General features: G+C 34.8%; 1 pseudogene; it reads right to left on the bottom strand.

Moving 5' to 3' along the window:
* Positions 1 to 60,625: 60,625 nt before the first annotated feature.
* On the bottom strand, positions 60,626 to 66,462 carry LOC112404661 (eukaryotic translation initiation factor 1A, X-chromosomal-like; annotated as a pseudogene).
* Positions 66,463 to 72,089: the final 5,627 nt, after the last annotated feature.

Genomic DNA, 72,089 nt, shown 5'->3' with positions numbered 1-72,089 from the left:
GTCAAACATGCTACCCAAACTAATCACATAAGATTCCCCAATTTAAGTTAGCCCACCTCCAGTTTCCCCTGCCAAAAACCTCCATTCAAAGCATCCCTGAAGTCTTTCTTTTTTCACTACAAAGCTTCCTGAACCTCTTGCTTGCCTTTGAATTTCTGACAAATGTTAAGTCATTGTGGGCTGACTCCTTTGCTCTAGCAAACTTTGAACTAAAAAAAAAAAAACTCTATTTTTTCTCATTTGGAATCTTTATTTCTACATGATTTAAAAAGAATCTCAGAAACCTATGCATTTATAGATTAAGAATATTGGACGGAAAGCCAGTTTTTTTTTTCTTCAGGATGGCAGAGGGAAATTAGAGAAGAGAAGGGGAAGTCAGTGAACTTATATAGAATAGGACATAATTTGCATGCCTATAAATAAGAATTATCTTGCATTATTGTCACCTGACATTCACAGAGTTGTAAAATAGCTTTCATAGGATCTTTATCAGACAATTCTGCAGCGTGTCCTCCAAGATCTCCACAATGCATAGTTTTCCATTGTAACACAATTTTTTCCTATATACCCTTCAGCTAAACCTGAGTTTTGGGTAAGAAAAACTAGATATGTGACAGGAGTTAGTAAGGGGTTCTTTATCACATTGTTCCTCGTAACTCCCTAACTTTTATTTCTTCAAGATCTCATGCTCTCAAGCTACCTACATATCCAGCAGGTACAAAGATAGTCTTTTTCCCACCTCGCTGTGTGTCCCCTATCACCACCAATGACTTTACTTGTTCAATCTAAGTTGAAACCCCTCATATTTTTATGAGGCGGGACAGATTTTACTAGTTTTATTTTTTTCTGCAAATAACAAAATTAAGAAAGAGTTAGTGTAAGTATATTCTGATATATGGGGTGTAGTGCCTGGCTAGACCCCATATCAGAGAGCTCTAAGTTACACTCTCTTTACTTTAAATATATATGATTGTATCATATATATTTGTGATTGTATCATATATATTTGTATCATATATATTTGTGTATCTGTGCCCATGGACCCCTCTCAAGGCCAGTGTCTTACTAAACACATTTTCATGGCACAGTGTATGTGTATTTGAAGTAAAAACAAATCCACCCACCCCCCCAATTAAAAAGAACAAACTAACAAAAACTAGCATGAATTGTGAAGAAATGTGTCAAATATTAGCAAGTATGTACTTTCGGTTTGACAGTGGATGTTGCAATTATAATTCTGAGTATCAGGATGACACTTCGTCGTGGTAATTCCCCTGCTGTTCTGCCTCAGTTTACTAATTTTTGATATCTACTCTTTAGAGTTTGTCACTGCCTATATGTACAGTCATCTGGTACTTTATTACAACAGATAAGTATTTTTAATCTCCAATTCTCCATCAGTGATGCACAGACAAATTAGGGAGAGAGAGTTTCAGAATCTGACCAGTATCATCTAGTGATACAAAATTTATTTTTTTCCTTTTTGATGTATCATCTAGTTTAGCTCTCACCCAAGTCATTGAAGAAATAATCTCCATCTAATTGCATTAGATGATTGGCCCCTAGATTCCTACCAGCCTAGCAGGTTGCTGAGCAGCTTTCATTCTTGTCCAGTGCCTCTCTTGTGGACTCCTGGTTTTGCGAAATGAGAGATTTTCTCAATAAGACTGAGACATTATGGCTTGCTCTCCCACTACATATGTCAGGTTGTAGTGGTGAAGTTATTGGAATCATTTTTCTCTTCTAATACACGAGCTTGTGAGGTCATTAACAGTGTCATGTAGAAATTTACTGCTGGCTGATCATCAGTAAGGATCATTTTTCAGGAATCATTGCTTGACACAATTTAATGTTGGGTAGTGAGCATATGCAGAACTGAGGTTCATTTTTCAACAAAGGGCCACGTGTTTTAACCTTCATCACAATCATATAATGCACATTTATTCATAAATTTATTAAATGTTACTATACCTACTATGTTTAATTTTCTCTCTTGAGTGCTATGAAGAATATGAGGAATATAAAACATTTTTTAATGAGCTTTTAGTAAAATAATGGAGATGTGTTCAAAAATTACTGTAATACAAGGCAACATATTTTGTACTGTAAGAGTATTATTTGTTATCCCTAAGTACTGTGGGGTTTCAGGAAGAGAAAGATTGTATCTTTATATAGCACAGGATTTGGGTTGGGTTTCTAAGGGTGGGTGAGATTTTGAGAGACAGATGTTATAAATGGAAAACACTTTTACTAGTTAGACCTGGTAAAGCCCAAGAGATGTCCAGCGAAATGGAAATTGTTTTGTTGTAGGGTAGGTTATATCTGGGAGGATGATAGGATATTGTGTTTCTAAACAGAGAAAAGGAGATGGGGGAGGAACTGTCAGTGATCTACTGAGGAATTTATATTTTCTTTAACATAGGCAATAGGGTTTCACTGAAACATTTTAAGCAAAGAATTGGCATAATGCGTTGCTATTTTAGAAGGGTTGGTCTGTTGGCTATGGGCAAGATGGATTGTAAGGGGTTGGCAGGAGAATAGAGCAAGTGAGTCCAACTTGGCAGAAGGTGTGATAATTTAAGAATATTATTTGTCTTATTTTATCTCTTATTATCTCTCTAATAATACATACATTTTAATATATTATCATTTTTAATCTGCTTATTGAAAAACCAAATCAACAGGTTAATGGAAATCAAAAAGAATTAAAAAATTTGGCATGGTGTACTTTGAAGAAATGTGGCAAAAATTAAAAGGTTGATTTGGATGACCACATATTTAGACTTTATTTATTTATTGAAGTATAGCTGATTTACAATATTATATTTTACAGGTGTCCAATATAGTGAATCACAGTTTTTAAAGGTTATACTTTATTTATAATTATTATAAAATATTTGCTTTATTCCCTGTGTTGTATGATACATCCTTGTAGCTTATTGTATACATAACTGTTTGTACCTTTTAGTCCCCTGCCCCTATATATCCTCTTTTCCCTTCCCTCTCTGCAGTGGTAGCCACTAATTTGTTCTCTATATCTATGAGGCTGTTTCTTTTTTGTTAGTCAATGGTTGGTTGTATTTTTTAGAATCCACATGTAAGTGATATCATACAGTATTTGTCTTTGCCTGGCTTATTTCACTTAGCATAATTTGTTGTTGCAAGTCCATCCAGGTTGTTGCAAATGGATAAAATTTCTTTTTTATGGCTGAGTAGTATTCCATTGTGTGTGTGTGTGTGTGTGTGTGTGTGTGTGTGTATCACATCTCCTTCCATATCTTGGAAATTGTAAATAATGCTGCTTTGAACATTGGGGTGCATGTAACTTTTCAAATTAGTGTTTTTGTTGCTTTTCAGGTGTATACCAGTAGTGGAATTGCTGGGTTGTATGGTAATTCTATTTTTAGTTTCTTGAGAAACCTCCATAAAGTTTTCCACAGTGGCTGTACCGATTTACATTCCATCAACAGTGTATGAGGGTTCCCTTTTTTCCACATCCTCACCAACATTTGTTATTTGTGTTCTTTTTGCTCCCCTCTTGTCACCCAAGCTACATGTCCTAAGGATTTCCCCTATGAGGGCTGCCTGCTTCCTTGTGTTGTGGTAGGATGACAGTGTGGCAGTCTGGTAGGCTTGGTTGACCCTTAGCCCATTGGTTGCCAGGTCCTGCCTGTGCAGAGGCTACCAGCTACTGGTTAGCAGAGCCTGGTCATGAGGCAGCTGACTGCAGATATCTAGGGGTGTCCAGGGCTAGTTCTGGCTCACTGATGGGTGGAGACAGGATCTGGAAGACTGGGGCTGTTGCCCGCCCATTGGTGGTAAAGCCAGGTCTTGGGGTTAGCCAGACTACTGGCAGGCAGAGCTGGTTCCTAGAGTCTGGCTTCAGGGCTCAGCAATTCCAGAGCAGGTGTCAGATCACTGGTGGGTGGGGTCAGTCCCTGACACAATCAGGTAAGGAGTTTCAGGCCCTCCCAAAGATTGTGTTGGCCTACTAGTGAGCAGGACCATGGCCCAACTGATCCCAGGGCAGTGTCTGGCCTGCTGTGTGTAGGCTGGGCCCACAGGCTGTGAGATTGTGGTTTTCTTGCACCCAGTGTCTGCCTTCTGGTAGGTGAGGCTGGTCCAGAGGCTAGAGTGGGATTCCTGGAGGGCAGGGAAAATTCCTGCCCACTGGTGTGTGGACATGGGTCCAGGTCCTCTGGTGGGCAGTACAGTTTCTAGAGGCATGTCTAGAGGTGTTTGTGAGCTCAGGAAATCTTTAGGCAGCCTATCTCCTAATGGGTGGGACTTGTGTACCCACCCAGTTAGTTGCTTGGCCTGCGGCATCTCAGCACTCACGTCTACAAGCTCTTAGGTAGGACCAGGTCTTGGCGCTAATGAGCTAATGGATTTCACAATGGCATCTGCCTGCACCAGTGTCCACACAGTAGAGAGAACTCCCAAGAGTGGCTGTCATCAGTATATATGTCCCTAGGGTGAGCTGCAACTGCCCCCGACCTCCCTGGGAGATTCTCCAAAGCTAGCAGATAGGTCTGGCCTAGGCTCCTACTGCTTTTACCCTGGGTCCTGGAGCATGTGAGATTTTGTGTGCCCTCTTTAAGAGTGAACTTTCTATTTCCCTCCGTCCTTTGGGACTCCAGAAATTAAGCCCCCTGGCTTCAAAGCCAAGTGCCTGGGAGCTTGTCTTCCCATCGCAGGACCCCTGGGCTGGGGGCCCAACTCAGGTCTCAGAACTCTAACTCATGTGGGAGAACCTCCGCAAAATAATTATTCTCCATTTATGGGTTGCCCACCCCTGGATATGGGCTTGATTATATTGTGAGTACATCCCTCCTACCTGTGTCGTGGTTCCTTCTTTACGTCTTAATTGTAGAGGATCTTTTCTGGTAGGTTTCTGTCTTTTTCTTCAAAGGTTGTTCTGCAAACAGCTGTGGTTTTGTTGTGCTCATGAGAGGAGGTGAGCTCAGGATCTTTCTACTCTGCCATCCTGGCCAGTCTCCCACATGTTTTGATTTTAGATGTCAGGGAAAAGTATGGCAAAAATAGAAAAGTTATGTGAAGTGTGCTTAGAAGGCAAAATAATCAATTTTAGACCTGCTGAAATTGAGTATCCTAGGACATCTACTCCAACGTGTGCATCTAGAAATATTATTAGAATCTAGGTAGTGGGAAGCGTTAATAATTAAGATTTGAATGTCTTCAACATATACTTTAACATTGAATTTATGAGACCGTATTAAATTATTTAGTGACATAAATTTATACACATTTACACATATTTTCTTTTAAGCTCCAAATTCAACTCTGCACATTAAACTATTACCTCACTTATTTGAACTACTCAAATAAGAGTTTTTGATAATCTGAAAGAAGCTATGCCATCTGTGAAAAAGAGAACTTGCCAACTAAATCCATTGGGTAATCAGATTTGTAGATTGGGGAAAGGAATAGTAAACTGCTCAGGAGAACAAATTGTTTTCAAATATTTAAATGTGTTAGAGGAAAGCAGTCATTAAAATAAAAAAGAATCACATATCTTCTTTAATATATTATAGACTTTCAGAGGTCATGAAGAACATTCTATATGTAGATCTGGCATACCAGTTGAAATACCTTGAGCAATTATATTTGTTGACTGAATAAATAATTGACATTTTTTCAAATACTCCTTCTAACATATGTGGTAGTGGTAAAGAGCTAAAGTTGTAAAGGCTGTCCGACATAAGTTGGAGCACTGGCTATGGCATTTACTAGGGAAAAATAACTATTAAGTATAATGATAATAGCTATTTTGTAGATTTATAATATTCAATAATAAATAAAATAATGCATATGAAGAAAGTGATGAAAATATAGTTTATACTCATAAATTTAAGATGAAACCAACTCTATTTGATAATGCATATTAATAGAAGCTCACTGGTCCCTCCACTCTAGCCTTATTCTACTCCTGAAGGGGAAGTAACTAGATATGGGTTGATTGACTATGCAAGCTATGTGAAATAAAACAATTGTGGTCAGTACTACTCAGTGAAGCTCCCATTATTTTGAAAGAAGAAGATAGTTGGTGTCCACATGGGGCCAAATTTTGGCATTCTTGCTTTCTTCAATGAGAGACTGGAAAGCGAAGTCAGGTTTAGATATATCTATGCTTTGATATCCATCTCTCCATAAGGACACCTTATGGGGTAGAAGTCTAGGTTAGCTCTATTCTAAGTATTCAGGGAAAATATCTACCTCTAGCTATGCTGTTCTTGAGCTGACTTCTTGATGGCTCGTATGTTCTTCCTGGCCTGATCTTTTATGCTACCAGAATTGCAATTGTTTTGTTGACTATTACTGTGGACTGAGGGAAGGAAAGTTTGAAAGAGGTTGCTCTGCCACTATCAGTTTCAGGCTTTAGAACTGATTCTAGTCTGAGTAAAAGCAGTCATCCCAATTGTTCAGTCAAGACATATAAGGCATTGTATTGGCATTTGTGGCCAGATTTCATAGTACTATAGAATTAAAAGGGGGAGAATGGAGAGGTTACCAGGACTTCACTAAACTAGGAATGTGGAATCTTTTAATCTCTTCCTATCTCTATTATATATTTGTATGTTTATTGGCTCCCTTTATGATATTTTGTTACTTTAGTTTCTGTCATGATGGATATACAAAACCAGATATACTATCTACAGTAGGTATTCATAATTTATCTATAATATTGTGTTTCATAAATATTGTCTTCTCTTTTTAAGTCAATATGCTAAGAATTCTGAAGCATGCCAAAAGGAAATAGATATTGTTCTTATGAAACTTTCAGTGTAATGTGGGAGAAAAGTCAAATAAATAATACAATAAGATGAGGGTAAATATTTTTAAATTTAAGAATGGTGATGACATTAACTTAAAAATAGGTACCATAGCTCCTTGAAATAGGAGATGAAGAATCCAGTTATACACCCAACGTTTGAGTTACAGGCAGTATAATTAGGTAGAAATATTTAATAACTAGTTGGAGTATAAGGCTGAAACTGTGAGAGGTTGGTGTTAAAGTAGAGTAAGCTAAGGAGTATATGGTGCCAAAATAAACAAATCCATGAAAGACAAAATGTAGAGGAATCCTTTTCTTGGTTAGGAGTATAATATATTTTTCCAACAAGTTCTCAAGTTGTTCGTCACATACAATCCTTAAAAAAAAATTTTAGCATCCACAATACATCAGGTACTGCGGGACTTCGCAGTAAACAGAGTACAGTTGATCCTCGAACAACCCAGACGTTAGGAGTGCTGACCCTTTGTGCAGCTGAAAATCCAAGTATAAGTTTACAATAGGCCCTTGGTATCTGTGGTTCTGCATCCATGGATTCATCCAACCTTTGATTGTGTAGTATGTATTTATTGAAAAAAATCCACATATAAGTGGACACATGCAGTTCAAATCTGTGTTGTTCAAGGGTCAGCTGTAGTCTAAAATCCCTGTCCACACTGAGCTTACAGTCTAAAAAATGACCAAAAAACAAGCAAATTTTTAAAAATATATGTACTACTTATGAAGATAAGAGCTGTGAAGAAAAATTAAGCATTGTAAAAGGACAGGGAGTACTGGAATTGGGAAGGAGGATTTCTAGTGAAGATAGAAGTTTGCTGAGCAAAGTACAAAGTTTGAAGGTTAGGGAGTAGGTATGTGGATACATTTCTGACAGAGGGAATAAGGCTCATAAAGTCCCTGAAGTAGAGACATGTTTGGAATATTCCTGCTTATAAAAATACCAGTGAGGCTAATGTAACTGAAATACAGTGAGTAAGGTGGAGAGGAGTAGATGCCTGCAGAAGTTAATTTGGGAGTGAGAGGATTATATTGGGTAGAGTTAAATTATAAGAATGTTGACTTTTTCTGAGTGATGAGTGAATAGGATGTCATTTTCAGCAAAGAGTGAGTGGCATGGTCCGAATTATATTCTTGCTGTGTGCGAAACAGAATATAGGGAGACAAAAGACAAGAGCTGGGAGATGAGTTAAAAGTTGATGGCAATAACTCAGACAAATGATGAAGATGGCCTGGCCCAGCTTGTTGATGGGAAAAGGTTAAAAATAATGGTTTCAAAGTGTATTTTGAAGGTTGAACAAATCGAATTTGCTGATGTGCTTTGTATGCGATCAAGTTTGATCAAGTTTTTTTGCTCCAGGCAACTGGAATAAGTGGCGTTGCCATTTACTAGGATGGAAGAGAAAACACATTTGGGGGAATATCTGGAGTTTTGCTTGGGAGATTTAAGTTTGAGATGCCTACTTTATATTCAAGTAGAGTTGTCAAAAAGTCAGTTTAATATTTAATTCTGGATCAAAAGTCAGGACTAGAAAGAGATATGAATGTGGGAGATGTCAGAGTATAGATGTTATTTAAAGCCTTGAAATTCAATGAGTATAAAGAGAGTTGGAGTAGAGAGTAAATAAAGTATCCAGGGATTGGATGAGAAACCCCAGGTCTCTTCAATGTTTACAGAATTTGAATTTGAAATATCAAAATTAGAAAGTGCAATGAGTTAGTAAGGAAGAAAATCAGAAGAAAGCAGTGACTTGGAATATGAATAAAGTTACTTTTGTTTAAATGGAGAAATAACTGATCTGATAAGTTAGATGATGCTTATAGTTCACTTAAGATGATGACTGAGAATTAACCACAGGATTTAGTCATAACCATAGGAAAGTCACTGATGATTGAGCATAAAGTTGGCGTGAACAATTAATATGAGTGTAGCCAAGAAAGAATGGAAGGAATGTGATAGAAGGAGTAGGATTTCCCAAAATAATATTATATGTTCCTTGAAGCTTGCCTGCTACACAAAAAGAATGACAGTTTTCTTCCCCCAACAAGAACACTTTATCATCCTATGAACCCCAACTAGAATTACACAAGCAACTGAAATTCAAATCCAATGCCCCTAGAGTTATCTACCTGTTTCTCCACTGAGTAGGGAGCTTTCTTAAGGTTGCCTGTCAAAAGATAAAATAACAAAGGGCAAAGTCCATCCAGTGAAACACAGACTCACCCTCTATGACAAGCTGACTGATCCAGGTCCCAGCATGACTTTGTGGAATGAGGCGGGCATGATAAAGAGTTGCCTTCCGTTCTTTTGCTGAACTTAGTCTTGTAAGTTTTCCTTTTCCCCAATGAAACCTATTTCTTAACCCATGCTGTATGATGTGGAATCCGTCTTACTCTCTGTAGTATGCAAAGATTTGGTAGATTCTTTGAAAAATGTTGCATTGTTCTCCTCCTTGTAGCCATACTTGTTTGAAATGTGATTTTGCAGATCTTTCCATAAAGAAGTGGAATCTTTTCCCAACCCTTCGAATCTGGGCTTGCTTTGACCAGTAGAACATTGCGAGATTGATACTGACGATTCTGAGAATAGACCTCAAGAGACCTGGCACACTTTGGCTTATTACTCAACTATCTTGTGCAGATGAGGCCGTTCTGGATAAGCTAGCAGATCTATTAGCTTACCAGTGAAGCATAAATGAGCTCAAGCACGATTAGCAGATGCACAGCTGACTGCAGATTTAGATAAAAACAAATGTTGTTCTATGTCACTAAGTTGTGGTATGGCTGGTTAGGAAGCAATAGATAATCCTTACAGAGAACAAGTAAGAAATGCCTTTGAGTTTTGGAAGAAGGGGGACAGACAAAGGGACTAGAAGTTGAAGAAAGTTATGGACTTTAAAAGTTTGGAGTAAATTAAAGCATATTTTGTATGCTACTGAAAATGAAAGAATAGAAAAAGATAAAACAATAAATTTAGAATATAGAACCATTGGAATGTAATTTTCATGAAGACAGAAATGATTTTCACTGTGTATCTCCAGTGTCTAGAATAGTGTCTGGCATATAGTACATGCTAAATAATATTTTGTTGAATAATCAATAAATACAATATATAGGAATATATAGACATCTTTGTATGAGTGATCCAACAATATCTTAAATTCTGTATATCAAATACTAAACATCTATGGTTGTCCACAAAAGTCTTCTCAGAACTATATTCAGTTTTATTTTATTCATTATTTTATTCAACAAATATATATATATATAGTTTGTTTGTTTGTTTTTCTGCGGTACGCGGGCCTCTCACTGTTGTGGCCTCTCACTGTTGTGGCCTCTCCCGTTGCGGAGCACAGTCTCCGGACGTGCAGGTTCAGCAGCCATGGCTAACGGGCCCAGCCGCTCCGCGGCATGTGGGATCTTCCTGGACCAGGGCACGAACCCGTGTCACCTGCATCGGCAGACGGACTCTCAACCACTGCGCCACCAAGGAAGCCCCAAATATACATATATTTAAGTGAATTCTATGTGCCAAACACTGGGTTAAATGCTGGGAATACAGCAGTGATCCAAATAAAAAAGGCCCATGCTTTCATGGAGCTTGCTGCCTTATAGTGGAAGAGAAATAAAAATAGGAAGAGAAAACCAGAAATATTTAATTAGTTAAAGTTCTGAGAAATAACCTAAAAATCATAGGAATAGTTCATAGGGGAGCTGTAGAAGGCATTATTATTCTTGAGTTATATCAACAAGAAATTTAGGAAAACCTTCTATTTTTCTCTCTCATCTCTTATACTCAGAGATAAATCAATCTGTTTTGATTCTGAACTGTTCCTTTCATGTCCATTTTCATTGTTTTGTATCAGGGACCAGGCCTTAATATCTATTTCATGAAGTGTTTCAAAATCTTTCCAACAATTTCTTTTCACCTTCCTTTCTCTTATTTATAGCAAGTCTATCCTGTGCTAAAAAACACAAAAATAAAGTTTCTCTGTGTGGTCCTTTAAGATCTAGCCCTAAATTAACTTTCCACACTCTTCTTTAAATGCATCCCTTTGCCTCTAGCTTACGTTGATTCAACTTTTATTCCAATACAGTCCTTCAAACTCAAGCATAAATTGATTTAGAATAAGCACTAGTCAGTAAATAATATATCATTTACATGATTTATGCCTTTGCTAAGGGTGGTTCCTCTTCCTCAAAACTGTTTACCTGTCTTTAACTACTGAAATTGTCTGGATATTTTAATAAACTAATGTAATTCCACCATCTCCATACTGTCCAAATTGACCTTATAATATATAATTGCTAAGTGGTTTCTCTGAGCTTATTTTTTCATTTTCCACTGATTTTATTTATTTATTTAGTTAATTATCGAAATATACTTGATTTATAATATATTAGTTTCAGGTGTACTCCATAGTGATTCAGTATTTTTACAGATTATACTCCATTAAAAATTATTACAAGATAATGGCTATAATTCTCTGTGCTATACAATAAATCCTTATTGCTAATCTATTTTATAGTAGTTTGTATCTCTTAATCCCATACCCATAATTTGCCTCTCCTCCCTTCCCTCTCTCCTTTGATAACCACTGGTTTTGTTTTCTTAGTCTGTTTCTGTTTTGCATATACACTCGTTTTTATTATTTTTTAGATTCTACGTATAAGTGATATCATACAGTATTTGTCTATTTCACTATTTTAAATTCTTGATTATAAAATGTATCATGCTTTACTTTGTATTTTATTTTAAGATTTGCAAAGGCATTTCAACCACTGTATTTTGTATTATTTATTGGCAGAAAACTATACCTTCATCATATTTGAAAATACCTATCCTTGTCCACTGTGCTTACTAGATGTTCAATATCTAGTTCCAACTTGTAGATTTTAAATGCCATATCAATTATAGTTCCTTAGCTAGCACTGTTGTTCTAACCCAGAAGTTTATTTATAATTAATAACAGACCATCATTTAAAAATAATAACTAGTTCCAAATTTTATTGTATTAATAAGGGCAAGGGAACCAAGAGATACATATAGAAGACAGCCTCCTGAGTATGGGGAAGAGAATGTTATATGATGATGTGGGCGGAGTGAGGTGTGGAGGTGGCAAGTGGAGAATACCAGCACTATTTCCAAGTGTCAGCAATTATAGCAGTATTCTTAAATCTTTTCCCACTGTTGACAAATCATAACTGATCTCATTTAAGCATATATTTACTTCTAAAAATACTATTTTTTCATGCTTTTGAAATTTTCAGCAGTAATTATACCTTCAATGAAAGGAGATATATAGAGTAACAGACAGCAGTGGAAAAATGAGGAATGTAAGACATTTTATTCTGCAAAGATTAGTGCAAAGAAATAGTGATAATAAAGAAGAAAGATACTTTAATTAGGCAATGCTACCCACGCTTTTGTAGGCATGGTTATAATTTACAGTCTCTGACATCAGTTTACTTAATATGCAAAGATTACCATTTTGTCTGATTAATATTAATTTTACATCAGAAGCTGTTTCTACACCTGTAGTGTGACAGCTGAATGTTGCTAAAAACAACACTGTACCATGATGAATTTTTATTCCATCTTAAATTCAAGACAGTTCATTCCTAATGCCGCCATACAATCTTGCAACATTTCTCTCAAGTCTTAACAACTCATCAGCTCACCTTCTAAAATTTGAGTTTCCCAGGCTTAGTTCTGGTGTCTATTCTCTTTTTTAGTTATACATGACCTTTTGCTATGTCATTCCAACTTTTGCCTTTAATATCTATTTTTGATGGCATGCATATTTTTCATATCAAATTCAAATACTGACTTCTATACAACTCTGCATTCAACATCTTGATCTGTTTGTCGATTAAGCATCTCACATCTGACGTGTCCATACATGTCCCCCCAAACCTGTCCCTGTACTATAAAATAAACTCATTCAAGTTGATCAGATCAAAAAGACTTTTCTCCTTATTTTTGTATTGCATCCTACATCAGCAAATCTTTTGACTCTATACAGATATACATAATTAAACTCTCCAATGTCACTGGCATTGTTACCACAATGGTCCAAGCCAATAGCCTCTTTTCTAAAATTATTTCCATTCCCCCTAACTGCTTGAAACTGTTATAATAAATTTCTTATATCTCAGATACAAATCCATTCTTCAGTCCTAATCTGTGATAATAGTCTAGACTCTTTAAGCATTTCTCCTTTATAGAGAACATGATGTTAAACTCTGTCAGTAGAGGATGCTGGAGGGATATTGTAGGAGGCAGGTCTTCTTTTCCTGATTCCCATATAGTGTATTTCCACTTTTACTAACTTCTGTCACATGCTCTGTCACTGGTGTGAGAGTGTGGGGATATCTGGTCAGCCATGTTTCCAAAAGCTCTTCTCCGTGTTGACCACTTTCCTGCTGCCCTTCCAATATGGACACTGTGTATTCCTGGCCTTGCACCCACAACAGCTTCGCAACTCCCTCTGCACACCCGCCCATCAGTCTTGTCTTATTTGTTCCCCAGAGGACTTTTTTCTGCTTGCCAGGTGCTTGGGAATCAGTCATGGCACTGGCAACCCAGTGAACTTCTTGGCTGTCCAATGGGCTGCAACCACACCTTCCTCTATAAGGTCTGATGTGCATTTGAAAGGAGGAAGCTACCCTTCCATGTTTGTCCTTGCTTAGATCTCCTGCAACCCTTATCATTTAGTGTTCTCTTTACTTCACTTATATTTACTTTTCTATTACTGATTCAGAGGTAATAATTATTAATATTAAGCTTACACTGTTCAAATTACTATGTGCTTTCTGTCTCCTCATTTGACCCAGACTGATACATTGCTTGCCCTGCTTCTATTAGTTGCTCTCTGTAATCTCTTCACGATACAGCAACCAGAGGGAGTCTTAAAATTGTGACTTCAGATTAGGTCATTCCTCAGAATAAAGCTCTCCAATTTGTACCTGTTTCACTCAGAGTAAAAGCCAAAGAGGCATTTCTTATTTGACCTCTTACTACCCAAATAACATCATACTCTACCCTTTTTTTCTTTGACTTTTCTATTTGCTGATCCTTGAGTACCTTTTGTCCAGATGTCCACATGTTTCAGTATTTCATTTTCTCAAAGTTAGCTTCTCTGAGAGGCTTTTCCTTGTCTCTGTATAAAAGAGCACTCCATCCTGGACCATCTCAGTACCCTCTATCTCTCTAACCTTGCTCTATTTTCTCCATGGTACTTAGCCCTACCACAGAGGGCTAAGTAAATTTTTAAAAAAATGTTTAAAAATACACTACTTGCCAGTCTCTTCCAACTACAGTGCACTGTAGATGTTTCAATTTCTTTACCACTATTTTCCCAGGACCTAAATAATTCTTGGCACATACTAACTGCTCAATACTGATTTGTTGATTGAATGAATCTATTTTGGACATTACTCATCTTTGAGCATTCTTAGAATAATAAAGACATTAAGCTATCATTTTGACTCTTAGCATATGGGATCTTACTTCTTTATAGCTGAAAGACATATATTTGAAGACATATATTTGAAGACAAGGACAATATCCTAGTTATATCCTTCTCTCTGCTTTCAAGCATGGTTGAGCTACAGTATGTATTTTCTTTTTTAACATCTTTATTGGAGTATATTGCTTTACAATGTTGTGTTAGTTTCTGCTGTATAACAAAGTGAATCAGCTATATGTATACATATATACCCATATGTCCTCCCTCTTGTGTCTCCCTCCCACACTCCCTATCCCACCCCTCTAGGTGGTCACAAAGCACCGAGCTGATCTCCCCATATGATGCAGGTGCTTCCCATTAGCTATCTATTTTACATTTGGTAGTGTACATATGTCAGTGCTACTCTCTCACTTCGTCCCAACTTACCCTTCCCTCTCCCTGTGTCCTCAAGTCAATTTTTTATGTCTGCGTCTTTATTGCTGTCCTGCCCCTAGGTTCATCAGAACCATTTTCTTTTTTTCAGATACCATATGTATATGTTAATGTACGGTATTTTTTTTCTCTTTCTGACTTACTTCACTCTGTATGACAGACTCTAGGTCCATCTACCTCACTACAAATAACTCAATTTCGTGTCTTTTTATGGCTCAGTAATATTCCATTGTATAAATGTGCCACATCTTCTTTATCCATTCATCTGTCGATGGACACCTAGGTTGCTTCCATGTCCTGGCTATTGTAAATAGTGCTACATGACTCTTTCTGAATTATGGTTTTATCAGGGTATATGCCCAGTAGTGGGATTGCTGAGTCATATGGTAGTTCTATTTTTAGTTTTTTAAGGAACCTCCATACTGTTCTCCATAGTGACTGTATCAATTTACATTCCCACCAACAGTGCAAGAGGGTTTCCTATTCTCCACACCCTCTCCAGCATTTATTGTTTGTAGGTTTTTGAGGATGGCCATTCTGACCAGTGTGAAGTGATACCTCATCATAGTTTTGATTTGCATTTCTCTAATGATTAGTGATGCTGAGCATCCTTTCATGTGTTTGTTGGCAATCTGTATATATCTTCTTTGGAGAAATGTCTATTGAGCTCTTCTGCCCATTTTTGGATTGGGTTGTATGTTTTTTTGATATTGAGCTGTATGAGATACTTGTATATTTTGCAGATTAATCCTTTGTCAGTTGCTTAGTTGCAAATATTTTCTCCCATTCTGAGGGTTGTCTTTTTGTCTTCTTTATGGATTCCTTTGCTTTGCAAAAGCTTTTAAGTTTAATTAAGGTCCCATTTGTTTATTTTTATTTTTATTTCCATTTCTCTAGGAGGTTGGGGAAAAGGATCTTGCTATGATTTATGTCAGAGTGTTCTTCCTATGTTTTCCTCTAAGAGTTTTATAGTGTCCAGTCTTACAATTTAGGTCTCTAATCCATTTTGAGTTTATTTTTGTGTATGGTGTTAGGAAGTGTTCTAATTTCATTCTTGTACATGTAGCTGTCCAGTTTTCCCAGCACCACTTATTGAAGAGGCTGTCTTTTCTTCACTGTATATTCTTGCCTCCATTATCAAAGATAAGGTGCCCATATGTGTGTGGGTTTATCTCTGGGCTTTCTCTCCTGTTCCATTGATCTATGTTTCTGTTTTTGTTCCAGTATCATACTGTCCCCATTATTGTAGCTTTGTAGTATAGTCTGCAGTCAGGGAGCCTGATTCTTCCAGCTCCATTTTTCTTTCTCAAGATTGCTTTGGCTACTCGAGGTCTTTTGTGTTTCCATACAAATTGTGAATATCTTTGTTCTAATTCTGTGAAAAATGCTATTGGTAGTTTGATAGGGATTGCATTGAATCTGTAGATTGCTTTGGGTAGTATAGTCATTTTCACAATATTGATTCTTCCAATCCAAGAGCATGGTATATCTCTCCAACTGCTTATATCATTAATTTCTTTCATCAGTGTCTTATAATTTTGTGCCTACAGGTCTTTTGTCTCCTTAGGTAGGTTTATTCCTAGGTAGTTTATTCTTTTTGTTGCAGTGGAAAATGGGAGTGTTTCCTTAATTTCTCTTTCAGATTTTTCATCATTAGTGTATAGGAATGCAAGATATTTCTGTGCATTAATTTTGTATCCTGTTAAACGCCACTTGATCATGGTGTATGATCCTTTTAATGTGCTGTTGGATTCTGTTTGCTAGTATTTTGTTGAGGATTTTTGCATCAGTGTTCATCAGTGATATTGGCCTGTAGTTTTCTTTCTTTGTGACATCTTTGTCTGGTTTTGGTATCAGGGTGATGGTGGACTCGTAGAATGATTTTGGGAGTGTTCCTTTCTCTGCCATATTCTGGAAGAGTTTGAGAAGGATAGGTGTTAGCTCTTCTCTAAAAGTTTGATAGAATTCGCCTGTGAAGCCATCGGGTCCTGAGATTTTGTTTGTTGGAAGATTTTTAATCACAGTTTCAATTTCAGTGCTTGTGATTGGTCTGTTTATATTTTCTATTTCTTCCTGGTTCAGTCTCGGCAGGTTGTGCTTTTCTCAGAATTTGTCCATTTCTTCCAGGTTGTCCATTTTATTGGCATAGAGTTGCTTGCAGTAATCTCTCATGATCCTTTGTATTTCTTCAGTGTCAGTTGTTACTTCTCCGTTTTCATTTCTAATTCTGTTGATTTGAGTCTTCTCCCTTTTTGTCTTGATGAGTCTGGCTAATGGTTTATCAGTTTTGTTTATCTTCCTAAAGAACCACCTTTTAGTTTTATTGATATTTGTGATTGTTTCCTTAATTTCTTTTTCATTTATTTCTGATCTGATCTTTATGATTTCTTTCCTTCTGCTAACTTCGGTGGGTTTTTTTTTGTTTGTTTGTTTTTTATAAAGAAGATGTTGGGGGTAGGAGTTTATTAATTAATTAACTTATTTTTGGCTGTGTTGGGTCTTTGTTTCTGAGCGAGGGCTTTCTCTAGTTGTGGTGAGCGGGGGCCACTCTTCATCACGGTGTGCAGGCCTCTCACTGTCACGTCCTCTCTTGTTGCGTAGCACAGGCTCCAGATGTGCAGGCTCAGTAGTTGTGGCTCACAGGCCTTGTTGCTCTGTGGCATGTGGGATCCTCCCAGACCAGGGCTCGAACCCATGTCCCCTGCATTAGCAGGCAGATTCTCAACCACTGAGCCACCAGGGAAGCCCCATACTTGGTGTTTTTCTGTTCTTCTTTCTTTAATTGCTTTAGGTGTAAGGTTGGCTTATTTATTTGAAATTTTTCTTGTTTCTTGAAGTAGGATTGTATTGCTGTAAACTTCCCTCTTAGAACTGCTTTTGCTGCATCCCATAGCTTTGGGGTCGTCGTGTTTTCATTGTCCTTTTTTTAAATGTATTTTTGGTTTCCTCTTTCATTTCTTCAGTGATCTCTTGTTTAGTAGTGTACTGTTTACTTTCCATGTAGTTGTATTTTTTACATTGTTTTCCTGTAATTGATATCTAGTCTCACAGCGTTGTGGTTGGAAAAGATACTTGATACAATTTCAATTTTCTTAAATTTACAAAGGCTTACTTTGTGGCCCAAGATATCTATCCTGAAGAATGTTCCATGAGCACTTGAGAAGAAAGTGTATTCTGTTGTTTTTGGGTAGAATGTCCTATAAATATCAATTAAGTCCATCTTGTTGAATGTTTCATGTAAAGCTTGTGTTTCCTTATTTTCATTTTGGATGATCTGTCCATTGGTGAATGTGGGGTGTTAAAGTCCCCTACCGTTATTGTGTTACTGTCGATTTCCCCTTTTACGGCTGTTAGCATTTGCCTTATGTGTTGAGGTGCTCCTATGTTGGGTGCATAACTATTTACAATTGTTATATCTTCTTCTTGGATTGATCCCTTGATCATTATGTAGTGTCCTACTTTGTCTCTTGTAATAGTCTTTATTTTAAAGTCTATTTTGTCTGATATGTAAATTGCTACTCCAGCTTTCTTTTTATTTCCATTTACATGGTATATCTTTTTCCATCCTTTTACTTTTAGTCTGTATGTATCCCTAGGTCTGAAATTAGTCTCTTGTAGACAGCATATATATGGGTCTTGTTTCTGTATCCATTCAGCCAGTCTATGTCTTTTTGTTGGAGCATTTAATCCCTTACATTTAAGGTAATTATCGATATGTATGTTCCTATTACCATTTCTTTAATTGTTTTGCATTGGTTTTTGTAGGTCTTTTCCTATTCTTGTGTTTCCTGCCTAGAGAAGTTCCTATAGCATACGTTGTAAAGCTGGTTTGGTGGTGCTGAATTCTCTTAATTTTTGCTTGTCACTAAAGTTTTTAATGTTTCTGTTGAATCTGAATGAGATCCTTGCTGGTTAGAGTAATCTTGCTTGTAGGTTTTTCCCTTTCATCACTTTAAATATGTCCTGCCACTCCCCTCTGACTTACAGAGTTTCTGCTGAAAGATCAGCCATTAACCTTATGGGTATTCCCTTGTCTTTTTTTTTGTTGCTCTTCCCTTGCTGCTTTTAATATTTTTTCTTTGTATTTAATTTTTGATAGTTTGATTAATATGTGTCTTATCATGTTTCTCCTTGGATTTATTCTGTATGGGACTTTCTGCACTTCCTGGACTTGACTATTTCCTTTCCCACGTTAGGGAAGTGTTCAACTCTAATCTATTCAAATATTTTCTCAGTCCCTTTTTTTTTCTCTTCTTCTTCTGGGGCCCCTATCATTCAAATGTTGGTTTGTTTAATGTTGTCCCAGAGGTCTCTGATACTGTCCTCAATTCTTTTCATTCTTTTTTCTTCATTCTGCTCTGGAGCATTTCCACTCTTTTATCTTCCAGGTCACTTATCTGTTCTTTTGCCTCAGTTATTCTGCTATTGATTCCTTCTAGAGCATTTTTAATTTCATTTATTGTGTTGTTCATCATTTGTTTGCTCTTTAGTTCTTCTAGTTCCTGTTAAAATGTTTCTTGTATTTTTTCCATTCTATTTCAAAGATTTTGGATCACCTTTACTATCATTACTCTGAATTCTTTTTCAGGTAAACTGCCTATTTACTCTTCATTTTTTTGTCTGGTGGGTTTTTACCTTGCTCCTTCATCTGTTGCATATTTCTCTGTCTTCTCATTTTGTTTTACTTACTGTTTTTGGGGTCTCCTTTTCTCAGTCTGTAGGTTCGTAGTTCCCGTTGTTTCTGGTATGTATCGCCAGTGGGTGAGGTTTGTTCAATGGCTTGTGTATGCTTCCTAGTGAAGGGGTCTGATACCTGTGTTCTGGTGGGTGGGGCTGGATCTTGTCTTTCCTGTGGTGTGTTTTTGGGTGTTTGTGAGCTTAGTATGATTTTAGCCAGCCTCTCTGCTAATGGATGGGGCTGTATTTCTGTCTTGCTAGTCAATTGGCATGGGGCATTCAGCACTGAAATTTGCTGGCCATTGGATGGAGTTGGGTCTTAGCATTGAGACAGACATCTCTGCGAGAGTCCTTACCGACTGATATTATGTGGGGCTGGGGATCTCTGGTGGTCCAATGTCCTGAACTCAGCTCTCCCACCTCAGAGGCTCAGGCCTGACACCAGGCCAGAGCACCGAGACCCTGTTAGCCATGTGGCGAATTCTCCTGGATGGCTCCAACAAGGATGGTACCCAGGGTAGGTTCTTGTGGCAGAAAGAATTCAAAGAAAGACCTGTATACATTTTAATTTTTAAAGATCCTCTAACTTAAGCTTCTGGATATATGGAGCGAAGAGCAAAATTATTTGACGAGTGTTCAGAAAACTTAGAATTGATGCATGTAGGAACCTAACCAAATTACAGAGAAAAAATTGTCTAATTTGTAACTGAAGCAGTGCACAATGCTTGGTGAGACTGAAGGGCGTGCATTTGTAATTCAGGATAGTTTGGCACTGAAAATTATTCCAAGTACATAATGAGAATAAACTTGATGAAATAAGCAGATGATATATAGTGTCTAACAAGACAATAGAACATGTAATTGGATGTTGTACTGTGTTCCTTGTTGTAGATTCGGTGAACATGCACAAGAGTGTTAATATCATGCACATCAAAATTGGATTTCATCTACAAATTCTTAAATGGATTACTAGTGGAATAAAAATAAGAAGAGAAACATTAGTTTAAAACAGCTTTATAAAAGGAATAGAGGAAAGTACTATGATTATTGGCAAGTCATTCCACCATGTCAAGGTTTTAAAAATGGAATCCAAATTGCTGTCTATATTGCAGTAATGAAGTATGGGTTAAGAAGATATTTAAGCACTTAGAATTGACAAAGGAACAACATTTTAGAGCAATTGACTAGGAAGGAAATTGGAAAAGTTATTATGTATAGTCTTTTGTGTTATAAATATATAGGAAAGTGCATTGGACAGAGTTAGGACATAAATAGAAGTATTTTTTCTGCTTCAAAATAGTGTGCCTAACAGGAATAAAGACACAGACCTACTAGAGAATGGACTTGAGGATATGGATATGAGGAGGGGGAAGGGTAAGCTGTGATAAAGAGAGAGATTGGCATGGACACATATACACTACCAAACGTAAAATAGATAGCTAGTGGGAAGCAGCCTCATAGCACAGGGAGATCAGCTCGGTGCTTTGTGACCACCTAGAGGGGTGGGATAGGGAGGGTGGGAGGGAGAGAGATGCAAGAGGGAAGAGATATGGGAACATATGTATATGCATAACTGATTCACTTTGTTATAAAGCAGAAACTAACACACCATTGTAAACCAATTATACTCCAATAAAGATGTTAAAAAAAAAACAACAAAATAGTGTGCCTATTACAAATTACTAGATTACTAAGAGATTTAGCTATGAACCTATGCTGTCTAGAAAATATCTAGATAATTTATTTTACTTTTTTACACTTTCTAAAGAGTCACATATCATTGAAAACGGCCCCCCAAATTTCTCAAGAGGAAATCTTTAAAAGATTTGAATTGCTTATCCTAAAGAAAATACCAAGAAGGGATTTGATTAAATCTTTACTATGTTTGAAGCGTTTCTCTGAAGATCTTGGAGATCAGTTTTTTAAGATGTCTACATAGTGTCAACAAAAAGAGTATGAGCTTAAACTAAAATCCAAATCTTTGTCATTAATTACTTTCAAATGTTCAGTTACTCAAACTGTTAACTGCAAGGTTGTGGAGATTCCATCTCTAGACATTGTAAGGAAAACTAGAAATAGATATAAGGTATAGAAGACCAAACATCTGTACGTACGTTTCTAAAATTTAGTTCTGGTTAAAGCATGTAGAAATAATTTTGTGTAAACACCAAATGATAAAATACCTTTCCTTAAAGTCCTATTATATATTTTCAAGATACCATTTAGAACTTTTAATGTGCAGTTGAGTATGTTTGCACAGAGTATTCCAAAGGGCACAGAACTACACTGGCAGTTTTAGGAGTATTAAGGTATGACACCGCTGGCACCAAGATTATAAGTCTTACAATGGGCATTGAGAAAAGTGGGCTGATAGGCAGAGGTGGGTGACAGGCTTCACTGAAGGTGGCAAGAAAGAAAGGGAAAAAAGTTGTAGGTGTCATAGGCTGACAAAGAGGATTGTTTTGTGAGCCAATGGGAGATAGCACTTTTAAAATTTTCTACATTAGAACTGTATGGGGGTGGAGGATGTTAATGAAGATTCTGAGTCTCATTCACAGAGATTCTGAGTGAGGCTTCACACGTGTTTTGTAATAAAATACCAGTGAGGCATGTATAATGGGAAATTGAATAATTGGCTCAATTTGTCTGCTCCCCCTGCACTCACACTTTTTATGGGCTCTTCGTGGGCTTGGTTCACAGAAATTTGGGTTGGTTCATAGACATTTTTCTGCTCCCCCTGCCCACTCACGTGCTCTTCATGGCCGCTTCATGGGCTTGGTTCATAGAACTTGACCTGCCTTGGCCAATGTCATGTGGCAGTACTAAGCCCAAGTCTCATGTGTGTCTGCTTGTTCTCTCTGTATGTCTGCCATCAACACGAGAAAATTAGCTCATGAAAGATAAATTTTGTAGAGAGTTATGTTACTAAAAGTGGTAATATTACTAGATCTCTTTTAACAGGTATTTTGAGAACCTGACATTCATAATCAATGTGGAGAGAAAAATGTCATCTTTACACTGCTCAGTATTTTCTAGAATAAGTTGATTCTTACATCTATCCCCTGTCACCCAGTGGACAGATAGATATTTTATATGATATCATGGGTTTTAGTAAGTTTTTATTATAACAGTGCTGAGTAATAGCAATAACAAAATCTAAACCTCAAAGATGTAAGAAAAAGCACTTTTTTATCTCTCTCAAGGATTTTTGGATTAGCTGAGTATTTTTACTTTAGGCTGCAGGTTGGTTTCAGGTCACTTCTACCTGTCTCTCAATCTGGGAACAGGACATGCTCTTTTCATGGCAGAGGACAAAAGGGCAAGAGGGATGCCAATCATGAAAGCATTTAATACCTCTCTCATACTGTGTTTGCTCATTTTCCACTTGTCAAATAATTCATGTGGCCTTTCCCAATGTTGGGGAGAGTGGCATGAATTACAGTCTGCAGTAAGATAGAGGGAGTGGGTAGTATATATTAGCAGAACAATAATCTATCACATCATGAATTACTTGTGTTAATCTCAGTATTCTGTATTGAGGGTAAAGGCTGATGAGGAGAGGATATCAGAATCCATGATCTCCAACTTCTTTTTCCTTTCCGAGGTTGGGTGGCCTTAAAGATGGGTAGAGTTGATGTTCTTTGAGGAGGCCTTATTTTCAGAAAGGTGCACTTTTGCTAAGAACCAAGTTCTGGGCAGAATTTTTAGGTGATGGTTATCAGTAATATGTTCTCCTCTAAGAATTCCATGGACATCTTTCCAGACTCAGGGCAACCTTTCTTTCTGGATAATTATAAACCTGATGTTAAATTTTACCATCCTTTATTTTGTCTTTTCCATCTTTGTAACACCTATTCTTTAATACCTAAACTAAACAAACTCATCCTGATTCCATACTTTGATTTTAGCATGCAGTACATTATTTTCAAGGTATAAATGTACATGTTTGTTAGATTTTGTTGAATCATAAGTTCCCTGAAAGCAGAGGAAATATATCGTTCATTTTCACCCACAACATCTGATCACTCCCTGACCCTTTGTACGTGCTCAGTGGAACATAGGGAGTGCTTACTCATATCACACAGGAACTCTTGTCTTAAAGTGCAAAAAAACTACATTAGCAAAAACTCTTTCTGAGAATAATTAAAGAGTAAAATTATCAGTTCCAATCAGATACCACATATAGTCTCCAGATATATAGATTTTTCTGTTTATATGGTAATCACTTGACTTGTTCCTTTTTATAGTACCAACTCAGTAAATTCAAATGTACATGTTTTGAATCCAATCATAGGATTTCTTCTATATTACCTCCACGTTCATTTTTTTATGCTAGCATTTATCTAAAATCCCTCCATTTTAGCACCTGATGAATATTTAGACCTTGCCTTTGGCTTGTAGATGACCTCACCTGAATTTCTCTTCAGTTTCTTTTTTTTTTACCTGCTCCCAAATTCCAATTATTGAAATTTCTGGTTTTTATTCTAATTCATCTCCATTGTTACATCCTGTTGCCATCAAAGACTGCCCCTTGTAGACCCTTGATCTTCTTTTAAGGGCAATGATGGCTCTCCCCTCCTTGCTAAATATTCTGAGTCTTCAGAGGGCTCTTTGATGTTAGATTTCATGAGTATCCCTTAAAAATAACAACAACAAAAAATTCTATTTTTTTCATTTCTTGGCATCAATGTAGGGTTATAATTAAATATCTCATTCTTTCTGGCCTAGTTCTAAGGTTATTTCTTTTTAATCATGACTTTATTAAAAATTAAATATAATGTATTCATTCTTCTACCTGGCTTCCTGAGTCTCAGTTTACCTTTGCCTTACTGTAATCATTGTATTTTGGTGCCACAAAGCTCTGACATCAATCATAATAACACATTTTCACCTTAACCACACCCCCATATTTTCTCTTTCTCTTCATGCTTTCAGTTTTAGTTTTATATATGTCCTTAGGTAAACCACTTTTAGATGTCCTAAAAAATAAAAAATTACACACAATTTACCTTCTAAAATCATTCCAGTACTTCTTAACTAGCATGTAGACATTCTTTCTGCTTCTTCATTTCCCCACTAGGCTTTAAATTAACTAAATTACTGGATAATTTCCACTTTGAGCCTAAATTAACTAAATTACTGGATAATTTCCACTTTGAGCCTGGCTACTACTTCTACCATTCTTCTGAACACAGAATCTCTCTGGTATGAAGTAATCTCCTAAATATAAAAAATAATATAAAAAATAATGGGTTTTGAGTCTCTCTCATCCTCCCATCTCTCAGGAAAATTTGGCACTGCTAACTGATACCCTGGTTCTCACCTATCTGAATTTTTTTTTTCCTCTGGTTTTCTTTCTTCCTCCCTTGAAATATGTGAACATTTCTCATAGCTTAGTCCCTGGCCCTCTCCTCATCTGTTTTCTTTGTTCCTTCAGAAAACTTCTCTATTCCCATCAACATATATCTGCTTAATTAATAATGTCAAAATTTATGTTTTTTTCTCTTTGTCTCTAGTGACACATTTCTAACAACCTGTCAACTCTTTCTATCAATACAAAGCTACCATCCTGTGCCCCTCAAACTCCTTGCATGTCTGCCACTAACATTCCCACCAATTTGTATCACTTAATTTGTTCATTTCCATTAATATCCCTGCTATTCCTCCACTCGCTAAGACTGAAAGCCTCAGTTACAATAGCTAATATTCACTGAGCCCCTGCTGTGTTGTATATACTAAGTCTCCTTTTCATACATAATCTCATAGTTTACTCTTTTGAGGACCTGCATACTTCCTTTTTCTTATCTAGATCCCTCTCAAAAATTTTGATAGAAGTGTATTCATTTAAAATATTTTCTGCCCTAAACACTTGTGAAGATGTACCTTTTGTATAATAGATTTGCTCATTTTCCAGACTGCTGATTGTTGGAATGTCTCACTTTAGTTCTGGAATTTCTCCTCTCCTATATCTATACTTGCTCTCTGAGTTATCTCATAGATGATGAATATGCACAAATTTGTATTTCTGGCCTCTCCCCTGAAATCTAGCCACTTAACGTGCACATTTCTACTCAAGATCTTTACTTGGATATCTAATAACCAACTCAAACTTGACAACCAAACTCCTGGTCCATATAACCCTTAACCATGCCCAAATCCCTTTTTCACCAGGGGTCTTCATGTCAATAAAAGACAGTTTCACTCTTTCAGTTATGCAAACCATAAATTAAATCATGACTCCTCTTATACCCCCAAACTAATACCATTAATGATCTCTCATTTAGCTTATTGCAAGAACATCCTAACAGGTCCCCTGTTTTTTCACTCTTGTTCACCTACAGTCTGTTTTCTGCTCATCAGTCAGAATGACACAACTAAAACTTCCTCCTCTACTCAGATCACTGCAATGAAGGGCCTTAAAATGTCTTATATGATCCCGCCTCTACTGACTTCTGTCTCTCCCTCTCTGACCACATTTCCTGTCATTCTCTCTTTTGTCAACATCAGTGGGTCTTAAGGCAGGGGGTGAGAGGTGGGAGATTTTGGTCCTCACCCTCCCAGGCAGGTACTTTTAGCAACATCTGGAGACATTTTTGATTTTCCCAACTGGAGGTATGGGGTATGTATGGGAGTCTGCTACTGGTATCTAGGGATGCTGCTAAACATTCTACTATGTACAGTACAACACCTCCGCCCCACACACAACAATTAACTGGCCCAAATGTCAGTAGTACAGAGTTGAGAAACACTGTGTTACACCTACAGTGATGCCCTTGAAGTTCTCATATTAAAAGTATATTAAGAATATATAAAGAATGCCACACCCTCTGGCCATTTCACTAGATGTTGCCTCTCCCTGGAACATTCTTTTCCTGATGATTCTCTCTAGAACATTCTTTTACTGAGAGGTGTATGCCCTCATTTTATTTAGATCTTTATCAGATACCACCTCAAAGTCCTCCTATAACCATCCTGTCTGCTATCATTAAACCTACTCTATTTTCTTTATTACACTGACATACAGCCAATATATTATATATTACTTGTATATATGGCCTTTGTCTGTTTCTGTCCACTAGAACATGAGCTCCATTACAGCAGGGTCTCGGTCACTACTATATCCCTTATCCCTAGAAACTGGAACAGTGTCTGAAATATGTCAGGCACTAATAATATGATTGAATGAATGAATAAAGAGACAAATGGATTGTTATCAAAAGTCAGCTCCTATCTTATTAATTTTAATTAATAATTAAATCTTATTAATCCTATCATTAATTTCCTTCTGTGTGTACTTAAGATAATTTAACTCCCAAAGTTTTAAGGATATTTTCCTTCTTCCTTTCTCTTTTACTGCTTACTACTTGCACCTGTTCTTCAAATTTAAAAATACCATTTCTGTTTCCACATAAAATTGTCAGAGTTTGTGTTTGTAACTTTACTTAGCAGGAAATGCCCATCACAAACCACTTATTCTGTGTAGTTTAATAGTTCACTGCTTCATAAAGTCTATTAGTAAAATTTCTCTGAATTACCAAATTCAGTTTCTGCATTAGGTACTATTTCCCTGGTTGACTAACCATATTTTTTATGGCATCATATACTTTTAAAATAGGACTATAACAATCTTTTCTAAAAATCACAAGCTGTGACAATATTGACTATAAATATTAAAGTCAAATTATCAAATATATCTTCTTGATATTAAGAAAAAATGGTTCAGACTCATCTCTTAAAAAGTTACTTAAATTATATGGGCCATGAAAAAAATTTACTTTCTTCAGACTTTTGTGTTTATCTGTAAGACTTAGGAGTCTAGAGTTCCATATTAATTCACTAATGAATGGATGTTACAGTTAATAAGACGGATAGTGATTAAATAGATGAACAATCAATTTTAGATGAAGAATAATTGTCTAAACCTGGAATGTGCTAGTCCTAATATGGAAAAGAGATGAGTTTTGAGTCCTGGTGTCCTTGATATGGACAAATTTTATTCTATGTTGAGGTGGAAAATAATGCCAGAGACCTTTTTTTTTCATGTTCTTCTTACATACATGTGTTTGTGTATGTATATGTATACATATATGTATATATTTATCTATATAAATGTTCTGTACCAGCCACAGCTTATATTTTCAATTTTATTTTCCTGATAGTATATTTTGAAGAGCAGAACATTCTAATTTTAATAAAGTTCAATTTATCCATTTTTTCTTTTATGCTTTGTGTTTTGTATCTTACTAAGTTATCTTTGCCTAACTTATGGCCATAAGGATTTTCTCCTACATTTTCTTCTAGAAATCTTATAACTTTAGCTTTTCCATTTCAATCTATGATAAATGTGAGGTTAATTTTTTAATAGTATAACAGTGTGATGAAAGTATTGATCTTGACTGCCACCAGCCCCAGTCCTTTATGGGTATTTAATTGTTTTTGCTTGAAATATATTGGAAATTTGATAAAAAATCCGTTGATCATATTTGCTTGTGTCTAATTTTATATTCTTTATGGTGTTCCTTTAATTCATGTGTCTAATCTCACAACACACCATACCACCATATGCTTGATAAATTTATCTATATAATAGTAAACCTCAAAATCAGTTAATGTAATTATGTTCTTTCATACACACTTTAGAATTAGTTTCTACCAAAATTCTTTGAAATTTTGATTGGGATTGATTTACATCTACCTGTCAATTTAGGATAAATCGATGTTTTCACAATATTGTACCTCTGAATCCATAAGTGTAATAAATCTCTATATTTTTCAAGTCTTCAGTGATATTTTTCAGTTTTAAATGGACAAATCTTACATGTTTTGTTAAGTGTATTACTATTTTAATTTTTTACATGACAATAAATTATATGATTTGTTAATATTTTTTAATAATTTGTTGTGAATATATAGAAATAAAATTAATGTCTTTACTTATATTCTGCAAACTTGTTAAATTCATTTATCAGTTATAATCATGGTTTGAATTTCTTAGAATGTTCTAAATATAAAATTTTGTCATTTTTTGCTCTCCAATCAGTTTTTTAAAATAATATTACTTTTTCTAGCATTAATTCACTGCATAGGCACTCCAGTCCAGTGTTGAATAAAAGACATTCTAGCCTTGTTTTTGATCTTAGAAAGCTTTCAGTGTTTCATTATTAAGTATCTTAATTGTAAGTTTTTCTTACATGCCCTCTGAGGAAGTTTTATTCCTTTCCAAGTTTGCTACAAATTGCTTCCTCCTCATCCTTTTTCTGGAATCTGAATCAGGGGAGTCAGAATCTACCTTTATATAATATTATACCACTATGCTGTAAACAAAAAATAAATTTCTACTATTTTTGTGTTAAGTAATCAGTGGTTTCTTAGACCAATTAAGAATTAAGAATAAATGAATTTTATTTCAACTTTACTTAGTTCGATTTCTTCTCCACAAACCTCAGAAAGGCAATTTTCTATGAGAAATAAATTTTTTTGTCCTTTGTCTCTGACCCAGAAGTCTCAAATTCTCAGGTATTCTTCTAGTATATCCATGAAATCCTGGTAGATGAACATGTAAACTTGCAGCTTGGGTAAAATCTCAAGCCTTTCATAGTTCATAAAATATCTCTACGTAGCCTGCTTTATGCCAGCAATCTGCCCCCAAATTTCAGCTGTTTTGTCCTCCCTCAACACTGGTTTCTGTCTCCTCACCTCAGGTAGCCGACCATTCTCTGTTTGGTTTTTCCCAATCTGCATTGTGATCCAGAACATGCCTGAAGGAAGGAAGTGGGAGTGATTGTAGTGCTGATTTCTTGTTTCCCATCTCTCAGGGCCTGTAGCCCTGCAATGCTTTATTGTTTTAGGTCTGCAATCATTTTATTTTATTTTGTACAGTTTTCTCATCATGCTTTTTTGGTTGTTTTTTAATATCAAGAGGATACATCTGGTACCAGTTACTCCTTCATGGCTGACCCTTTTCTTTTATAGCTTTGATTTTAAAATTTTAACTACATATAGTTTATTTATTTTAAATTAGCTTTTTATTATCAAAATTGTGTGTAAGTGTATGTTTACCTTAGTGGCTTTCTTGGTTATCCTAGGAAAATAAGAAAGTGTTCTCTGACTTTCTTACATAAAAAAAATAATAATATGACCATTTCATTATATCAAGAGAACATTCAAACTTTATCTCCACTTACCTGCTCTTGATTTTGCATTATTTTGCTTAGCATGTATTTTATTGTTTTGTATGATTAACATTTGTTCATATTAATCTACCTGTTTGCTTTTTTTGGTGGCCTTTATTATTTCCTGCACTTTTACATACAGAGAAAAAAAGCATAGAAGAAAATAAGGAAAGCAGGGAGGGAGGAATGGAAGGAGGAAAGGAAGTTAGTTACACCCTTCTGATTTTACTCAAAATAACACAATTTTATTTAGAAACAGAGAAACAGACAACTGAATCTTAAGTAAGAGGATGATAGTAAGAATTTTATGAAGTACTTATTTTTGAGATTAAATATATGTTAGGGAATCTGGAGTTAACTACACCATCAATGATTTGGGTTTACCATAAGTATTTATTATAAGAAATCATTCCTACAATTGAGTTAAATGTATGGAATGCTTATCAAAAGAGCATAGCTTCACTTTTCCAGAATGCACTCAATATGATCTTATTATGGATTAGGCATTATAACCTCTCAAGGAGAATGCCAGGTTCAAGAATACTTGTGGTATGTCAAGAAACTCCTCCTTCAGCTGTGGTGCTGTGAGACTGCTCTACAGTTTGGGAACAAGGTTAGAGATTTGACTGAACTCAAAGAATAAACAGTAGGGGAAAAAAGGCAAAATCCATCAATATAGCTATATCAACACCATAGTTAGAAGTGTAAGTAGAAAAGAATTATATTTACTATTCATCTTCATGTCTAATTATGATTTTTGGTAGCAAATTGATTCCTCACAACACATGTAGTATAATTGTGCTAATCCAAAACAGTTTTATTACCAGATAAATTAATATAATACCTGATAACTTTATGTGCATCACACATGTAATTACCAAACATGATTTTGATTATACCTTCTACTTATTTGATTCCTTAAACTGGGAATTTAAAACCCAGTTTTGGAGAGGTGGTAGTTGAGCAGATAATTTTATGTTGCAAGTGTTGGAGCCAACCAAAGATTCTGCTGTAAACATTCTTCTATTATTACAAGGCAAGGAGGAAAAGTATATATATAAAAGATATTTTTAGCATTAGCTAAAAAAAAATTAGGCACAAAAACAAAACAAAAAAGTTTTCACTATTCTTTTAGATTCTGACAGCCATTATTCTATTTAACAGAGGAATTTCAAAATAATAGTGAAATAATTAGGGACATTTTAAGCAGTCCGTACTACCCATCTGTCTTTCAAAGACAATAGACTTATTGGCTACTGACAAAAATGACAAATTTAATTATTAACCAAATTTCCCTAGTGCATAAATTAATCTTTAGAATAAGGCAGGTCCTTGGAAGTAACATAAATTCTTGCAGGTCCCCTGAGATCTCTTTTTATAAACTATTATTATATTATTAAAAGGAACCTAGAAGATTCACAAAATTAATTAATTTCTCTACATGTCAGTGTTACTCCTGAATATATACACATTCACTTGTGGAATATGACTGACCATAATTCTTATTTTCTGATATCCACCCAACATCCCAGCTTTAATAATTGTACTCTTGCATCTTCCCAGAACTGTCTTCATACTATAAATTTGAATTTCTTAGTTTTCTTAAAAGTTACATTAAAAAGTTGCTGTTTGTTTTGTCAGATGCTTAAAATAATTGAAAACGAAAAATAGGAATAGATGAGGAAGGAAAGGAGAAAATACAGTTAAGGTGACTTTAGTTGCTTTTAAATCTAGGTTGTCTTTGTCACATAATTAACCCCAGCAATAAGTACACTTGGTGTTTTTGTGATAAACCGAAAAGAACTCTACAATACCTAGCCTCTGCTAATATCTTAAATAAAAAATCCCCACCTATTATTTTCACCTAAAATCCTAAAATCATTTTTTATTCCTGACATGGCAAAATACTTGAAAGGACATAAACCTTATGTATAAACCAGATTACTTCCAGCAATGTGCATACATGAACTAAGGACCACTTTGTTGTATTTCTATAGCTACAGTAAAACAAATAGGCTGTATCATTGCCCTTTGGATTATTGCACCTTCATAGCTTAAATAATGAAAGAACACAGGCAAATTGAAGTAAGTCAAATAAAGAAATCAAGTTTCAAACTCTGGTTTACTATTATAATGATAAATTATATATAGATGCAGAAAGTCTAACTTTATTCCCTTGATCTACCACTCCCACTATTAGAAGCAGAATATCATCCTAGAAACGGTAACTGAAGTTATCCAATTGTTTAGACAAAAAATGAGTTGTGAAACTTAGCAGAAAGCAAATTATATTTTCATAGTCATTATTTGGATAAAACTAGATGATGAATTTGTGGAGATGAGATTTGTGACATTGTACTAAATATGGACATTTTGCATGCACACTTAAGTACATGTGTTCATTTTTGTAAGAGCATGAATCCCTAGTCATCCCACTTCTTCCCAAGCACAAGAGTGTCTCAGTGCTTGACATATTACTATGATGGCCATTAGTTATGTCTGATTTGCAAAAGTTCTTGATCATTTCCAGATCTATTAAAAAAAAATAGTGCTGATAGTCTACCATGTCAAAACCCCCACTCTGTTATTAACATGTCCTGCCAGATGTCCCCAGTAATGTTGTGACTACAAAATGCTCTATTTCCTAATTTTAGAATGGAAGAATATTAACCCTTAGCATAGTAACCAGTGGAAATGATCACAGGACAAATCAAAGGAATATTTTTCTGCCATTGTATTGTGCTGCCTTACAACTGACTGAAATTAAAATCTTTAAAAATTGAGAGGAAAAAATGTCCTCTCCATTCTTAATAAAATAATTGTAACAAAATAAAATTACTAGTTATTTTTTTTCTATTTTGTAAAAAATAGCTTTTTGCATCATCTAACATTAATTCTCCCATTGAGAGATGGTTGGAAGTCCACCACTGTGTTTGTTTTAAGATCAGTATAAATAGATATGTATCAGACAAAGCAAAGGTTTTGTCCTTCTAAAAGATGAATGTGGAATTGATGGATGTTTTCTGCAAGTCATGTATAAATATTTTTTAATTATTACTCAAATTTACCATGTTCCAAGGTGAAAACTGCACCATAGAAATTCAGGCAGAAAACTAAATCACAGAACATTTGAAGAGTTGCTCTTTATTTTGAAAGATGGTCAACTTATGAATAGACCTTAGGATTCCTTAATTTTCTTATTTATCAGACTAAGATAGAGAATCATGTATTCATTGTGATCAGGCATATTCAATGCATGAGATAGGGCATGCAACTTTTTATTCCTGTGCATATTTTAGTTCATTCTGAATGATTTCAGTTAGGTTTTGCTCAATGGGTAATAAATATAAGAAATAAGGAGGAACATAAGGCAATTAAGGCAATTGGTATAAATAAGTTTAAGAGGAAATTAGGCATTTTTATTGCAAAAGAATGTTACACAGAAAATGGATTGAGTGCAAGGATAAGGGAAGTAGGTGAAGCTGATTTATTATATGGAGGCAGGAGCAGGGGACAAGTGGCTATTTTCTACTCTGTAGTTTCTTATGTCTCACTGGGAGAACCTGTATTTTAAGATAATTATGAACAGTCATGAAAATGGTAACAGCTGCATTTTGGCAATGTGGCATGCAAATTACTAGCGCTACTCAGGCCATGTAAGCATGAATTGATGAGTGATTTGAGAGAGGAGTGTCAACAACTTCTGCTTGGTAGAACTAAGGAGCACTGAGAAAGTTAATCAGAGTATGATGACCTAGCACTGTCTGCAAAGGTTCCTGAATTCAAAAGAATCTGGAATTTTAGACCACATTCAAAAAATAGCACAGGGTTTACACATCTACATTGTTCAGTAACCTAATTTCTCATATAGGTTATATTTTCTTTAAGTTTCATTTGCCTGGTTTAGCATGATCCCTATTTGAAACAGCTGCAAATGGTATATAATTAGGTCAGAATGTTTTGTTATCAGGATCCTCAGTTGCTTACATTGGCTTATGAAAATGTCATTGTGTGAAAAGGGATCTGAATATCAAAGAGATTCCAGCTGGTTAGCTATTTTAATTATGCAATGGAATCAGCTATTTCCCTGCCAATATCTAAAGTTACTTATGGAAAAGTTACTCAGAGGCTCTGTGAAGATACTCTTTTTGCATTCTTTTCATTGCATGTTGTAAATCCATATTTTTCAGCTCTTCTGTATGTTTAGAACTTCCTGTCAAATGTCTATCCATGCATTCTCTCAACAGTAGTTATTGTGGGGCTATGATATACCTGACAATATGTATAATCCTCATTATCAAGGAATGAATAGTCTATTTTGGGAGGTGAAATATACAGTAATTATAAAGCACAAGATGAACCCCTCCAAGCATGTAATTCTAGTTCAGATTTTCTACACGTTTTAAAGCTCAATGTTTAGAATCCTGAAAAATCAGATTTTCTGTTATCTTCTCTGTTTTATCTCACCTATAATACTCAAATTTGCAGTTTCTTCTAATCTTAAGAAAGGAAAAAGATGAAAAACAAAACTCAGGACTTCCCTTAACCCATGTTACTAAGCTTTGAGATGTTGCTCTGTGAATTTCATTAAATTTACATGTTAAAAATGACTGTCACATGCACCAGCAATTAAGGTGTAGGAGGTTTTTAAGGGTTACGTTAAGAAAGGCAGTTGTCCCCTGCATCGGCAGGCGGACTCTCAACCACTGTGCCACCAGGGAAGCCCTGGTATTTCTTATAAGTCAATTCAGTAAACAGTTAATTGGCAGGAAAGGGTTGACTGCTTGTCTTACAATTTAGGCAATAATTGCTTTGGTAGTGGGCAGAGCAGAAGGTGCTGTTGTTTTTTGCATAGGGGCCTGAGCTCAGTGTCCTTTATCATACCACCCAATTGCTTTGCGTCCTTATGATAGTAGGACTTAGTAGGAGCCTGCTAGAATAATTAGGTTAGTAACATGGCAAGAGATATTTTATTTCTCGTTTCAGGATCTTGGCTGACAATATCAGTATATAACCCTGAATTTCAGAAAGTAAACTGAAGACCTGTCCTCAAATGTGGTTTTGTTTCCTTTTTTTATTCTCTCTCTAATATGGTCAAAAGAATGTCTTTGTTGTCCACTTCCCTCACCTTTGAGTTTTTCATGAATTCTATTTCTGGAATTCCATTCCTATTCTCTTCTGCCAATCCAGATCCCTTGTAACCTTTGATCTGCCTCAAGTTCCATCCTCCATGAAGCTCACAGCATTGGTCTCTATTCTTGTCTTTAACTTCTTGGTGAGCCCCAGAAGTTTATGTCTGGAATTCCCTCAATCTTTCCAGCAAATAACATAGGTACACAGATAACTTAAAGATCTACTTTTCGTGAAGTTCTGTATTTGTAAGAATTTGGTTTGAGTATATAATTCCTATATAAATAACAATACATTATATATGCAAAAATAGATGGTTATTCTTGATAATTGAATAACTCCTATAAAATAATATACATTTTCTTTAACAGTAATGTATTTCACCCATGGTATCTATAAAGCAAAAAAATGGCTGTTAGCAGAGTTATGCCATATGATAGGAGATCACTTGTGCTGGAAATACCTAAGTTCCTGAGGGACATACCATGGAACATGCCTGGCAAACCCAGCCTGGAAAGAATTTATACATAATAATACATACATACAAGTGAATTCCTACTTATCTCTCAAAACCCAGTCAATTACTTGCTCATTTGAAAAACTATCTTTAGATCTTGACCACAACTCTAGGGAATAATTACTAGATTCTTATTTTACCATTCTATCTTGCATAGAGCTTTAGTAAAGAACAAAGTACACATATTGGAAATCACTTATGACTTCTTTGTTAACTCAGTAAAACTCTGAGATCACATACCGCACCTTTATTTGCTTAGTACAAATCAGTATTCAAAATATTCATTTAATAAATAACTTGGAAAAGGAATTTTGAAAGCATTGTATTGCTTACATATTTTAGATATGGGGATACTTTTCCCTGACTTTAAGCACATCAGAATGTAAAAAAACGAAGTGGAATTAAAAGTGTTCATATGATTTAAAAACTGTTAATGTTTTTGTGCATTATATTTCCCCCTATAAGTTGATAAAGATAATGTGAAGGGATTTATTACTAAATGAAAATAGAAAAACTGAGGTATGGGGATTTTATTTTTTGTCTGGGCATGTGGTGTTATTAGTCTCCATGGGGGTGGGCACTACTAAGTGCTATAGATTACAACCACTTGTATTTAATTCCTGTCGATTTTATTTTCAAAGCTGCTTCTTCACAGTTTCAAAATATATGGCTATGTGGAGGAGGATAAAACATCATGGCTATAATGTTAAACACGAGCATATACATTCACAAAACCCACAAAACACAAAATGTGCTGAAGCAGCTGGAGTGTTCTTTTTTCTGATAGCAACTTAGAAGACAAGAGAATGAGCAAAGTTGGCAGTTGGATTATACTGACAAAAGCAGAACAATTCATGCAAAGAATTTACTGTGAGTAGGTCTGAGACTGACATGTGTGATCACATTTTACCTCTATCAGCAGTGCAATGATTTTGAAATTAAAGTGACTAGATACACAAAAATATTAAGTTTGATAGCTCCTCAAAAGACATTTCATACTTAGAAAAATGTGTGTGCTTCCACTTTAACCAAGCCCCATTGGAGAAATGTGGGTCAATGGTGATATTTAGTTTGAAATACCAGTTTGGTATAAATAGTTTGGTTTTATGGTTTACTCTGTTTGCAAAGGGTAAAAAATATACACATATTACATATATATCATATATATGTTATATATTTTATATACCTATATCTATCTATCTATCTAAAAAACAGCAAAAGCTCCTTTTCTGGTGCAAACTGGCTCATTAGTGTACCCAGTGAAAGTTCAGCAAAATAAGTATAAATTTCTCAAGTTTAATCGCTGACATTTTCTAACCTCAGTTTTGATGAAAGATTAGGCGGAAAAAAAAAAAAAGATGATTCAAGGGTCTTGGTCATTTAGTAATAAATAAGTCTATGATGTTACTAATACATTTGAATTACCTTTATTGCCTTAAATTCCCATTAACCTCCTCAAAATGGGAATTTTGCTTAAATTATGTCATATAAATTAAGCATTTATCTAATGTCGATTTTCATATTAAGGTGGGAGCTGTTTCACTGAGCCTGAATATTCTACTGCACCTTCAAATGGAGTAATCATAGCAACACAGTATGCATGTACCACTCAGATGCCATGAATTTAGGAATATTAATAAATGTTCTGCCAACCCCAAAGATGCATGGGGTCTGAAAAGAAAAATATACAAGATAAAATAGTTGAGGAAAGTTTTACCTTCTTTCACTGAACCAGAAATACAGAAACATAAATGAAGAGTGGGGGAATCCAGAGTTATTGGCTTGAAATTTTCACTAGTATCTCTATTTGAATATTTATTTGAAAGATAAAACTTCAAGGAACATGGACCAATTAGGGTAATTAGACAATAATCAATATGTTGCACTGGAGAATGTGGGCAGACAGGATGCACAAAAGCAATGTCCTGTGAAATTATACTTCTTTGTATATTGTTTAAGATACATGACGCATTATAAACAATTTTCAATTATGTAGGAAAAAAATTATCCTACACTTAAAGAGCTGTGTTAATATATTGTATGCAGTACATCCTCAATCCAACAGTCATGTTATACAATTGAATGATTGCTAAAAAATATCAATAGGTCAGTAGTTCAAGGTCTTATCATATGTTTACTGTTTGGTCTCCTAATCTCTCTATATCTAAACACAGAGATTATAAAATAGAAATAGAAAAAATAATATAATTCCACTAAAATGCATTTTTCATGCAACTAAAACAAACAAAAAGAAACCAAATGTGGAAGGCAAGTCATGTTAAAACATTGAGCATAATAGGTTCTCATCAAGATACAGGTATAGGTGGCTCAGAGTCTACACCTATGAGGTACCCCATATGAAATAGTGCTTCAGGGACAGGTTCATTGTTTGACACCAGAATTTGAGATTGGGGAATAGACTGATTATCTGCATCTTTTCTGCTTTTGCTTACATTAACTGACTTGAATATTTTCTCTCTTGTCCTTGAATTTCTTGCTTCTTTTTGTATCTTGCTTTCCTTATTTTCCCCTCCAGATATTGTATGAAAAAGAACAGTAGAGACTGAAGTCAGTGATATATATCTCAAGATCAATCAGGTGCATGCCTCTGATGCTGTGCTGTCCAATAGCACAGCCACATGTGGCTGTGTATAGTTAAATTTAATTAAATTTCAATAAAACTAAAATTTCCCAGTTGCACCAGCTGCATTTCTAGTGCTAAATAGACATGTGTGTCTTGGGACTATCATATTGGACAGTGCAAATATAGAATATTTTCATTATCACAGAAAGTTATATTGGACAGCACTGCTCTGATGAGTTTAAAACAAAGTAAAATTTTGTGTATTGACCAACTTGTTTAATGGTTAGTGTGAGAATAACAGTTTCTCATAACTTCTTATATCTTGACCAGAACTGGAAGTTCTTCCATTATTTTCCCAATGCATGCTCAGAGTTCTCTTTTCTTGAGTGTGTAGATCAATAGGCATATTTAGTTAAATTGTCTTCTATTATTTTATAATTTTATTTTTATTTTTTACATTTAACACTTGTAGCTATAATATAGTTTTGAATACAATATTGCTAATGTGCTTTTACTGTTTAAAATCAAGTATTCCAACACAATCGAATATATAGTATGTTTTCCTTTATGCTTTTATGCCACTATATTATGTACCAAAGTTTTATAAACATTAGGGTCTAACTTTTAGCATTAGAGTTATCTTTCAATTTTATTTTTTAAACTTTTTTTTGATGTGGACCATTTTTAAAATCTTTATTGAATTTGTTACAATACTGCTTTTGTTTTATGTTTTTTGGTTTTTTGACCATGAAGCATGTGAGATCATAGCTCCACCAGGGATCAAACCCACATCCCCTGCATTGCAAGGTGAAGTCTTAACCACTGGACCACCAGGGAAGTCCCTTTCAATTTTAATATCATATTCATTTTATTATTGTAGCTTGATAATACTTTTTAATAACCAGTATCATAAGCCCAAATTATTTTACTGTATTTTCAGTAATTTTTAATATTTTCAAGGGTAGTCTCTCTTGTTTTTTTTCTTCAGAAAAATTTTAGAATCACTCTCTGATGCCTCATTTCCTTCACAGTAATGAACAAGCAAACACAAATAATGGATATTCTTATTAAAAATGAATACATTTCTGAAATAATTTGAAAAAATACATGGTTCTACTTTTATCCCAAACATGCTTTATTTATCTCACATTTATTTATATTCCTAATGAATGATATCTTTAAGGTTTTGTACATTTAGTGTATTTTGAATGAGATCAATTTCTAATTGGCTATTTTAAGAAAGAAACTTTTTAAAAAATTTCTAAATATTTACTTTTTGTCCAGTTTGCTGATCTCTTCTCTTTGGTGAAATTTTAAAATTTTATTTTGGTAGAGAGCTATGTAATTAATTAATGATAATTGACTCTTACGCTCCTGCCACTCTGCCTTCTACTAAATGGGCTTGATGTAAACAAACACATATGTGCAGAGTGTTGTCATACAACAGGGACAGGATATTTGAAAACATGTACACTTTTATCAATACTGTCATTAAAAGGTGCTCATTTTTTTTGGAGTACTTATCTCCATTTGTAAATTTATAGTTATTCAATTATTTGAATAGTACAGAATATTCCTGTCCCTATATTATAATTGTATGAGTATGGGCAGATGTCTCGTTAAGCCATTTTATCTCCAGTGCCCAGCATAGTCATGGTCCTGATAAACATTAACGACTCAGTATTTATTCCTTTGAACGTGTAAGTCACCCAGCAGATAAGCTTGTCTTTAGCAGGGAATCCCTTTGAAAAATAGTGAGCAGTGATAGAATTGTACTGACATCATTAGCCAGTCTGTTTTACACGTAGATGAGTGTCTCCATTAGATAATTAGTCACATTCTTGTGTCATAAATTATCGAAAAAGCAAAATCCGTTGAACTTAGATCTATTTTTGCACTTTATTATTTCATATACTAGTTAATACTTTTAAAAATAATTTATATTTTCAGAAACTTACAAACTTTATTTTTTATTAAAATTTCTTTTTCTGGATTTATTTATTTTTTTGACAGAAGACATCTTATTTTATTTATTTTTATACAACAGGTACTTATTAGTTATCTATTTTATACATATTAGTGTATATACGTCAATCCCAATCTCCCAAGTCATCCCACCACTCCCCCGCCACCATCGCTTCCCCCTTTGGTGTCCATATGTTTGTACAAATATATTTTAAAAAGTAACTCACATAAGTTGAATATATTTAAATAATGTTTTTCTGTTTCTTTAAATAATAAAAAATATATTGAATAAATTGGAAATAATTTCTGTTAAGAAAACTAGTTCATAAACTTAGAAACTGTCTTACCTTATCAACAAGGTGTAATATTCATTGGAAAGTCCACATTCCTGTCCTATCTAGCTGTGAAATTTTGTCAAGGAAGCAAAGATACACAGACTACAGAAACTGAAAAATGTATACTTTCTGACTTTTTTAGGATCCAATTTTATCTTGAGAATCTAGGACTCAGAGATCTCTCTTCTCTTGGACATCAGCCACATTTACAGAGGGTTAGAAACCCAGGTGTCTACTTCATTATAATGAAGTTTTAAGTTAAAAATCCATTCTTCTATTGACATTTTAATTTATGCTGTGTAACTGCTATGCCCATTTTTCTTTCCTCCTATTGTTTATTTGATCATTTCCCATTTTTTTATTAATATTGCCAGTTAGATGTCACAATTATTAAACTTTCCATAGGTCCAATATTTTGCTTTCTAAATCTTCTCTATTGTATCCTAATATTATCAAATTATTTTCTTACCTTTGGTTCGGTGTATAGATTATTCATTTTTATCCTTTCTTTTTTGCAAATATGACTTTTATTGCAACACATTTTTATCTAAATTGCCTTCTAGCTTCCTCCCACAAATGTTGATATTTGTTTCATTTGTTGTTATTTATTTCCAATATCACTTGTTAAAACAATTTTAAATTGAAAGTTTTATTCTCTCCACGTTTTGGAAATATTATTCATTGCTCTCTGGCTTACATTTTTTGACATTAACATTTGTTTAATATATTTTTTCTCCTTATGTCAATTTATAAGTTTCTCTTTGGTTTTGGTTTCCTACATACGCACTAAAATGTGTTCAAGTGACAATTTGTTTTGTTTGGATTTCTCAGCTTTCTGAATATGAACCTTTTATGAATTCTGAAAATATTTATTTTTAGCCAATATCTCTGTAGCCATCCTTTCTTGCCATTCTCTCAATTTTGTCATTCTAGAAATCCAATTAAAAATTGATTTTTCTCAGCCCTTCCTCTATGATCATTTCCTCTTATGTTTCCCATCTCTTCATCTCTCTATACAGCATGCTAATTAATTCCTCATGTCTTGATTCCAAATTACTAATTTTCTTTTCAGCTGTGTGTAATATGATTGTGACCCATATTGAATTTTAAATTGCAATAATTTTGTGTCTTATTTCTAGAAGTTCTCTTTGTTTTATAAATTTTCCTGATTATATTTATTAGATGATTAATCTTTATTATCTTTACATAATAAACATACTTGTTTTATATTCAATACAAGGGAATTTCAGTATTCTGTAATTTTTACAAGTCTGATTTTCTTTACTTCTCTCCCTCCCCCTCTGTTTTTTTCTCTTTCTTTCCCTACCATCCCTCTCTCCCTCCTTCCCTCTCTCTGTCTCCCTATTTTTCTCTCCCCCCACCCAGGCTTTTCATTCATTCTTTCTTCAAACTTTGCTCATTGTGGTTTTGTACGAGTTAGGTGATTTTAGTTTATGGTTTATATTCTTTTGAATTCTTTATATATGGAAATGTTTAAGACTTAAAAGCATTCCTCTGAAGATAAATGTACTGTATTTAATATAATTAAATGAATTAATTGATTTTGTCACAGGGAAATTAGAAATTCCAGATCCCATGTGCAATGTAGCATTTGAGAATTTTCTAATATTTTGGTTTTCCTTTTGTTTTTTATTTTGTTTAATGATCCACCAGACCAAAGGCAAAACAGATATGTACCTATACTATCTCCTTCAGAGTTCATCTTTAAAATCTATTTTCCCTATCAGTGGTGTCTCAGTTCTAGGAAAAGATCTCTAATTAGTCTTTCTTCCTCATTATTCAGTAGTATTTTCCTGTGTTGTCTGCATTTATAGCCTTTTAAAATTTATGCTTTGCACACCTAAGAATTGAAGATGCTTCCAGGTTTTATAGGGGCTCCACTGAAGAGGGAATGTGTGGCCTTTATACAACCAAAGAGAGATAGCACTGCTGTTTCTACCACCAGAGAGTTGTATGTCTTGGTCAATTCACTCAGCCTTTTCAAACCACAGATTTTTTCATAAGCAAAGTCAGTGATGACACTTAACTTACTGTAGTTTTAATCATATGGAATGATAAGATAACTTTTTAAATATAGGTACTCCATGAATATTAGTTCCCTTCCTTTACTTGGACTGCTGGCCTACTTCCTTCTCCCAAAATTCCTATCCTTTGCCTCTTTTCTTTCATTAGTATCTTCGTGGTTTTTTCTTCAGAGATAATCACTTTACTATCATCACTACCCACTTCATTCCCAAGTATGTACTATACCCTCAGCCTTTGCCTGCCTTATCTTCCCTGTGCCCCATAAGAATATGCTAATTCCTTTCTGGAACTAGTGTAAATATGCCTATAAATGCATGTCACTTATTAGATATTCTAATATTTCCCTGGTTCCTTTACTTTTTTTGTTTTTTGGGGTTTTTTTGGCGGTACGCAGGCCTCTCACTGCTGCGGCCTCTCCCGTTTTTTTTTTTTTTTTTTTAAATGTTGAGGCTTCTTTTAATTTATTTATCTTTATTTTTGGCTGTGTTGGGTCTTCGTTCCTGTGCAAGGGTTTTCTCCAGTTGTGGCAAGCGGGGGCCACTCCTCAACATGGTGCGCAGGCCTCTCACCGTCGTGGCCTCTTTTGTTGCGGAGCACAGGCTCCAGACACACAGGCTCAGTAGCTGTGGCTCACAGGCCTAGTTGCTCCACGGCATGTGGGATCCTCTCAGACCAGGGCTCGAACCCATGTCCCCTGCACTAGCAGGCAGATTCTCAACCACTGCGCCACCAGGGAAGCCCGGTTCCTTTACTCTTAATGTCAAGGACCATATTTTATTTGTCTTTGCATTTACAGCTCATTGTGTAATGTGTCTGCAGAGTATAATTAATAAATTAGGTAGCATCGTACCGTAAGGTTATTGAGAGCATAGGTTTTGTAATTGGATATATGTGTACTGAAATCAGGAATCTTCCACTCAGCTATGTGAAGTGGGACAGCTCTTGATATTATTTTGTAACCTTTAAAACTGGTATAATGATACTTGTTTAACAGAATTTTTAAATTAAGTATGAAATGTTTTATAAAGCTTTTAGTATAGTGCCTGAAATAGTCTAAGTGCTCATAAAATGATAGCTGTTACTATTTTATGGTGAAAGAATGAACAATTAAATTTAAAATGGTTTATGGGAATCGTCTATTGACAATACATATAAGCATACAAACTAAACCCGAAAAATGCAGAATGTAACATCATTTCCCCAAGTCACATCTTCATCATGATTTCTCTTTTTACTACTTCCTACTGCCAAGTCATAACAACTTTGGAGAAGTTTTCTACGTTCCTCTTCTCCATATCCCTAGGGTAAGAGTCATAAGTCTCATACACTCACTCATTCAGTGGAATGGATCTAGGGAGTGACTAACATACAAATATTACCTTCATGTTTAGACCACAAAACTTGCAAGTAAATTGGGCAAACTAATATGTTTCATTTTATTTCTACAAGCATTTTTCAGAGTTTTCCTTGTGTTTAGCCCTGTTAAATACTCTTTGTTTTAAGGCAGTTGACCATAATAAAAGGTAGTTTGTGAAATATACTTCAGGCCTAAATTTTGTGGAACCACGTATTACCCTAGTAGTTCAGAGTAGTAAGCAACTGATTAGGTTAAAGTATTTAAATAAGGCATAGTTCAAGATGGAGGATGTAAGTTGGCCTTTAAGTTATGGACAAGACTTGGATCACAGAAACTTGGTCTGCCTCATACATAAAATTGATTTAATCATTTAGTACCTTGTTATCTAATACCTACCTTTCTAAAGGCCTAAGAAGAATAATGCTTCAGTTGAGAGAATCTTCCTGAATGTTTGGACTCATGGTACTTGAAGAAGAAAATGTGAAACAAATATTTTATTTATTAATGTTTTAAATTTAAACTTGGCAGGCACTGTATTAGTGCTTGAAATAGTTCTTCACATAGTATGGTTTTGAAAATTAGCTTTTAATAGGAGGGAGAAAACCTGTAACATTATTTGTTAATCAAAATTTCCCATTAATATCAAATATACTCAATGGCTTTTTTGAATTTTATTTTTTATATTAACTTTTACAGTGTTGTGTTAGTTTCTGCTGTACAGCAAAGTGAATCAGCTATCAAATTATGGTGAATATGGGTTAGGAAAATGTCTGGTGTGAGATGCCTTTCTTTCTGCCTTAACCATGTGAGGATTTGATAAAGATCTGTATAGATCTACAATCTTTTCCCTGATATTTATGATTCTTCAGAGACTTGAAATAATCCTGAGGAACTTAAAGAAATACTGTTTTCTTTTAATTACCTTAACTCTTTCATTCCTGCACACAGCTTGCCATAATCAGTTTGTTCCTCAGCAAGACAATTTATGCAGAGAGACATCTTTCTGAATAAATCTGTCCCAGTTTTCCTTATGAAACTTATTTCCAACTGATCTGATGCATTTAATTTAGCACATTTATATAACCTAATGCAGCCTTGCACATTTTCAAATATAATTAGATCTCAAAATCATATTAAATTCATAGAAATTGCAGAGTTCCAAACTGTGTTATTCAGATATTTTTCTCTATATGTCCATCTATGTATCTATATATACACACATACACACATCTAGTTTTCTTTTTCTGCTTTTGGCCCCTGTCTCTTAAAAGACCTCTCCTGGACCTGAAGCCCACACTGGTAAACACTCTTTGTGTTTTAGTACCAGTTTCAGTCGGGTTATTTTGATCCCATGTGTACAATCAAATGCTGTTGATGTTCAACATTTAGCAAATCATCCAGGTCGTCAAGGGCTGTTTCTTCCAGAATATTTTTCTCTTTCTAATCCCAGAAGGATGTGTTTCACAAGTACATTAACTGCTAAGACTTAAAAAAGTCCCACATTAGTGTCTATGCCGCAGTTAACACATGTATCCTCTGCTATTTTTTTGCATGTTTATTTTTCATACAACTTTAAAGGTTACACTTCATTTACAGTTATTACAAACATTGGCTATATTCCCTATGTTGTGCAGTACATCCTTGTAGCCTATCTTACACCCAATAATTTGTACCTCCCTATATTTGTACCCACCTCTATACTGACCCTCCGCCTTCCCTCTCCCCACTGGTAACCACTAGTTTGTTCTCTATATCTGTGAGTCTGCTTCTTTTTGTTATATTCACTAGTTTGTAGTGTTTTTTAGATTCCACATATGTGATATCACACTGTATTTGTTCTTTCTCTGCCTGACTTATTTCACTTAGTATAATGCCTTCCAAGTCCATACATTTTGCTGCAAATGGCAAGATTTCATTCTTTTTTATGGCTGAGTAGTATTCCATTGTTTATATATATACCACATCTTCTTTATCCATTTATTTGTTGATAGACACTTGAGTTGCTTCCATATCGTGGCAATTGTAGATAATGCTGCCATGAACACTGGGGTGCATGCATCTTTTCAAATTAGTGTTTCTTTCTTTTGGATATATACCCAGGAGTGGAATTGCTGGGTCATATGGTAGTTCTGTTTTTAGTTTTTCTGAGAAACCTCCATACTGTTTTAGACAGTGGCTGCACCAATTTATTATACATTCCCACCAACAGTGTACAAGGGTTCCCTTTTCTCCACATCGTCACCAACATTTGCTATTTGTGTTCTTTTTGATGACAACCATTCTGACAGGTGTGAGGTGATACTTTGTTGTGATTTTGATTTACATTTCCCTGATGTTTAGCAATGTTGAGTATCTTTTCAAGTGCCTATTGTCTATCTGCATTCCCTCGTTAAAAAATGTCCATTTATTTCTTCTGCCCAGTTTTTCAATAGGGTTCTTCGTTTTTGTTTTTGTCTTTGATGTTGAGTTGTATGAGCTGTTTGTATGTGTTGGATATTAATCCCTTATCAGTCATATCATTTGCAAATATTTTCTCCCATTCTGTAGGTTATCTTTTTGTTCTGTCAATGGTTTTCTTGGCTGTGCAAAAGTTTTTAAGTTTAATTAGGTCCCATTTGTTTATTTTTGTTTTTATTTCCTTACTATTTTTATTTTACCTGCTCTCACATCACTGCAAAACTTTAAGGAGAGGGATCAAGTCCCTCTTTGCTCGCCTTGGTGCCTAACATATAGTTAGTGCTCTTTTCTTCAAAACGGCTCCATGTTTCCTTCATTATATCCAGGTTAATTTTCTAACAAGGTGTTCAAGGCTTTTCATGATCTGTTCCTGTTTACCTTTGTGCCTTTATGTCTCACTTTCCAATTCCACAGCAGTTTGGTTAATATTACTTTCAGTTTCACAGATTTGCCATTCTCTCTTTTTCTACATGGCTTTTGCTCAGGCTATTCCTCTGACTGTGGCATTCTTCATCAGTTGGCTCCTCACCATTCATTAGGGCTGTCATTTCATGGTATATGTGCCCATTTTCTAAAGGTTCTATATGTCACCTTCTCTTTAATTTTGAAATTAATTAAAATTAATTTGGTTTAGATAATTTTGTGACAGCCCTTGAGATAATTGGAAACAAATGAAGTGTTCGGAACCCAGAATTTTATATACTAGAAAAAAAAGAAGGCTAAGTTTACAGATTTAATCCCTGCAGAGAAAAGTGTGTTTTATATGAGGAAACAAATCTTGTGTATAAACAGAGAAGTGTTCCTCAACACCCTTTATTAAATCTTAATACTAGAATGGAAGAAATATGTACTTATACATAACTAAGTTTTATTTTCAGCTCTACCATTTACCATGCCTGTGACTTTGGACAATTTTGTATTTTAATTTGTGTAAAACAATTGCTTACACAACTTTAGGTATTTAATCAAAGACTTAGCACAATTCCAGGAGCATAGTAATTATTCAATAAATATTATATAATAGTCATTTTTTGCCCTAGTCCCATATTAAACTAAATTCTTACCACTCTATCTGGTTCATTGTATATATGTCCTTTTTTTTAATCAACTCTAGTGTAAGGTATTTAATAAGCCAAAACATTGGTTTATTAAACTGTGTCATTTTTCTTTCTCCATCCAAAGGTTGGCTCTTAATTGCCAATCATTAATATTGCTTGCATGAATATAAAATGAATGTTTACCTGGCCATGTTGTTAAAAATAAACTTAATGTTTTACCAGAACTTTAAATTCTTACAAGGCCCACACATTTTATAGAAATATTAACAACTGTACATTTTACTCTTCATTTTCTTTCCTGTTTAGGCCTGATATTTATAGATTAACAGTTCAGATAAGGTTTAAGTTTTGTCTTACATGTGGACTAACTCAAAGATATTATCTTAAACTCAAATCCACAGAACAAAACCATGTATTGTTATGTAAAGAAAGGTAGGCCATATAAAAATTTTCAGATCATTACAAAAGTGTATGCTGTATCTTTCCTATGATGATCTATTTTAAGTGCACAAGCCCTCAGCACAGCACATTTATACAACATGTGCATGGGAAGGTGCATACCTCTTTCAAAAGAGTGCATTATGTAACAGCCACCAGAAAAGAATAAAGACCCAGAGGAAAGAGGAAGGGGACTAGTTAGTACAACTTACGTGAATCAGAAATGAATCACGTGTCAAAAATAAGAAATTAATGAGTCCAAATGCATTTATAAAAAAAGTATGCTGTTATACTTTGATAACTTAATATTTCAAGTACTGTCTGAGAATAATACAAGTAATTGATGTTTCCCCAAAAGTGCTGTATAATTTTCACTTACAATCAAGTGTAATACTCAAAGTATGTGTAGTTGCATTGCATCCTTTCTTTTCAGTATCTACTTAAAAATTATTTGCATCTATTTTTCTGTTAGCACTCAGAATCCTCTATAAAGTCCAATTACTACTTTAGACTTTATGGGGAACAATCAAAATATCTTTAGTTAATTCAACTGATTTTTCAATACAGGTAAAACTTTGGAATGGAGCCACCAGTCATTGCAACTATCACATGCTGCTTGTAATGATATACATGCTTTTCATATGGCCATAACTCGTGCTTCTTATGTATATATGTATTCTTTTAGGAAATTAGATTTTCATTTCAGTATTAGGTAGACACTGCATTTTCATGGACAGTTATACAATTTCTAGTTTTTTTTTTCTTTTATTGTTATAGGCCAAGGCTTTGTTTCTTGTTCTATTGTAGAAAGTCATCCCCTCATTACATTATAAAGGCTTGGGCTTCCCTGGTGGCAGTGGTTGAGAGTCCGTCCGCCTGCCAATGCAGGGGACACGGGTTCGTGCCCCGGTCCGGGAAGATCCCACATGACGCGGAGCGGCTGGGCCCGTGAACCATGGCCACTGAGCCTGGGCATCCGGAGCATGTGCTCCGCAACAGGAGAGGCCACAACAGTGAGAGGCCCGCATAAAGTGGCTCACTGATAGAATCAGTAAATAATTTTGAACTTGAATTATCGATCTCTTAAAGCATTTATAAGGAATTATACATTAGTGGATTCAAATTGTAATTGGGCATATTTAATTACATAAAATTATAGTTCTTTTAATTCCTTTCAAATGGAACATTAATGACTACTGGTTCATGAGTAAGTAAATAGAGAATAGAAGTGTGAAGGTGGCAGGGCAATGATACTACAAAAGGAGGAGAGACAAAGAAAAGCTGAACAGTGCAGTTTGCATTTAGTTTGGCCACCCCTCTGGCCAACATTTCACTTCAAAAATCAATTGATGATTGAATGAACAAGAAGCTAGACTTTATTCTCAAAAACAAGCAACCTGACAATTACATTATCGTATAAAAGAGTAAGGTTCAACAGCAGAAACTTAAACACACTTTAGACATATTTCTTTTCCCTTTCAAAGTTAATATATGAACATTATTTTTCTTGTATCAGAGGGACTTATGTGTGATACCAGTTCCCTGACTTCCCCGACTCTGTGAAATAGATGAGTGAATGGGTAAGCTGAAAGGGAGAAGACTTGAAAAGTTGATAACACGTAATGAAGAAGCAGACACTGATATCTCAGGACTAAATTTGTATTTTGGCTACTTTTATTAGCATGAATGTCTTATTCTTATGAAATTGGATTTATACTATGAAAATTGTTACTGGATTAATACTGCATAAACTAAAGTATATAGTATAATCTAAAGGATGGCATAGAGTTTTTCTGACTTCCTCACTTAACGAGTAAAACTTAAATATCACATGCAAAGAAAAATAAACGCTTACTAGAGTATGACTCTCTCAATGGACTGGCTTTTGTTTTCTCTTAGGAAAAGTCTCCTTTATTTAATTATTATTATTTTTAATGAGTGTGGGTGGAGCTGTCAGATTTTTAAAAAATATATTGATATGAAAAGCCCAAGTGTCAGAAAATTGTTTTTAAATTAATTCCTTGCTAATATATAGTATAAAAAAAAAAAGTATGAAGTTAGAAGTGTCTTACTTATAGTCCTGGTAAGTCACGTGACACTATCTGGGATATATTAGTGAAAATCCTTATCTGATTCGTGTATTCAACTAGGAAGGTGGCCTTACCTGGTGATTTTCTAATGCTGAAGTCATAGACTCTTGAATTTCTTTTGTTGTCTTAGAAGGCCAGTTGGAAGGCAATGTGTGAAGAGTGATGGCAAATTTAAATTTAAACATGTGCATATTGGTCAGATATTCTAGTAGAAACCTGAATGTCAAAGTTAAACCAGAGACAAAAATGTGAGATTGCATCCTTGGATAATTGTCCATTGTTTTTCTTATATGTCCCTATATGCTTTTCTGACAGTGGATTCCAGTAAACATATTCTCGTAGGCTATTCAAGATTTGTCATTAATAGCATTGTTAGGCCTTAGGGCTTCCTAAAGTTCCCCAAGTTCACAATGTGACAACATAATTACAGGAAGATTCAATTTTTTGTGTGCCAGTAGGAACAAAATAGAGGAAAATGTTCTCTGTTCCTAGCAATAACAAGCAAGCAGAACCATTTATGTTCTCAGATACCTTCCTCACTGCCGCTCTTCAAATCATTAGTTAATCTGATCATGGATGTCTTCGGACAAATATGAAATGACTAGCTGAGAAAACAGAGGAAACAAAGACAAAGACATTGCTCTGACTTAGAAGACTGTGCACTAGTTGGTCCTCCATTATCATTCTAACTTTGTTCCTAGTAATTTTTCTTGTTTCTTCTGCTTTAGCCACACTAGTCACTGTATTTATTTCTGAAGAAGCCAGGCATGGCTGCAGCTCAGATTCTTTTTAAGTGTTATTCCTTTAGCCTTGGATGATCTTACTTTAGAGATCTTCACAGCTTACCCTTTCACTTTAAATCTACACAAAAAATTTACATCATGAAATCCTTTGCCCATCCTTTATAAAATTGCAATGCCTTCACCACCGAAAAGGGTAGATTTTTCTCTGCTTTATACTTTCTCCTTAGTGCTTAATACTATATATCACATTGAAAAATCATGTGATTATTAGCTATTTTATGAAGTTTTTGTTTAAATATTTTATCCTTTTCTATTAGTTTTTTTCTACTGTTATGTATTTTACTTACCTTATTAACTCAAAATCACTCTGTTATAAGCTGCAACATTATTTAATGTAATATTTTGGGAAAAAATGCTACCAATTAAACAATGTCACTTTTTGGTGAAGGATGCATTATGGTTTCAGAGATACTAAAATAAGCATTAAATTATAGATTGAGAATCACCAAAATGGAGTATTTATCATGTTTCTCTGCTTCCCTCACTAGAATGAAAGTTTCATGAGGGCAGAGATTTTCTTAGTACTTTCTTCACTGCTATCAACTTTCATAGTGCCTATTACTCCTGATATATAATAATAGATACTCAATTCATATTTTTGACATAATAAATACTTGAATAGATTTTAGCAGTTTTATTTTTAGTTATTGTTACATCAGTGACTTACAATTGTTATATGCTTCTCTGTCTTTTATGTTCTCTCTCCCATGCAGAACCAGGTAAAGACATAAGAAATTTTAAAAAGTAGGTGTTGATTTGTATCAAGTTGAGGACCGTTACTTTATAGAGTTGGGGTATGTGTGTCTCTCTATATGCATTTGATGATTTCAGAAAGCATTATTCTTTGTGATTAGTTATAGTTAAATTTGTCTGCGAGTGGCAAAATGGAGTAGTTTAGGAGTATGATAGGCAGCTCTGGCCTATTTTAGTGCCTCACGATGCTCAGGACACAGGTTCTGTCTAACTTGCTGCCCTACTATGCATGACATTCAGTCCATAGTTCAGTTCATAGTCTAAGAGGACCCCACTGGCTCCATTTCTCTGCTCTCATGTCAGCAGGGGGTAGAAGTGCCAAAGAGAAAGATATAGCCCATGCCATTTAAAGACACTTCTTGAAAATTACACATACCTTTTCTTCTTAGATCTTGTTAACCAATGATGTCATATGACCACATATAGTGCAAAGAGAAGATGAAGATTTCAAATTATTCATCTGGATGACCAATACCGTAACTATTTCTAGAAAGAGGAAGTAAATTTTATGTAATAGTGTTTTCTACACTGAAGGGTCTATGAGTATCTTTCTTCCCACATTTAGAATATAATACAGCTCCCTAAGAAAGACATAGCAGAGTCCTATGCAATTACTATTTTGAGATCACAGTCCAAGTTTTTTCAGAGATATGCTGGATATAGCTCCTCATATTCTAATAACCTATAAACTATATCACAATTTAAAATGTTCTGAATATTGCCATTTCTACTGACATGGTTTAGGGACAGAACAAATGCAATGAAATGAAGAATGGATGATGGGAAATACACAGCAGTCACTAATCAGCTTATATCACATCCTACAGGGCAAGAATAGAAAAGACTCCCTTCTATGACAGGACATCATTTCCTATAGTTTCCATCACCTGAGCTTGGCAATGGAGAGTACAACCCACATAATGGTTTCTCAGCTATAATAGTGGGTTTCCTGCTGGCCTACAATTGGACTTGCTCTTTCTTTATGGTGTGAGAAATTAAAAGCTTTATCAAAGACTGTGGTTTTGACAGTATAATTTTCTTCAAAATTTAATAGGTTTCCAGTCAATTTTCTTCTAAGGACTCTCCATGTGCAAGCAATTGCAGCCAAGAATTTTGCTGATGTATATTAATTTAAGCTTAAAGACTCTTGTTGTTTATTTATCAAACTCTTGCTTTTTGTAAACTACTTTGAGAATATCCAAAACAATAGACTTGGGTGGAAAAGAAACCAACTTAGTGTGGTCTTTGCTACAGAGAATAAAATGTGTTTGAAATAGGCTTGGGGAAATAGTCTTAGCACATTGAAGTCTGTCTGAGAGCTGCCATTAATAATGGCTTTGGTCTGAACTACCAACATATTTGTTTCTTCAGTCCTCTGAGTCCTCAAATTACTGGAAGTTCAATCAATGAAAATTACCTACCGAAAGGTCTAGATTGCTTTCCTAGGGAGAATGGTAATCTTTTCCAACTCTGCTTTTTGGGTGGTAAATTCTAGTCTGAGTATTGCTCTCTGTTAAACAACTAGAAGTAGCTAATGAATACCTACATTTTGAAAATTTCTCATTTTCTCTAGTGCTATAGCCTCCTTTAGCACATGATCTGCTTCCAAACAAAAATAAATACACAGTTTGTACCACATATTTTGACACAGCATAGCAGGTATTATTAACTTTTAATATCTAATCCTTCCCACCCAACATACAACAAATTCCAATACTAATCCAAGAGCGTATGCTGTTATTTGTAGCACTATAATCCAGGTACCAAATTCTGCATTATTTAATATTAGGTTTAGCTGTGACTGTCAGAACATCTGTATTAAAATTTATTGAAACATAAAATTCTAATAGGCAGTCCTGAATTATCACAGGGTTGCATTTAGGGTCCTTCTATCTAAGGGCAGTAGAATATGGCAGATGAGAACATGATTTTTGGTGCAATAATGACTTTGTCCAAGTCTTGCTTCACTACTTACAATCTGTATGACCTAAGACTTAGAATTCTATCTTTGTGGGCTTCAATTTTTGCAACTATAAAATTGAGATAATATTAAATAGCTCACAGGGTTTTTGTGGGAATTAAGCAAGTTAATACATATAGTGAACTCAGAACACTTCCAGATACAGAGTAAATTATATACATGTGAACGTGTGATCAGTTAGCTTTTGCTATGCAATAACCATCCTAAAACTAGTGTTTTAAAATATCAAGGCTTTATGTTGCTCACTTTTCTTCGAGTCAGCAAATTGGGCTGGTTTGGAATGAGCCTGGCTGATACCTAGGCGGGGTTTGCTCGTCAGTCTACGGTCAGTTGGTAGGTCCACTGGAGCTGGCTTGTTTACCATGAGAAAGCTGGCCCTTTATTGATGTGTTTGCTCATCCTCCAGAGACTTAGAATGAGAGTCTTCACATGGCAGTGGTGGCATGGGTATTAAAAGCAGACAAAAAGGGCAAGTTTTAGTGTACATTTTTCCAAATCTGTGCTTGTATCATGTTTGCACCTGTCACACTAGCCAGAGGGAAAAGCAAGTTTATCCCATATTCAAGAAGTAAAAATTACATAGTCATTGATGGGGGAGGAGTTATGAAGTCATATTGCAAGGGTAGAAGAAAAATGTATAGCCATATTTGCAGCTGATTACCACTTATTATTGCTATTGTGTTGAGCTCTACCATGAATCGTCTCATTCTCAAATTAATGTGACAATCCAGTTCCAGCCATCAAACTTTGCATTCCAAGAGTAGGATGACAATGGAGAATTAAGATTATAATAGAATTAGAGTTGCTAATCAGCTGACCTTGATTTGAGGAAATTATCCTGGATTATCTAGATGAGTCCAGTGTAATAACAAAGGTAGTTGTAAGTGAAAGAGGAGGCTGGAGAGTCAATGTCAGAGTCACAGAGAATTGAGGATAGTATTCTGCTGACTTTGAAGATGAAGATGTCTACTCTATGTTGAACTCCAATTGGAACAACGGGTTGTATCTTTGAGCACTTGTTATATTCCTAATAATGTGTTACTAAAAGCAATTAATGTAAAAGAAAATAAATAAAGAATATTCACTACATATGTTCTTCTTCTAATGGATACTTACCCAATGTAAACTATCATGGTTAGTAAGCACTTCAGCCATAATTTTGTTATGATAATTGTTATTAGTATTCTGCTTTTACAGATGCAGTGATTGAGGCTCAGGAAAGTTAATTAATTTCCACAGCCACATACCTGACAAGTTGAATTAGAATTAGGACCAAGATTTTTCTGAATCCAAAGTCCATGCTCTTCCTCTCATGCTTATGAAAATGGTTTTTGTTAGCCTCTGGGTGACTGAAGGATATTCTCTAGGCCCTCATCTTCCCTTCTCTACCTTTATTTTCAAGACAAATGAGGATAAATCTTTAAAATTGAAGCTATTTTTCTAGGCCTCAAATCTCCCTTTGGGTGACACTTTAAAAGGAGGGAAAAAATCAATCACTTGGGCGCAAGCTTCATTTTTTAATAAAAACTTTATTGAAATATAATCATCTGCTATAAAATTCACACTTTTAGAGTTTTTTTCAGCATATCACAGAGTTGTGTAACCATAACCACTACTTAGTTTTTAATATTTTTATCACCCCAAAAAGAAACTCTGTAGTCATTAGCTGTCACCCCTATCCAGCACATTCCCTCTAGTCTCTGGCAACCACATGTCTACTTTCTGTCTTTATAGATTTTCCTGTACTGGACATTTCATATAAATGGAATTATAAAATATGTAATCTTTTGTGACTGACTTCTTCCACTTAGCACAATTTCATGTTCATCCACGTTGTAGCATGTAGTACTTTATTCTTTTTATTGCTTGTTATGCCACCTTTTCTTTAATAATAAAAATGCAATCCATCAAATCAGAGCAAATCATATATTTGATAAGGAACTTATATTGCTTATCAGTTTAAAGACATTTGGATTGATTACACTCTTTGGCTATTATGAATAGTGCTTATATGAATATTCATTTACAAGTTCTTATATAGTCATAATGCCTTTCTCTAGGATTTACCTAGGAGTGGAATTGCTATTTACTATGATAATCATATATATCTAGCCTTTTAAGAAACTCCTAAGCTGTAAGTGGTTGGTACATTTTACATCTCACTAACAATCTGTGAGGCTTCCAGTTTCTCCACATCATTGCCAACATTTGTTACTGTCTGTCTTTTTGATTATAACTATTCCACTGAGTGTGAAGTGGTATCTTGTGGTTTTGATTTACATTTTCCTAATGAACAGTGATGTTAATATTCTTTTCAAGTACTTATTGGCTATATATATATATATATTTGGAGAAATGTTGATTGATATTCCTTGCCCAATATTTAGTTGGGATAATTTTCTTTTTTAACTGAGTTGAAGGTATTGTTTACAATTTGTTTGTCAATTATATGATTTGCTCCAATTTTATGGATTTTTTTATTAAGACTTTTTTATTGCCGTATATTGATTTAAAATGTGTTAGTTTCTGGTATACAGCAAAGTGATTCAGTTATACATATATATACATATGTTATTTTTCATATTCTTTTCCATTATGTTTTATCACAGGATATTGAATATAGTTCTCTGTGCTATACAAAAGGACCTTGTTGGTTGTCCATTCTATGTATGATCATTTGCATCTGCTAATCCCAAACTCCCAATCCAATCCTCCCCTGCACCCTACCCCTTGGCAACTACAAGTCTGTTCTCTGTCTGTGAATCTGTTTCTGTTTTGTAAATAAGTTCATTTGTGTCATATTTTAGGTTCCACATAGAAGTGATATCACATGGTACTTGTCTTTCTCTTTCTGACTTACTTCACTTAGTATGATAATTTCTAGGTCCACCCATGTGGACCACCCATGGCATTATTTCATTCTTTTTTTATGGCTAAGTAATACACCACTGTATATATATACCACATCTTCTTTATCCATTCATCTGTCTATGGACATTGTTTCAGTTTGTTTCTGTCTTGGCTCTTGTAAATAGTGCTGCTATGAACACAGGAGTGCATGTATCTTTTAGAATTATAGTTTCGTATTAAGACATTTTTTAAAATGATTAAGACATCATTATCACACAAAGTCCATAGTTTACCTTGTGGTGCACTCTTGGTGCTATACACTCTATGAGTTTGGACAAATGAATACTGACATGGATTGTTATTATGGTATCATACAGAGTATTTCCACTGTCCTGAAATCCTTTGTTCTCTGACTATTCATTCCTCCCACTTTTCCACCTCTACCAACAATCCCAGGCAACTGCTAATCTTTTTATTGTCTCCATAGTTTTGCCTTTTCTAGAATGTCATACAGTTGGCATCATATAGCATGTAGTCTTTTCAGATTGACTTTTTCACTTAGTAATATACATTTAGGGTTTCCCAATGTTTTTTCATGGCTTGATAGCTCATTCTTTTTTACCAGTTTATATTATTCCATTGTCTGGATGTACCACTATTTATTTATCCACTCACTTACTGAAGGACATCTTAGTTGTTTCCAAGTTTTGGCAATAATGAGTAAAGCAGTGATAAACATCTGTGTGCAGATTTTTGTGTGAACATATATTTTCAACACCTTTGGGTAAATACCAGGGAACACAATTGATGGATTGTATGGTAAAAGTATGTTTAGTTTTGTAATAAGCTACTAAACTGTCTTCTTAACTGACTGTGCCATTTTGTATTCCCACTAACAATGTATCAGTGTTCCTATTGCTCCATATCCTCACCAGCATTTGGTATTCTCAGTCTTCTAGATTTTGGCCATTCTAATAAGTGTGTAGGAGTAGCTCATTCTTATTTTAATTTGTATTTCCCTGATCACATGTGATATGTATCATCTTTTCATATGTTTATTTGCCATCTGTACCCCTTCTTTTGGTGAGGTGTCTTTTATGATCTTTGTCTCATTTTTAATCAGGTTGTTTTCTTATTGTTGAGTTTAAGTGTTGTTGGTATATTGTATATAACAGTCCTTTATAAGATGTTTTTTGCAAATATTTTCTCACAGTCTGTTGCTTATCTTCTCTTTCTCTTGATATTGTCTTTCACAGGGCAGAGGTTTTTAATTTTCATGAAGTTTTGTTTATTAGTTATTTCTCTTACGCATCATGCTTTTGATGTTTTATCTAAAAAGTCATTGTCATAACCGAGGTCATGTATGTTTTCTCCAATGTTATCCTCTTTTAACATTTTGCTTTTCTTTTTCTTTTAACATTTAGGTCTGTGATCTATTTTGAGTTAATTTTTGTGAGGGAAGTATGTCTGTGTCTTGAGTCATTTTTGTCTCCATGTGGATATCCAGTTGTTCCAGCAGCATTTGTTGAAGAGACTATCTTTACTCCATTATATTGCCTTTGCTCCATTATCAAAGACCAGATGACTATATGTGTGGGATTTTGTTCCTGTGTTCTCTATTGTGTTTCATTGATATATGTGTATTCTTTTGCCATTACCACATTGTTTTGATTACCATGGCTTTATAGTAAGTCTTGAAGTCAGGTAGTATCAGTAATATTGCTTTGTTCTTCTCCATTAATTTTGTATTGGCTTTTCTGGCCTCTCCATACAAACTTGAGAAGATTGAGGTTGCATGGTATCTATAGATCAAGTTGGAAAGGACTGACGTTTTGATAATATTGAATTCTCCTATCCATGAACATGGAATACCTCTCCATTTTTATGTTGTTTTTTGACTTCATGTATCAGACTTCTGTAGTTTCCCCATATATATCTTGAACATATTTAATTAGATTTATACCTAACTACTTTACTTTTCCAGGTGCTAATGTAAATGGTATTGGTTTTAATTTCAATATCCACTTGTTCATTGCTGGTACATATGGAATTGATCGACTTTGTATATTAACCTTGTATGTTGCTCCAGGATGTTTCTGTCAACTTTTTCAAATTTTCTACATAGATGATCATGTCATCTTCAAACAAAGAGAGAATTATGTCTTCCTTCCCAGTATGTATAATTTTAATTTCCTTTTCTTATCTTATTACAATAGCTAGAACTTCCAGTATGATGTTGAAAAGGAGTGGTCAGAAGGGACATCGTTGCCTTCTACCTGACCTTAGTTAGAAATCTTCAAGTTTATCACCATTAAGTATGATGTTAGTTGTAGGACTTTTGTAGATATTCTTTATCAAATTGAGGAAGTTTCCATCTATTAGCTTACTGAGATTTTTTATCATAAGTGGGCGGTGGATTTTGTCTAATCCTTTTTTTATTTATTGATATAATCATGTGATTTTGTTTGTTTCAGCTTGTTGATGTGTTGCATTACATTAATTGATTTTTGAATGTTGAACCAGCTTTGCATGCCTGAGATAAATCTCACTTGGTCTCGGTCTACAATTCTTTTCATACATTGTTGGATTCAATATGCTAATATTTTTCAAGGAGTTTTGTGTCAGTGTTCATGAGAGATATTGGTCTGTAATTTTCTTTTAACATGTTTGTCAGGTTTTGGTAATAAGGTAATGTTGGCCTCATAGAATGAGTTGCGAAGTATGTATTTCCTCTGCTTCTATCCTCTGAAAAAGACTGTATAGAACTGATATAAATTCGTCCTTAAATATTTGGTAGAATTCACCAGTGTACAGTTATGGGCCTGCTACTTCTACTTTCTGTCTTGGAAAATTATTTATCATTATTTCAATTTCTTAGTAGATATAGGCCTATTCAGATTGACTATTTCTTCTTGTGTGAATTTTGGTGAATTGTATTCCTGAAGGAATTGGTCCATTTCATTTAGGTTATCAAAGTTGTGTTCATGGAGTTTTTCATAGTATTCCTTTATTATCCATTTAATGTCTATAGGATATGTAGTGATGTCCCTTTTTCATTTCTAATATTAGTTTTTGTGTTCTTTCTTCTTTGTTAACCTAACTGCAGTCTTATCAATTGTATTGACCTCTTCAAGTAACATGTGTTTGGTTTCTTTAGATTTTCTATACTAATTTCCTGTTTTCAATTTTACTGATTTCTACTCTAATTCTTATTTCTAATTTTTTAACTCTGCAGCATGACATTGCTTTTATTATATCAGTTGTAACTCTTCCATTCAGAAATTGGGGACAATCTTCTCATTAAGTTGTTATTCCCTCCTTTTCCCCCAGCTTACAGATAATTTGGGTGCTTTATAAACACTTAAGTTATATGTACATGAAAATTTTATAATAACTTGTACAAATTGTCTTTTTCTAAAAAGTACCAAACATGCTATTCAAACATTTAATTTCTAGCTTACATGTATATGACTTCTGAAAATAAAATAAGACTTTTACCATAATATTTTTGTGCTATAAAAAATTCTACATAGGGCTTCCCTAAGTAGTTAAGTAGTTAAGAGTCCACCTGCTAGTGCAGGGGACACGGGTTTGAGCCCTGGTCCAGAAGATCCCACATGCCACAGAGCAACTAAGCCCGTGTGCCACAACTGCTGAGCTTGCACTCTAGAGCTCATGAGCCACAACTACCAAGCCTGCATGTTGCAACTACTGAAGCTCGCACACCTAGAGCCCATGCTCTGCTACCAGAGAAGCCACCACAATGAGAAGCCTGCTCACCGCAACAAAGAGTAGCCCCTGCTCACCACATCTAGAAAAAGCCCATGTGCAGCAACAAAAACCCAATGCAGCCAAAAATAAAATGAATTAATTTTTTAAAAAGTAAAGCTTTTCTCTTTATAATAAGACAAAAACATTTTCATTAAAAAAATTCTACATACATGCATATGATCAAAATATAATACTTTTCTCATTTGGGAAATTCCTATGCACAGTAAGTAAAAAAAAAAGTGTCCAAATATATCAATGTATCCACTATTAAGATTATAGTATATCATAAGATTACTAAGATTATAGTATATTATAAGATATATCAATTTATCCACTATTAAGATTACTGGGTGCCACCTATTGTTGAATTTTTGCAAGTGCTAACTTTACAAATTCAAAATTGTTATTAAAATCTGGGTTCCAAAAACTGAGTTTTGAGAATGCTTTTCTTGTTGGTATGTTTATACTGGCAAAATAAGATCATGAAAAGAATACACATGGTATCGAAATTAGCATAAAATAGCCACATGCCACTTAAATATGTAAAACAGAATTATCATTTCTTACTTCAAATGCAGATCTTTGCCTCTCTTAAATTGTGTCAAAATCTCAAAGGAATATCTAGGTAACTAGAGTATATAGAAAGACACCGTACAGTCAACAATCTAATCAAAACTATGGCTTGATCATACTCCATGATGAGTGTAAGGCAAATGGCTTATTCAAAACATCCATTTACTTACTGGAAGTTGTCAAAGTCAAAAAGGCATTTTTTCTCTCCTTTTAAATAGAAAATGGGGTCTTTTACTTATAAGCTCAACTACAGCAAAAGAACAAAGTGGGTTTAACATTTTACTTAATATATTCAGGATTACCAGCTTTTAAAGAGATTCAAATGGCTTGGAAACTGCTTTAACAAGTTTCTCTCAGGCTAATAAAATTTTGATCTTCTTTAACAGGATCATAGCCAAAAATCCAAATTGTAAAACAATCCTCAGAATAATTGGAACATAAAATGTTAGTTCAGTTTCAATATTATCAAGATTTTCTTTATCATCTCAAATGTCATCAAATGGATTATGTGTATATCTCCAAGATCAAATGAGTTGGTTTTATAGAATTTAATATGATCAGGATGCTCATCATGTGCCTTCTAGCTTCATCTGCATTGTATTTTAAAATTATATCAGCTTTGTTATATTGGTCATCTTGTAGACCAACCAATATGATGTCTGAGGTATTTATGCAAATTTTTTGCTCCATTTCCCTCTGAAGTGACATAACCTCTTTATGCCATCAAAATACATCACTTCTAATCATCCATTTCTCAACATTTTTATTATTTGAGCATATATTCTTGTTCATCCTCTTTGAACACCAGCTCTCTTTTTTCAGATTCATTCTCATTCTTACCCCTGCATCAGTTTTTACCTTCTTTATCTTTATTCTTGAACGTGGCAATAACTGCAGCCTCAAGGTATCTCTGACTCCTATTCAGGCAGCAGGGATTCTCCAATGGGCTCCAGGGACTACATTAGGACACAGCAGGTGGGGATAGCCAGGTCACCAAGCACTAGAAAGTCTCAAAACCCAGTTCTTCTGAGATCTGTTTGTGTCATTTTTTTTTCTTCTGCTTATATGGATTTGGTTTGCTATTTTTCCAGTTTTCTGAGGTAAAAATTTAGATCTTTCTTCTTTTCTAATATATGCATCAAATGCCATAAATTTCCCTGTAAGTACTGCTTTCACTGCATCACACAAACTTTGGCAAGTTGTGTTTTCATTTTCATTTTGTTCAAAATAGTTTTTAGTTTCACTTGAGATTTCTTCTTTGATCCATAAGTTATTTAGAAGTGTATTGTTAAATCTTCACATATTTGGGGATATTTCACTTATTTTTCTGTTACTGATTTCTAGTTTAATTCCATTGTGGTCTGAGAGCAGACATTGTAAGATTTCTATTCTTTAAGTTTGTTAAGGTATGCTTTATGGCCCAGAATGTAGTCTATCTTGGTAAATGTTCTACATGAACTTGGAAAGAATATGTATTCTATTGTTGTTGGAAAAAGTAGTCTGTAGATGTCCATAATATTCAGTTGATTGATGGTGTTGTTGAGTTCACCTATGTCCTTACTGATTTTTTGCCTGCTGCATCTGTTCATTTCTGTAAAAGTGTTGAAGTTTCCAACTATGATAATGAATTCATGTGTTTCTCCTTTCAGTTCTATTAGTGTTTGCCTTACTGAGTTTGATGCTCTGTTGCCTGGCACATACATGTTAAGAATTGTTATGTCTTCTTGGAGAATTGACTCCTTTATCATCATGTTATGCTCTTCTTTAATCCTGATAAATTTTCTTGCTTTGAAGTCTGCTTAGACTGAAATTAGTATAGCGACTCCTGCTTGCTTTTGATTAGTGTTATATGGTATGTTTTCCTCCATTCACTTACTTTTAATCTGTGTCTGTATTTAAAGTTAGTTTCTTGTAGGCAACATACAATTGAGTCTTGCTTTTCTGCTCCACTCTGATAGTCTGTTTAATTGGCATATTTAGCCTATTGACTACAAAGTGATTATTGACATAGTTTGATTACTATTTACTGTATTCCTTACTGTTTTCTATTTGTTGCCTTTGTTCTTTTTTTCTATTTTTGTTTTCCATGCTTTTTCTGCCTTTTGTGGTTTTAGTTAAGAATTTTATATGATTCCATTTTCTGTCTTAGCTTTTATTTGTTATACTTCTGTTTTTTTAAGCGGTTGCCCTGGAGTTTGCAATATACATACACAGGTCATCCAGATCCACTTCCAAATAACACTGCATCACTTCGTAGGTAGTATAGCTTCTAATAACAAAATAATTCTAATTCATCCCTTTTGTGCTTTTTAAATTGCTGTCATTCATTTCACTTATCTGTAAGCATGCACAAACATATATAAATACATAAGATATATACATAAGCATACATAATCTATAAATTGTTGGTATTATTATTTTGAACAAACTGTTGGTTGTTAAATCAAGAATAAGAAAAATAGCAGATTTTACTTTACCTTCACTGACTACTTTTTCAATACTCTTCCTTCCTTTATATAGATCTGAATTTCTGACCTATATTATTTTTCTTCTCTTTAAAGATCTTTTCTTTCCCAGCTTTACTGAGATATAATTTATATATATCACTGCATGAGATTAAGATGTACAATATGATGATTTGATATACATAGATAATGATTAGAAAATTATTACATAGACATGATTACCACAAAAGTTAGTTAACATATCCATCACATCCATCACTTCATAGAACTACTTTTTTGTTTTTTGGTGGTGAGAATTTTAAGATTTACTCTCTTAGCAACTTTTAAGTATACAGTACAATATTGTTAAAACTACTCATCATGCTTTACATTAGATCCTCAGAAGTTATTCATCTTATAATTGGAAGATGTACCCTTTGACAACTTTCACCTATTTCCCCAACCTTGCACACTTCCCTCCATCCCTGGGAACCAACAATCCACTCTGTTTCTATGTGGGGTTTTTTTTGTTGTTGTTTATATTCCACATAAGGGTGAGATTACACAACATTTGTCTTTCTCTGTATGACTTATTTCACGTAACATAATATCCTCAAGTTTCATTCATGTTGTCACAAATTATAGGATTTCTTTCTGGAGGGTTTACAGTTTCAGGTTTTATGTATGTCTTTAATCTATTTTGAGTTAATTTTTGTGAGATAGGAGTCCAGTTTTATTCTTTTACATGTTAATATTCAGTTTTTCCACTACCATTTGTTGAAGAGACATTTTACTTTTGAACATGCTTGGTTTCCTTGTCAAGTAATAGTTGACCATATATGTGTGATCTTATTTCTGAGCTATCAGTTCTGTTTCATTGGTCTATGTGTCTGTTTTTATGACAGTATCATAGCTTTAAAGTGTAATTTGAAATCAGGAAGTGTGACATCTGCAGCTTTGTTCTTTCTAAAGATTGCTTTGGCTATTTAAGGTCTTTTGTGGTTCCAAACTAATTTTAGGATTGTTTTTTCAGTTCTGTTTAAAATGCCATTGGAAATTTGATAGGGATTGTATTAAATCTATAGATGAGTTTGGGTAGTAGGTCTATGAGGTTTTAAAAAGGTTAATTCTACGATCTATAACATGGGATATCTTTCCATTTATTTGTCTTATTCAATTTCTTTCATCAATGTCTTATAGTTTTCAAGGTACAGACCTTTCACCTCCTTGGTTAAATTTATTCCCAAGTATTCTTTTTTAATTTATTGTTAATGAGATTATTTAGTTCTTTTATAGATAATTTGTTGTTAATATATAAAAATGAAACTGATTTTCTTAAATTGAAGTGTAGTTGCTTTACAATATTGTACTAGTTTCACGTATAGAGCAAAGTGATTCAGATTCTTTTACTTTTTTTTTCAGAGTCTTTCCATTACAGGTTATTACATTGAATATTGTTCCATGTGCTATACAGTAAATCCTGGTTGTTTTTCTATTTTATATATAATAGTGTGTATCTGATAATCCCATACTCTTAATTTATCCATCCCCTGCATCCTGCTTTCTCCTTTGGTAACCATACATTTGTCTTCTATGTCTGTGAGTCTGTTTCTGTTTTGTAAATAAATTCCTTTTATCATTATATAGTGTCCTTCTCTGTCTTTATGGTCTTTGTCTTAAAGTCTATTTTGTCTGATATGAGTATTGCTACCCCCATTTTCTTGTCATTTCCATTTGCATGAAATATCTTTTTCCATCCCCCTCACTTTTAATCTATGTATCTCGCCTGAAAGTAAGTCTCTTGTAGGCAGAATATTGTAGGTTCTTGGGTTTTTTTTTTAAATCTAATTTTCCATTCCATGTCTTTTGATCAGAGCATTTAGTCCACTGACATTTAAAGTAATTATTGATAACTATTTATTGCCATTTTAAACCTTGTTTTCCAGTTGATTTTGTATTTCTTCTTTGTTCCTTTCTTCTTTTATGTTTTTCTTTTTGTAGGTTGATGGTTTTCTTTTGTAGTATGCTTCAGTTCCTTTCTTTTTGGTTTTTGTGATTCTTACTCTATGTTTTTGATTTGTAGTTACTCTGGTTTTCAAGTATGTTAACCCATAACTATACCTACTTGCTTTAGACCAATAGTCATATAAGTTCAAACATATTCTAAAAGATCTACTTTTTTTAAACTCTCCTCCGCTACATTTTGTGATTTTTGATGTCCTATTTTACATCTTTATTTTTATCCTTTTGCTATTCATTGTAGTTATAATTGCCTTTAGAAATGTTTTTGGTTGTTTTTTAATCTCTGTACTGGCTTAAGTGATCCTCAATCCTTTAATATATTTACCTTTCCTATTGTGTTTTCTCCCTTTCCTATTGATTCCTTTTTTCTATTTAGAGAATAACTTTCAATATTTCTTTCAGGTTAGGTTTAGTATTGCTGTATTCTTTTAGTTTTTGCTTTTCTGAGAAATTCTTAGTTTCTCCTTCCATTCTAAATAATTACCTTGCTGGGTTGATATCCTAGGTTTGTAGGTTTTTCCCTTTCAGGACTTTGACTATATCATGCCACTCCCTTATGACCTACAAAGTTCTTGTAGAGAAATCAGCTGATTGCCTTATGAGGGTTCCCTCATAACTGACTCTTTGTTTTTTCTCTTGCTGTCTTTAGAATGCTCTGTTTAACTTTTGCCATTTTAATTATGCTATGTCTTGGTGTGGGTCTGTTTGGGTTCATCTTGTTTGGGGCCCTCTGTGCTTTCTATAACTGGGTATCTGTCCTTCTTTAGGTTTGGGAAGTTTTCAACCATAATTTCTTCAAATACATTTTCAATTCTCTTTTTCTTCTCCTTCTGAAACACCTATTATGCATAGGTTGGCATGCTTTATATTATTCCATAGATCTCATGTTGCTTTCATTTTTTTTTTTTCATTTGTCTTTCTGTCTGATGTTCTGATTGGGTGACTTCCATTATTCTATCTTCCAGATCACTTACTTGCTGTTCTGCATTATTTAGTCTGCTATTCATTTCCTTTAGCTGGTTGGTTTTTATCTCAGCAATTGAGTTGTCTAATTTTGATTGGTTCCTCTTTATAGTTTCCTCTTAGAGTGATCTGTATTTCTATTGATAATCTTTCTTAATTCCTTTAGCATTTTTATTACCTCCTTTTCTTTTTTCTTTTTTTTTTTGCGGTATACAGGCCTCTCACTGTTGTGGCCTCTCCCATTGCGGAGCACAGGCTCCAGACGTGCAGGCTCAGTGGCCTTGGCTCACTGGCCCAGCTGCTCCACGGCATGTGGGATCTTCCCAGACTGGGGCATGAACCCATGTCCCCTGCATCGGCAGGCGGACTCTCAACCACTGCGCCACCAGGGAAGCCCTATTACCTCCTTTTTGAACTCTGACTCTGGTAGATTGGAGAGGTCTGTTTCATTATTCTTTTGGGGGATTTCTCTTGTTCTTTAAATTGAGAGTATTTCCTCTTCTTCATTTTGCTTACATTTCTCTGTCTCTATGAATGTAGGAGAAAGTTATCTACTATAGTCTTGTAGGGCTGTTTTTATGTGGGAGCATCCCTGTGTTGACTGTGTGAGTCCATTATTTTTGGTGTGAGAGATGTTTTTGGTACAGATGCTTGCCATGACTTTCCTCAGAGTATGCTGGCCACTGATTGTCCCCTTGATTGGGGGTGTGTTTGGTGTTATGGTGACCATAGCCTGCACTGGATGTTGGGCAGGTCCTCATCTTTGCTCTTTGGCTGTCACAGCCTTTTTGCAGGGTAGGTTCTGCTCCCCAGTTGTGAGGTAGGCAGAACTGGAGCATTTACACTGGGAAAGGAGCTGCTTTGTATTCCTCCCCAGGGCTGTCCACCAGGAATGCGAGTCTGTGATGCTGCTCACCACCTGCTGTGTGTGCCAACAGTCTGCTGATGCTAGACAGGCTGCTGGACCTGTCCCTACTGAGGAAGAGCTGATAATTGGCTCTGATGTCAGCCCTGCCTCCAGCCTGTGCATGGTCACAAAGCCTGCGCCTGCTAGAGCTGCACCCTGCCATGAGCATGCTGACAGCCGGGGATGTTATGGCAGACCCACACCCCACCCTGTGTGCACTGATGATGGGTCTTCTATGGTGGACCTGTGCCCCATCTTGCACACTTTAACAGTGGTGGCCCAGACCACACTCCAGGTCCTTTGGGCTGTCGCTGAGCAGCTAAACTGTGTCCTCTCCCAGAGTCTGTGTGCTGAAACCCAAGTTTCAGCACCTGGCCACTGCAGGAACTAGCAGGCTCATGTTATGGGCTGGGAAATGTGGTGGTATGGTAGCTCTCGGTACCAGTCTCTGCCCTGATTGTTAGCAAGCCAGCACCTGTACATTTCTCTCGAGCAAAATCCAGGCCACTTCAGCTCCCTCTCTGCCTTGGTGGACCTCCTGGTCAGCAAAGGGGGTTCCCAGGGTGAGGGAATCTTTCCTCTTTCACAGCTCCCTCCCAGGGGTGCAGGTCCCACCTCAATTCCTTAGGTGGGGATCTTTCTTTGGTTGTATAAGATATCTTTTGCCAGCTTTCAGTTAGTTTTCTGTGAGAATTATTTTCACATGTAGAAGTATTTTTGATGTGTTTGCTGAGGGAAGTGAGCTCCATGTCCTTCTATTCTGTCATCTTGATCTCTGCCCCCAGTGCAACAGATTTTTTGTATGTTGATTTTTATTTCTGCAATTTTACTCAATGTGTTTAATAGGTTTAAATTTTTGGTGGAATCTTTAGGATATTTTATATACAAAATCTTATTATCTGCAAAAAGAGACAATTTTACTTCTTCCATTCCAATTTTGGTGCCATTTATTTACTAATATATCTATTTATTTTTTACTTACTTATTATTTATTTTGACTTGTTGCTCTGGCTAGGGCTGCCAGTACTGTTAAATAGGATTAGTGAGAGTGGGCACACCCTTGTCCCTGATCTTAGGAGAACAGTTTTCAGCTTTTTACCATTGAGTATAATGTTGACAGTGGGCTTGTTATAAATGGCCTGTATTATATTGAGGTACAGTCCTTCTGTACTCAATTTATTGAGAATTTTTTCATGAAAGAGTATTGTCAAATGCTTTTTCTGCATCCATTGAGATAATAATATGATTTTTATCTTTCATTCTTTTAATGTGATATATCATATTGATTATGCATTTTGAACATTTGTAAATTCCAGTGATTAATCCCACTTGATTATGGTATATGATTCTTTTAGGGTCCTATTGTACAGTAGTATTCTGTAGGGGGGTTTTTGATTAGTGATCCTTACTCATTATTTGCCTATTCAGATTTTTTATTTCTTCATGATTCAGTCTTGGTAAACTGTATATGTCTAGGGATATATCCATTTCTTCTACATTGTTCTGAAAGAACTTCTTTTTATGTTACTTGTAAGTCAGGTCTGCTGGCAACAAATTCCCTCAGTGTTTATTTGTAAGAAAATATTTCTCCTTTACATTTGATGCAAAATTTTGTAACGTACACAATTCCAGTTTGGTGAAGTATTTTTCTCTGAACAGTTTAAATATTTCACTCTACTTTCTTCCTGCCTGCATGGTTTCTGAGGAGACATTAGATGTAATTCTTATCTTGTTCCTTTATATGTAAGGTGTTTTATTCCTCTGGCTTCTCTCAGGACTATATCTTTGATTTTCTGTAGTTTGAAATAATATGCTTTGGTGTAGATTATTTATTTATTTGCATTTATCCTGCTTGGTATTCTGTGTTTCTTGAGTCTGTGATTTGGGGTCTGACATTGATTTAGGGTAAATTCTCAGTCATTATTTCAAATATTTCTTCCATTTCTTTCCTTCTTTCTTCCCTTTCTGGTCTTATCATTATGCATATGTTGCACCTTTTGCAGAGACCCTTGGATATGCTGTCCTGTTTTTCTTTTTTTTTTAATCTTTGTTTTCTTTGCTTTCCAGTGATTCTATTGATATATCTCTAGCTCAAAGATTCTTTTCTCAGCTGCACTCAGTCTACTAAAAAAGCCCATCAAGAATCTTCATTTCTATTTCAGTATTTTTTTAATCTTTAGCATTTCTTTCTGGTTCTTAGGATTTCCATCTCTCTGCTTTTATTGCCCATCTGTTTTTGCATGCTGTCTAATTTATCCATCAGAACACTTAGCATATTAATCACAGTTGTTTTAAATTTCTGGTCTTATAATTCCAACATTCCTGCTATGTCCGGTTCTGATACTTGCTCTCTCTATTAAAATTGAGGTTTTTGCACTTCGGTGTGCCTTTTAACTTTTGTCTTGATAGCCAGACATGGTGTACTGGGTAAAAAGAGCTGCTGTAACTAGGCCTTTAGAAATGTGGTGGTGAGATGTAAAGGGAGGGAAACCAATCTATAGACCTAATATTAGGCTTCAGTCTTTTAGTGAACCTATGCCTGTGGACTGTGAACTTCAAAAGAGTTTTTCAGTATTTTTTTTCTTCCCTCCTCGGGTGGGATAGGTTGGTAGAGTAGGTTTGAGCTGGGTGTTTCCCTTCCTCAGTAGAGTGAAGCTCTAATGATACCCCAACAAGTTAGGCATTGGTTAACTTGTTTTCCCTGAGGGAAGAACTGTTAAGAACAGAGTGCTCTGGGGTATTTAAAATGGCTCCTTTTTCCCTTTCCCTGCCTGAACCAGGAGTTTGTTGTTGTTTTGTTTTTCTGATATATACTATGGAAACTTGATCAGTTTCCTGATGGTAAGTTTTACAATCTCATGGGGGCCATCTATGAGTAGGTTCCCCTGGTAATTTTAACTCTCAGACTTGTTAACACTGAGACTCCAGCAATTCAACAATTACATTTATTTTTGTAAACATATTTATTGGAGTATAATTGCTTTACAATAGTGTGTTAGTTTCTGCTTTATAATGAAGTGAATCATTTTATGGTTCCTTACTCCTGCGTTGCTGGTTCCCTGATGTTTCTGCTTCTGTGTCTCTGCTCCTCCCGTAAGCTGAGACTCCTTTTATTCATCTGTCTGTCTCTCCAATATTTGGGACATCAGTTTTCCTGTGTTCCACTCTCTCTTACAGATCCAAGGAGAGTTGTCGATTTTTTAGTCTGTTCAGCATTTTACTTATTGGTAGGATGGAGTGACAGCAGAAGCTCCTTACATGTGGAGCTGAAAACCCTAATTACCTGGATTGTTTTTTTACTTTTCTGATGCTGTCTTTTGAAGCATGAATGATTTTTAATTTTGATAAAGCCCAATTTACCTATTTTTTTCTTTTGTTGCTTAAGCTTTTGGTGTCATGTCTAAGAAACTGTTGCCTGACTCAAGATAATTGAGATTCAGTCTAGTGTTTTCTTCTATGAGTTTTATAATTTTAGCTCTTACATTTAAGTGTATAATCCATTTTAAATTAAGTTTTGTACATGCTATGGCATTGGTACACAACTTTATTCTTTGGTAAGAGGCTGCTCCAGAACCATTTTTTTTGAATTTATAGTTATTTTTGCACATCTTCTTTAGGTTCTTACATGAGACAAACATACTTCCTTAGAAATAATCTTTTTATTCTGTTCCACAAACAAAAAGAAATTTTTAAAAAATGGGATGGGGAATCAAGTTTTGCCTTAGGTACTACATTAATCATATTATATCATCTGACTCTTCTGAACAGTGGATGTGTTCTGCTTTTTCTTAAAATAAGTGCTATAAGAACTGAAATATAGTTTGGGTTCTGTGGCATACTTTATTTATAAGTCAGTTAAACTTTAGTTAGATGTAGGCACAGGCTATCCCTGTGGAATTTGGCATGAAGCCACAACTACCAATAAGAATTATTTTTTCCCACTTGTCTCCTCTGTACATATATTTTATCAAGGGCCTTGTAAGAGTGGGTATGTATGGATAGTCAAAGGCAGGATTTAGGCATTTTTGGATTCCATAGCCCATAAGATATCTTTTTTCATCTAATTTCAGTTGTTGTGCCTATATGAAAAAATATTTTAATAGAGATAAAGCAAGTATATATTAAAGGACTGTTACCAAAATATGAAGTACAATTATAGAAATAAACAATAAAGTAGATTACAATAGGCAGTACTTGTATATACAAATTGTAGGCTAAGAAAAAGGAAATATAGATGTAAACAAGCTATGATAAGTGTATTCCTCCAGAACACTCTGGTTAGTTCTCCATTTTGGGTATGATATAAACTACTATGCAAATGTAATGTGGAATTTGAGAAAACATAATCCTTTTGAGGAAAAACAGACCTACTTTAGATTTTCTTATGTATTTTATGTAATAAGCTTTTATCAAATATATGGTTTGCAAATATTTTCTCCCATTCCGCGGTTGCCCTTTCATTTTGTTGTTTCCTTTCCTGTACAGAAGCTTTTTAGTTGGATATAGTCTCACTTTTCTGTTTTTGCCTTTGTTGCCTGTGCTTTTCATGTCATATCCAAGAAATCACTGCTAAGGTCAATATCACAAAGCTTTTTACTTATGCTTTCTTCTAGGAGTTTTATAGTTTCAAATCTTAACAATTAAATCTTTAATCCATTTTGAGTTGATTTTTATATATGGCCTAAGATAAGGGTCCAATTTCATTCTTTTGTATGTTAATACCCAGTTTTCCAACACCATTTATGAAGAGACTATTCTTTCCTCATTTTGTGTTCTTGGCACCCTTGTCAAAGATCAGTGGACCATGTATGCCTGGGTTTATTTCTGGCATCTCTTTTCTGTCATATTTGTCTATGTCTTTTTTTATGCTGGTACCACACTCTTTTGGTTACTGTAGTTTTATAGTATATTTTGAAATCAGGACATGAAATGCCTCTGGTTTTGCTCTTCTTGCTCAAAATAGCTTTGGCTAGTCAGGGTCTGTTTGTGGTTCCACAATAATTTAGGAGTACTTTTTCTGTTACTGCAAAACTGCTATTGGGGTTTTGGTAGGAATTGCATTGAATCTATAGGTAGCTTTGGGTAGTATGGGCATTTTAACAATATTAAGTCTTCCAGTCCATGAACACAAGTTATCTTTCCATTTATTTGTGTCTTCTATAATTTTTTCATCAGTGTTTTATGACTTTTAGTATACAAATCTTTCTTGGTTAAGTTTATATGTAAGAATTTTATTATTATTGATGCTATCATAACTGTGATTGTTTTCTTGCTTTTCAGACAGTCTGTTGTTAGTGTATAGAAATGTAACTGATTTTTTTAATGTCGATTTTGTACCCTGAAACTTTGCTGAATTCGTTTGTTAGTTCTGATAGATTTTGTGTGTGTGTGTGGAGTCTTTAGGATTTTCTACATATTCTCTTTTCTCTTACTTTTTCTACTATCTCTAATCATCCATTAACGTGGGCCTTCTAATTGTGA

Source organism: Neophocaena asiaeorientalis, unplaced genomic scaffold (genome assembly GCF_003031525.2).
Source record: "Neophocaena asiaeorientalis asiaeorientalis breed wild unplaced genomic scaffold, Neophocaena_asiaeorientalis_V1.1 scaffold383, whole genome shotgun sequence".
Taxonomy (NCBI): domain Eukaryota; kingdom Metazoa; phylum Chordata; class Mammalia; order Artiodactyla; family Phocoenidae; genus Neophocaena; species Neophocaena asiaeorientalis.
Note: the sequence above shows the minus strand (reverse complement) of the source record. Positions and strands in the feature narration are given on the sequence as shown.